This window comes from Neofelis nebulosa, chromosome X (assembly GCF_028018385.1).
Source record: "Neofelis nebulosa isolate mNeoNeb1 chromosome X, mNeoNeb1.pri, whole genome shotgun sequence".
NCBI classification, from domain to species: domain Eukaryota; kingdom Metazoa; phylum Chordata; class Mammalia; order Carnivora; family Felidae; genus Neofelis; species Neofelis nebulosa.
The window spans coordinates 47,254,991-47,326,838 of record NC_080800.1 but is presented as its reverse complement, the minus strand read 5'-3'; the positions used below and the strand labels follow the sequence as shown (position 1 = coordinate 47,326,838).

Below are 71,848 nucleotides of genomic sequence, written 5' to 3'. Positions count from 1 at the left end.
ATACAATATGTTGGCTTCTTTTTTTTTGTCTGGCTTATTTCACTCAGCATAATTAGTTTGAGATTCATCCTTGAGGTTGCGTGTGTCAACAGTTCATTCCTTTTAGTGCTGAGTAGTATTGCATTGTATTTATATACAACAATTTCTTTATCCATTCACCCATTGATAGGCATTTAGGTCATTTCCAGTTTTTGTCTATTACAAATAAAGCTGCTATGAAGATTTGTGCACACGCCTTTGTATGGACATACGCTTTCATTCTCCTGGGTAAATACATAGGAATGAGCGTATAGTAGATGTTTAATTTTGTGAGAAACAGTTAAACTGCTTTCCAAAGGTTGTACCATTTCATTCCCATCAGCTGTGTATGAGACTTCCAGCTCCTTCATATCCTTGCCAAAACTTGCTATGGTCAGTCTTAAAATTTTAACCATTTCAATAAGTGCATAGTAGTACGTTATCATGGTTTTGATTTGCATTTCCCTAATGACCAATGATGTTTAGCATTTTTTCATGTGTGTATTTGTCATCTGTACATTTTCTTTAATGAAGTGTCTATTCAGATCTTTTGCCCATTTAAAAAAATGTGCTGTTTGATTTCTTATTATTGAGTTTTTCAGAGTTTTTTTTTATATACTCTGGGTACAAGTTCTTTATTACATATATATTTTGCAAAAACTTTTCTCCCAGTCTGTGGCTTGCCTTCGAATTTCATAACAGTCTCTTTTTGAAGAAAAATTTCTAGTTTTGATGAAGTCCAACTTATCAATACTTATTTTATAACCATACATTTTGAGTCCTGGTTAGGAAATATTTACTAAACCAAAGGTGACTAAAATTTCCTTCTATGTTTTCTTTAATAAATTCTTAGTTTTTTGTTTTACATTTATATGATCCATTTTTGTATAATGTTGTGAGGTAACTCTCAAAGTTCTTTTTTTTTTTTTTTTTTGCATATGGCTCTCCAATGGTTCCAGCACTATTTGTTGAAAATGTTATTCGTCCCCTCATTGAATTGCATTTATACTTTTGTGGAAAATTAATTAAACATATATATGGGCCTGTTTCTTGACTCTCTTTTTCACTGATCTTTACACCAATACCACATTGTCTTGATTACTGTAGTTTGAAATCAGGTAGTGTAAGTCCTCTAACTTTATTCTTTAAAAACATTTTTTTTGGCTATCCTAGATCCTTTGTATTTTCATATGAATTTTAGAATTGGTTTGTCAATTTATGTATCTTAGCAATATTGAGTCTTCCAGTCTGTGAACATAGGATATCTTTCCATTTATTTAAATCTTCTTTAATTACTCTTAGTAATGTTTTGTAATTTTTGGTGTATAAGCCTTGCACATTTGTGGTCAAATTTATCTCTAAGTACTGTATATATTGTAATGCTATTTTAAATGGTATTTTTATTTCAAATTCCAATTGTTAATTGCTAGTATATAGACATGTAGTTGATTTTCAATATTGAGGTTTTATCCTGCAAAGTTGCTAAATTCATTTAGAAGAGGTGTGTGTGTGTGTGTGTGTGTGTGTGTGTGTGTGTGTAGATTTCTTAGGATTTTCTATAGACAGAACTGTTATATGACAAAAGGACAGCTTTACTTCTTTCTTTACAATCTGGATGCATTTCTTTTTAAAAATTTTTTTTTCAACATTTTTAATTTATTTTTGGGACAGAGAGAGACAGAGCATGAACGGGGGAGGGGCAGAGAGAGAGGGAGACACAGAATCAGAAACAGGCTCCAGGCTCCGAGCCATCAGCCCAGAGCCTGACGCGGGGCTCGAACTCACAGACCGCGAGATCGTGACCTGGCTGAAGTCGGACGCTTAACCGACTGCGCCACCCAGGCGCCCCTGGATGCATTTCTTTTTCTTCCCATACTTCAAGGGCTAGAGCCTCCAGTACAATGTTGAACAGAAGTGGAGTCAGACATTTTTGCCTTGTTGTTGATCTCAAAGAGAAAGCATTCAGTCTTTCCACCATAGAGTATGATATTAGCTGTAGATTTTTTGAAGATGTTCACATCACTAATTATCAGGGAGATGCAAATCAACATCACAATATCATCCCACATCTGTTAGGATTTCTGTCATTAGAAAAGACAAGGGATAACACTTGCTGGTGAGGATGGGGAGAAAAAGGAACCCTTGTGCACTGTTGGTGGGAATGTAAACTGGTGGAATGCAACCACTATGGAGGTCTCTCAAGAAATGAAAAATAGAAATACCATATGATCCAACAACCACACTTCTGGGTATATAGCCAAAGGAAATGAAACCACTATCTCAAAAAGATATCTGTCCTCCCATGTTCATTGCAGTATTATTCACAATAGCCAAAGCATGGAAACAACCTGTGTCCAGCAGATGAATGGGTAAAGAAAATGTGGTGTGTGTGTGTGTGTTATATGTATATATGTTATGCATAAACATATATACACATATACGTATGTATGTATACAAGTACACACAAATGTTATATATTTACATATGTGTATATATATGTGCATATATCACATACATACACACACAAAGGAATATTATTCAGCCTTTAAAAAGAAGGAAATGTTGCCATTTGTAACAGCATGGGTGAACTTGAAGAGCATTATGCATGATATCACTTATATGTGGAACCTTATCACTTATATGTGGAAAAAAAATTGACCTTACAGAAACAGAATGGTGGTTGCCAGGGGCTAAGGAATGAGGAAAAAAGGAAGAGGCTGGTAAAAGGGTACAAACTTTCAGTTATAAGATGAATAAGGTCTGAGGATGTAATGTGTTACATGGTGACTACTATACTTGATAATACAGCATTATGTAATTGAAATGTGCTAAGAGAGTGAAACTTAAATGTTCTCACCAAAAAACCCAAAAAAACAAAAACAAAAACAAAACACCAAACAGGTTAGTAAGTGAGGCAATGGAAATGGTGGTAGGAATGCAAACATATCAAATCATGATGTTGTACATTTTATTTTTTCCTGCTATTTTTATTTTTTAAATTATTACTTATTTTTAATTCAAGTATAATGAACATACAGTGTTATATTAGTTTCAAGTGTACAATGTAATGATTCAACAATTCTATACATTACTCAGTGCTCATCACAATAAGTGCGCTCTTAATCCCTTTCGCCTATTTCACCCATCCCCCCACCCATCTTCCCACAATTTCATTTGTCAGTAATACCTCAATAAAGTGAAAGAATTTTTTCTATTGCCCCTTTTTATTTCTTCCTCGACACAATATTGAGAAGTGTTATTTTGCTTCAAAATATTTGTGTATTTTCCAAATACCTTTTAAAAATTTATCTCCAATTTAATTCCATTGCGTTGAGAGAGAAGACTTTGTATGATTTCAATCTTTTAAGTTTACAGAGATTTGTTTTATGGTCCACCATATGGTTGTATTAGTTTCTTAAGGCTGCCATAACAAATTACCACAAACTTGATAGCTTTAAACAATAGAAATTTATTCTCTCACATTCTGGAGAGCAGAAGTCTGAAATCAAGATGTAGGCAGGGTTGGCTCCTTGTAGAGACTCTGAGGGATAATCTGTTCCATGCCTCTTTTCACCAGCTTCTGGTGGCTTCCAGCAATCCTTGACATTCCTTGGCTTATAGATGCATCACTCCAATCTCTGCCTCTGTCTTCACATTGCCTTCCTCTCTGTGTCTCAAATCTCCCTTTGCCTTTCTTTTATAAGGACACCTGTCATTGGATTTAGGGCCCAACCTAACTGCCCTGGCTAGAGTCTCTAGTCAGTTTAGCTTGTTGCTGTCATGGAGCTACCAGCCTCCTCTTAATCGCTTATCAGCAGGATCTCCATAGTCTCAGAGTATACTTGAGTTTGAACTTCTCCAAATTCTGTTTCAAATAAAGTTACTTCCTTTGAGGATAACTTGGAGTTCTCCCATAGGAACTGCCTCTCTCCCTGGACAAAATCTCTGAGCCACTGCTCCAGGCACTGGGTAAGGATTGTAACTTCTGCCTTTCCCAACTGAAACTTCTTCTCACGTGTGGGCTGGGGCAAAGGTTATAGAGGCTCTAGTATTTGGGACCTGTTGTGCCTGAGATAAGTTTTCCACTCTATGAGTGGGGGCTAGATGGAGGACGGGAACACCAGAACTTTCAGATGCTTTCACCAGAAATTTGGCCTCTGCAACTTGGAGAGGGAGTGGATGAGAAATCCTGGCGTCCTGCCCCTTCCAGTGAGATCCTGTATCCCTTGATTAGGAGCTGAATGGAGAGGGATCTCCAATTTTTTTGGCCACATCCTCCCAAAGTGGACCCTCCCTATAGCTGAGTTGGGGTGGGGGATGGAGTGGGTCATGGCTCAAGTGCCACAGACTCTCACTGTGAGGTTTAATAGATTTTCTTGACTAAACGTTTCCTTATTTGTTGTATTCTTTTAGGACAATTTCTGGGGACTTTAAATGTTTGGTTGTAAAACAATAATTTTTACTAGTTTCTTTGCTGGTGAACAGGTCCAGAGAGTTCTTTGTGTTGCCATTCTGGAAGTGGAATCCCCTGAGTGGCCCACCCTTTTTCCTTTAACCTGTTTGTATCATTACATTCAAATTCAAACTAGGTTTCTTTCATGCAGTATGTAATTGGGTCTTGCACTTTTATTTAACCCTACAATCATTGTCTTCTAATGGAGTCATTTAGACCCTTTATATTTAATATGATTATTGATGTGTCTATGTTTACATATTCCATATTGTTATTTGTTTTCTATTTGGCCCATCTGTTCTCCATCCCCATTATCCTCTTTTTATGCTTTGTTTTATATTAGTGTAGTAGGTTTTTTAAAATGTAAATGTTAGCTGTTAACATACAGTACAATATTGGTTTCAGGATTAATTGGTTTCAGGAATTAATTCAGTAATTCATCACTTATATACAACAGCAAGTACTCATCACAAGTGCCCTCCTTACTACCCATCACCCATCTAGCCCATATCCCACCAACCTTCCCCAATCAACCATCAGTTTGTTCTCTTGTTAAGGGTCTCTTGTGGTTTGTTTCCCTCTCTTTTTTCTCCTTCTCCCATATGTTCATCTGTTTGTTCCTAAAATTCCACGTGAGTGAAATCATATTGTATTTGTCTTTCTTGACATATTTCACTTATCAAAATACACTCTAGCTCCATCCATGTTTTTGCAAATGGCAAGATTTCATTCTTTTTGATGGCTGAGTAATATTCCATTTTCTATATATGCCATTTTTTCTTTATCCATTCATCAGTCGATGGCCATTTGGGCTCTCTCCACAGTTTGGCTATTGTTGATTCCACTTCATTTTTAACAAAGCTTTTTTTCCCCCCTATGTGTGCATTTTGAAAGTTTTAAAAAATTATTTTAAAATATTTATTTATTTATTTTGAGAGAGAGAGAATGGGGGAGGGACAGAGGGAGGGGGAGAGACAGAATCCAAATCAGGCTCTACACTGTCAGCACAGAGCCTAATGGGGGGCTCTATCTCATGAACCATGAGGTCATGATCTGAGCCGAAGTCAAGAATCAGATACTTAACCAACTGAGCCACCCAGGTGTCCCTGAAGGTTAAAAAAAAATCTCATTATGTCTTCAAGTTTACTAATCTTTTCTTCTGATTTCTGCTTTTAATCTTATGAGAGGTAATTTTCATCTCAGACCATGTACTTTTGATCTCTAGCAGTTCCATTTGAGTCTTTTAAAAATAACTCTATGTCTCCTATTAACATGCTCACTCTTTCTTCTATCTTCTTCAACCCATGGAATACATCTATAATAGCTGTTTTAAGGTCCACATCTGTTAACTTTATCACCTGTGTTATTTCTGGATCTCTTTCTATTGATATTTATCCTCATTATTGGTTGCATTTTCTAATTCTGTGCATGCCTAATAGTTTTTTTTTAATTTAATGTTTATTTATTTCTTGAGAGATTGAGAGAGAGACAGAGACAGAGACAGAGTTTGAGCCGGGGAGGGGCAGAAAGAGAGGGAGCCACAGACTCTAAAGCTCGCTCCAGGCTCTGAGCTGTCAGCACAGAGCCCAACACGAGGCTCAAACTCACGGACAGTGATACCATGACCTGAGCTGAAGTAGAAGGCTTAACCGACTGAGCTGCCCAGGCGCCCCCCCCCAATAGTTTTTTATTGGATGCCAGACATTGTGAATTTTACCTGTGGGGTTCTGGTTTTTATAATAACAGTAATAATTCCTTTAAGTGATTTTGAGCTTTGTGCTGGGATGCAGATAAGTTACCTGGAAACCGTTTTATCCTTTTAAGGCTTGCTTTTAAGCATTATTATATGTGACCAGAACAGCCTTTAGTCCACGGTAAATTTTCCCAACTACTGAGGTAATAACTAGCTGTGAGATATACCCAACCCCCTGCATATTTTGAGGTTTTCTCACTTCTGGCAGGTGAGAAGATGAACTATTTCCGTCCCTCTGTGAACTCTGGGGTTGCTCCACACATTCTTTTTTGGTGGTACTTTTTTCCCTTGCTTGGGTAATTTCCTCACACATATGCACTGATCAGAATTCAGCTGGAGACTCTAGGGGAGCCCTATGCAGATCTCCAGAGCGTGCTCTCTCTCTCTCTCTCTCTCTCTCTCTCTCTCTCTGCAGTTCTCTCCCCCTCCATGCAGCTCTCTTTTCTCTGGTCCTCGAATCTTGGAATTTTCCTTGTCTTGGCCTCCCTGAATTCTCAACTGCTTCCTCAACTCTGGGGAGACCATGGGCCTCTGTTTTGGGCTTCCTCTCCCTGCACTGATGCCTGAAAACCCTCTCCAGGCAGTAAGATGGGGGAAATTATACTACTCACCTCATTTCCCCCCTTCTGTCAGGTATCAGTGACCTGAACTGCCTGTTGTACCAGATCCAAGAATTGTCTGTTCCAGTTTTTTTAGTTATTTTAAGTGGGAGGATAAATCCAGGCCTGTTTCTCCATCATGGCCAGATCCAAATCCTAAGTCAGTCTTTTTAAAAAAAATTTACTTACTTATGGGGCGCCTGGGTGGCTCAGTCGGTTGGGCGGCCGAATTCGGCTCAGGTCATGATCTCGCGGTCTGTGAGTTCGAGCCCCGCGTCGGGCTCTGCGCTGACAGCTCAGAGCCTGGAGCCTGTTTCGGATTCTGTATCTCCCTCTCTCTGACCCTCCCCCGTTCATGCTCTGTCTCTCTCTGTCTCAAAAATAAATAAACGTTAAAAAAAATCAAGTTTAAAAAAAAATTTACTTATTTATTCTTGAGACAGAGGTGGGGGGGGGGCAGAGAGAGAGGGAGACAGAGAATGCCAAGCAGGCTTTGTGCTATCAGCACAGAGCCCAACGTGGGGCTCAAATGCACAAACGCTGAGATCATGACCTGAGCCAAAATTAAGAGTCAGACGCCTAACCGACTGAGCCACCCAGGTGCCCCCAAATCCTGTCAGTCTTGAACTAATCCTTGAATGCTGTGTTAATAGGATTGGCTGTCTTTCTCATGTGACATGTGTGTGTCCTGTGATGAAGAGGTTCAAGGAAACTCCCAGAGTTCTGTCAGTGTAAGGGTGTAACAGTTGTTGCTATCCTAACAATTACCACTATTTATGATAATGAGGATGTTACAGAATTGTGTGTAAAGCATGTGGCATGTGGGCACCATTAAAGAACATCTGCTACTAGAGGGAGAAAGGAATACTGTTTTAGGTCAATACACCTAGAGTCACAAGGTGCAGGCTTTGCTGTGGACTAGCAAGGGGATCTAACCCGTTGGTATAGCAAGGGGATCTAACCCCTTGGTACTTAAGTTTCCTCATCAACTGGTCTACTAACAGAATCGGGGTGAATGTGGGCTACTGCACCCACTCAAAGGGGAGAGTGCCAGGAAGGAGGCTGTGAATGTTCAGCTGGGTCCAGAGGCAGAGAGTCCATAGAACACGGGGCCTCAGCATGTCCCACTCAGCAGTGCAGGGAGAGGTGCATGTTGCTTGCATCATCCCTGGACATATCCTGCAAGTGGCTAAGAAGTCCCTGGAAAACAAGCCCACGGGACATGTATAGGGAGGAGTGACTCACTGAGATTGAGAGTACTCTGGATATCTAGTCTTTCCACTTCATGCTGTGGGGACCATATTTGTTTCAGGGTCTTTGCTCAGCTTTGGCTACTTTTATAATGCCAGCAGCTACTGCTGTCACTGACACTGCTGTGGAATAAGGCACAGCCAGGGGTTATGGGCAGGAGCTCTGGGGCCAGACATACCTGGGAGTGGGTGCTGGTATCTCCCCTCCTGGCTCTGGTGAGCTTCAGTAAGATAGTTAGCTCATACATAGTATAAGTTACTCATCTGTAAAACAGTGATTAATAATAATAACCACCTCCCAAAGATGTTATGGCTATTAACGGAGTTAACTGATGGTTAAAACAGGGCATCCATGGAAACAATACTGACAAAAACAATAATGATCCTGGTTAATGTTTATCACAAATTTATTCTGCATCAGGCGCTATGAAAACTCCTGCTAGGGTCATCTCATTTGCTTTTCACTACAACCTATGAGGATTGACACTATTTCACGGTGGAGAAGACTGAGGCACAGAGACAGTAAGGGAAAATCCCCAGTCACACAGCTGATATGAAGAGAACAAGCTGAGATTGGCACTCAGGAAAACACCAGAACCCAAATTCCTGACCACTGCTGGGGATGGGGTATGGCATGGAGTGTTCCATTCCAGAGGGGCCTCGGCTGGGGCTGAAAACTCAGAGAAGGAATCAGAGAGGGCTGCTGTGGGCAGTGAATACTGGGAACACACACGAAGAGGGCAAAGGGGTCAGAAGGAAGGCAAGTGATGATGCCCTCCAGATGGTGGGAATCAAAAACTCCTAAGAAGTGCTCCAGTGGCTGTCCTTATGGGCTTTGGCCTCTGCTTGGGCTGTCCAGCAGCCTTGGGGCACAGCTGGCCAGAGGCCAAAGCCCATGAGGACAGCCACTGGAGCACTCCTGCGATCATGCTCCCCCAGTCCCCCCGAGGGTCCCTTCTCTGTGCTCACAGACCCAGACCTGCACAGTGTCATCCCACCTCCTGATGGGACACTCATCCCAGCTCCTCTTCTCAGAAAACCTTCCCTTTACCTCCAGCCCTGGGGGACTGCCCTGGATCCCCAGTCCAGGGCTGGAGTTTCACCTGAATCCTGGAGAATTTTCTGTTCCTCCCTAACAGGGACATTATTACAGACCCCTACATGGTGGCAGGAAGACCTCTGTCCTGCACAATGTTGTGCATTTGCAGGGAGCAGGAAAGGCTCTGGGTGGGTCCTCTGAGGTAGAACTGGGGTGCTGGTTGACAGGACAAAAACAGGAGGGACAGGGTGTAACTGAGGCCCAAGACTAGGGCTGGAGGAGGGGGCTAAAGAGGCTCCTGGGGGAGAAGGGGACACCTGGTGGTTGGCAAGGGGAGCAGGGAGATTTCAGCAGAGGGAAGAGGTGAAGCAGCTGCCACCAGGAGAGGGGGTTTAGGGAAAGGACAGGGATGATCAGAGGGATTTAAGGGGGTTGCCAGAGGCAGTGATACAGTATCCCTCTCTCCGGGATACAGTATCACACAGTGGGCGCAGAGAGATGGCAGAGATGACAGGATCCACGACCTCCATTTGTGGATCTGGGATTCACCTTAACACCCCGTGGGGCAGGATGCAGAAGTCGCTATGATCAGAGGTGACCAGGGTGGGTCAGACGATGGTCATTCTCAGGATCCAGACCTGAGATGTCTCTCAGAATCCTTCAGTCTAAGAGACCTCCGCATCCCTGGGGTGAACCTGCCTTCCTGATGACGTGGTGGTGACTGCAGACAGCGAGGGCTGCAAGAGCCCAGGCCTCTCCCTCATAGGGTGGACTGAACAGAGACTCACTGTCACGGCCCACACAGCAGCCCTGAGCTGAAGATTTGTGGCTCTGTGTCACAGGGTGCAGCCTGTAGTCTCTGTGAGTGGGTGTGTGAGGCCTCTGAGCTGAAAAGGAGCTATTACCTCAACTAGGAATCCTCTCAGCTGGCTGGAGTCTAGTTGTCACATGTGACATCTTTGAGCTGTTTGTGGTTGGGGTCTAGGATGAGAGGCCTCTGAATGATTTGTGAGCCTCTATCTCAGGGTATGAGGTCTCTGAACTATTTGGGGGAGTCTTTGTCCAGAGGGGTGGGTCTCTGAAATGTTCATGTATCTGCATCTGAGAATGATTTTGAGAGGAAGGCAGGATGCACCTTACTCTCACAGGGCTTAGCACTAGGCCTGGGATTTCACATTTGCTGTGCTTTCCCCCATGCCTGCCCTGCTAGGGATGAGGGCTTAGGGCCCCCATCCTCAGGGAGGGCCTTTCCTCAGCCATACACAGTCCCTAGGCGCCCATGGTAACAATACAGATCAAAGGAATATCTGTTAGCATTACTCCCATCCTTGCTAGGGGCCAACCACTGTGACAAACCTATGGACATGTACTAACTCAGCTGATCTGCCCAATCCTCACGGAGAAGGTCGCTATTTGCAGGTGAGGAGCCTGAGGCCCAGCAAGGGAGGCCAATCTAAGCTCCTGAGGAGGGAGGAACTGGATGTAACTTAAGCTTTTTGAAGCAGGCAGGGAGACGTCAGCACAGCAAGGCCAGGTAGGAGGTGACCAGGAAGGGGGAAAGCTGAGGTTAGTGCATGGCCACAAGGACCCTGTAACTGACTCACTTTCAGGATGTCTGTCCCTCTCTGGCGCTCGCTCACATGCCCCGTTCCTGGGCACAATACTTGATGCACAAACGTAGAGGTGGTGGTAGAAGGTAGACAGGTGAGGGAAGCACCTCAAATGCACCAATTTTCACAAAGCCTCAAGCAAACCTAGAGATTCCTGCCCCCACTTCCCTCCTTGCAGCATTTTTGGGCACTGAGATCGGAAGGAGGGCAGTCAAGGTCATGAGGGGGTGTGGGCAACCCTGTGTACAGCATAAGCCTCCCCATACCTGAAATGTGTCCTTGTCCTTATAGGCAGAGGGTCCTGATGTATGTCAAAGCAGTGGGACTGAGACCAAGACCACAGGCTGCTGAGGTATTTCCTAGATACCCCTGGGGAGGGGCGTCTTTTCCTCTGGAGAGACAGGCACATCATCCAGTAGCAGACCTGGGAGCCCATAGGTGGGTACTAATTCAGTGGGGACAGTGATGCTGCCAGATGGTCTCTCTGTCTCAGTCTCTCTAATGCTATCTTCCTTTCTGTCTTCTCTGTGCCTGAAACTTTGTCTCTGTTGCCCACCCACGTGCGTGGGACCTCACTCACCCAAGAGGACCCTTGCTTGGCCTCTCCTGAGGCTATCATCCTTTGACATGGATACTCATGGGGAACTGTTAGGGGGTTGCTCACGAGTCTATGGAACTGTCCAAGAAGCCATGTTCAGCTGCAGATGGGTAGAAAAAAGCTTCTCCCTTAGGGCAAGCAAGGAGCTGATCCCCATGTATTGGGTGGCCTGGGCCTCTGGCCTCTGAAAGGGGGCTTCTGAAATAGGGGCTTCTCTGCTAAAAAACTAACCGACCGACCAACCAACCGACCAACCAACCAACCAACCAACAAAAAGCCTCCATGGCTCAAACACGATAGTCAAACTCCTCACCATGGCCCTGAAGGTGCTTCACTATCTGGCCCCCATTACCTCTCTCACCTTGTCTCCTACCTCTCTCCCTCAACCATACTTAGCCAGCCACAGTGGCCTCCTCACTGTACCTCATACACCCTGCACTGAGTTCCACTCCTGCGTTTTTCTACTGGCTCCTACCTCTGTCTGGGATTGTTTTCTAGCAGATATTCATCTCCAGGTGTCTGCTCAAGGGTCACATTCTTTGAAAGACCTTCCTTGACCTGATTCTAAAAATTGTCCCCCTCTATTTCATTATTCCGATTTAATTTTAATCGCAATTGCCAAATTACTTGACAAATTACTTACATTTTTGTGCTGTATGATCCCAATAGAATGTAAGCTCCATGAGAGCAAGGGGGGGGGGGTTGTTGTTGTTTCCACGCGGTTGTATTCCTAACACCCATAATAGTGCCTGACACATAATTTGGAGGGAATTAATGAATGAATGAGAGAATGAATAAGTAAGTACAAGGCTGTGGTGAGACGCATAGCTACACAGGCCAAAGGATTCTCCTAGGGAACATGTTCACGGGTGGCAGGATGCTGACAAAGTCCGCAGTCTTTATATCACTTTCTCAGTGTCCCTGGGGCCCCTGGAAGATGGCCCTTTCCCTAACAGAAACAAATGACTTATTACTGACAGTCAATCACAAAGGCCTGACACACAGCAGACCTCTAACACCATCCCCGTGCTCTACCCCTCCTGCCCCTGTTCCCCCACTAGACCTAGTTTGCATTGCCCACGGAGGCACAAGCCAGCACAACGCCTACCACATTAAAAAAAAAAAAAAAAAATCACTTTTAACGCTCCCTATTACACTGGCGGCCACCGGAGACAGGTAAATTTCAGCTCAGGAAGACTTTCTCCCGAGTCCACCACTGCAGCGAGCTGGGGTTTACAGCCTGGCTTTGCCCTCCCTCCCTTTGGGACCAGCCTGGAACGGTCCGTGGGCATCTGCATCGACCAGCCATTCCAGGTATGCGCCACTAAGGGGCGCGCGAGCTGGAACGGTAAGCGTCACTGGACACACCTCTCAGGGCCACAGAGGCAGGACCGTCCACTCCGGGAGGTACCACTAGAGAGGGGACTCCGATTTTGGAATAATCCATTGTGTATGTGACAGTACTGAGGGTCTGCTTATACAGCGTGTGGCATCAGCCACAGGTCGCAGCGGAGGCGCTAATGGCGCCGCCAGGTCCTTCCCCACTCGCTCCACTCCATTCTTCCTGCCCATGTGAACCTATGTGAACACCGGGTCTCAGGCCGCTTTATTCATTTGCACTTCGCCGACTCCACCCCTCCGTTTCTACATGGTTACGTCCAGCTGGGCAGCAACGAGGTGAGAGATTGGCTCTCCGATATATAGGGGGCGAGGTCAGAGACTTTCTAGGTGATGATTGGTCCGGGAGAGAGTGTGCCAGAGTAAGCCCTTCCGGGGCGCAAAATGGCTCCGGAAAAACTCCCTACTCCCCGCCCCTGTCTTCGTCTACCCCGTTCCCATTGGCTATCTAGCGGGGTCAGGCACAACGAGGGCAGGAGCTCTGGGCGAGGGGTGTGTGGGTGTGGGTGTGGGTGTGGGTGGGTGTGGGTGTGGGTGTGTTTGTTTGTGTGTGTGTGTGGCTTTTCAGAGGGCGCAGTTTTTCTCCGAGTTGAACTACTCTCCGACTGACTGCCCCGAGGGGCTGAGGATGCTGCCCCAGTCGGTGGCGAGGTTCGGCGCAACAGCTCGCTTGTAGCCAGAGTCTGGCGCTGGACGCGCGCCGTGACTGTGCAACTGTCTTCACGTGAGCTCTTTCAGTCTTGTTCAGCCCTAACTCGGTCACAAGCCTAGTCGGGCGCATTTGGCACGGCGCCATCCATCCTACAGATGCAATCAATTAAGTCCAGGGCGAGGTCTGTGCGCTTGTTTGGCATCCCTGCCTGGGAAGTAGAGTGTGTCAAGCAGTTTGGGGATGTGTATGGCTAGAGAGGACATCACAGGCACAGTTTGAGTATATTTGATCTCTCTGAGCCTTTTAGGAGATTGTGAGTGAATGGGGTATTTTATCTGAGTGGATTTTGTACGCCACGGGATAAGGACTTTAGGCCGTGCGTGTCTGTATATCTGGGGGTGCATTTTCTGAGCTTTTTGCGCATTTATGTCCGTGGGGTTGAGATCTGTGTGGGCGTCTGCACCCCAGGGTATGAGGTCTCTGAGCTGTTTGTGATTCTGTTTCAGGTTGTGATATCTCTGAGCTGCGTGGGGTGGGGGGCATTATCTTAAGGTGTAAAGGATCTGTGCTGTTCGCGAGTCCAAGGTGTGGGTTCTCTGAAATGTCTGGGGACTTTAAAGATAAAGGTTATGTGATGTTTCTGAGTTATTTGAGCTTCTGTCTTTCCCTTTTTATTTTGAGGTCCTTGTAATAGCTTGGGAGGTGTCTGCAGGGTTTGGGAGTCTTCTCTAGGATGTGAGGTCTCTGAGCAGATTTAATTTGTTTCCTGGAGTGAACACGTTGATCTGTTGCGGGGCGGGGGGGGGGCAGGAGTTGTTTCAGTGTGTATGGTCTCTGTTGTTTTTTTGTATTCTGTGACTCAAGTTGCGAGCTCTTTGTGCAGAGATTTTTGGAATCTTTTTTAGGGTGTGTTCAGGGATCTGTTTTTGGTGTCCCTGGGTATCTGAGCTGTTTGGCGTCTGTGTCTGAGAAGTAAAATCTTTTATCTTTGTGGTTGTGAGGTCTCTTTCCAGGAACTGAGGGGTTTGGAAGCTGGCAGATATGATTCCAAAGCCCGGACCCCCAAATCCTGGTTGTGTGTCATCGGGAAAGTCACTTGTTTCCTGAGGATTAAATATGTGTCAGCATCAATAAAATGGGGCCAGTGCGTGTCTTGGAGGGTACCTGTGCAACTTAGAAGTGTGTGTAAAGGTCCTGACTCCCAGCCATCCTTCCACAAGAATTTTCTGATCACCAGCTGTGTGCCTGAGTACTTTCCTTGGAAGTCGGAAGTACAACACAGGATAAAACTGACAAAGTGTCTTATTCCCTAGAGTTAGCCAGTAAATGTATTGACTGTCAGAGGATGTCAAGTGCTACATAGAAAGAGAAGGCGGGTTGGAGGAAGGAGTATGTGGGGATCATGTTGGTATTTATGCAGGGTGATGAGGGAATGACTCCCTCAGAAGGTAATGACTGAGCAGATTCCTGAGGAAGTGAAGGAACAGGCCGTGGAACTACCTGCAATTGTTAGAACATTACAGGCAGAAGGTACAGCAGGTGCAACAGTACTGAGGGGAAATCCACTGAGTGTGTTCCTGGATATCAAGGAGTCCTGTAATGCTGGCAAAAGCCCTCAAAACTGGTTTGACACATAGAGCGCAGTGAAAGGTGTCTGGTGTTGCTGTCTCTATTTTTCCCACAACCTGTGAGGGAGGTGGTCTTCATCCCCATTTTATAAAGGACCCGAGGCTCCAAGAAGTGCCCAGAATCTTCTCTCCTGTTTACACCTGAAATTGCTAAGAGGGGTGAAACCTTGTGCTCCATCATGAAAGACTTGAGACATGAGAGGCTTGAGTGTCAGAGCTGCAGGGCCCACACCATCCAGTTTGGATGTCAGCCAGCCAGCAGATATAAGCGATAATATGGGAATCATGCCCCTCGTTACATTTCTACACTTGATGGAGGTCCGGACTGAGAAAGAAATGGGGCAGAGAAGAGAGGCAGGAAGGGGAAGCTGGAGAGCAATGAGAAAAAAAAAAAAACCCAACACACAGGCTTCATGATATTGCCTGGATTTGCCCCAATTCACTTTAATTAATTGATTGTATTGAGATATATTCACCTATCCCCCTCCCTTTTCTTTCCCTTCCCTTCCCTTCCCTCCTGTGCCTGAGCAGTTCAGCTCTAAAGCCATTAGGTGCTACAGAGCAAGGCAAGTGTGTGCATGTAGGGGCATCCCACACTTGGAGTCAGAGCCCAGGCACAGTGAGAAGGGCACCCATACATAGGGGCAGACTGCACTGGGGACAGAGCCCAAGGTAGTAAGGAGGATGTCCCTGGGGGTTGGATGGGGAGAAGGCTAACTGGCTCAAGGGTTCAAACTTCAGTGGAGTGTGGAGGTCAAGGTCAGGGATTGGTTCAGCAGAGCATGTGAGGGTGGGCCTCTGTGTGCAACTGGGATGCCTTATATACTTTAGGATTCGTCAACTCACTAAATGTGGAAGACCCGACTCTCACTTTTGGAAGGGGAAATTTCAAATACAGAAAGGAAGAAAACAAATTCTGAGGTGTTCTATTGGGATTGGAGGTCTCCATGTGAACTCATGCTTTATGATATGTATGCGTGCGTATGTGCATATGTTGATAGATACAGATGTACATATGTATGCGTGTGTGTTTGAATGTGTACATACATGTATTCCAAACTTTCTGGAAACAGCAACATCCCAATAGTAATAAGTACACCTAGCCCCGACCGTCCTGGCTTCTAAATATTATTCTGCATTCAGTGATGGGTTCCCAGGCTGGGAGAGCGAAAGGACAAATGAGCCTGGCTCAACTTGTGGTACCAATCATAAGGGACAGTTCAAGGAAACTTGTGGTACCAACAATAAGGGACAGTTCAAAGACTGATTTGGTGATGTCAGAAGGACACAGAAAATAGCCTGAAGGGGCTCCCACTGGACATTCTGGAGATGATTTTATTTTTTCAGCTTTAATGAGATACTATTGATATATAACATAAGTAAGCTTAAGATATACACGGTGATGATATATATATATATATATATATACATATATATATATATATATATATATATATATATATATATATAAAATGTGTGTGTGTGTGTGTGTGTATGTATGATCCCCATAACTTACTCTTCTTATGGCCGGAAATTTGTACCCAAGACCACCATTTTCCCCAACCGCTGGCAAACACCATTCTAATCTCTATTTCTATGAGTTTGGCTTTTTAAATTTCCACATATGTGAGAACATACAGTATTTGTCTTTCTTTGTCTTCTTTCAGTGTAAAGCATTCAGGGCCCATCCATTTAGTTGCAAAAGTCAGGATTTTCTTTTTATGGCCAATTAATATTCCATTGTGTATTTATAGCACATTTTCTTGATCCATTCATCCCTCCATGGACACTTACATTGTTTCCATATCTTGGCTGTTGCTGCACAGTAAATCATAAAATCGGTGTTACTCCTCCAATTTTGTTTTTCATTTTCAAAATTATTTGACTATTCTAGTTCCTTTACCTTTCCACATAAACTTCATAATCAGTCTATATGTCCAAAAAGTCCTACTGGGATTTTTTATTGGAATTGTATTAAAATGTTGCATTCCTTTGAGGCCTATTGACGCCTACATTATTTTGATTTGATCAACCCAAGAACACAGTATGTGTCTCCATTCATTTAGGTCTTATATTTCTTTCCTCAGCTTTTTGTGGTTTTGAGCATATACATCCTGTGTATGTTTCGATAGACTGGAATGGGGGAAGCGATTGTAAATGGTACCTGCGGGTGGTTTCTGTATTTTGTCTTGTTATGTAATTGTTCATTGCTAGCATGCAGAAAGTTGCTTGATTTTTTTGTGTTCAGCTTCTATGCTGTGACAACATTGAATTCACGTATTGGTTCTAGGAGGTTTTTTTCTGTAATTTCATGGGATTTTCTACATACATAATCACGTCATTGTGAATTGGAAGTTTATTTCCTCCTTCCTGACCTTTCTTTTTTCTTTCCTTACTGGAGTGACTAGGACTTCTAGCAAAATACTGAGTAAACAGAGGGGAGAGTGGATATCGTAGCCTCATTCCTGGTCTTAAGGAGAAAACATGTAGTCTTTCCTCATTAAGCAGGATGGAGGGTGTAGGTATCTTTGTAAGATGCTCTGTATTGTGGAGTTGTTTCTAGAGAAAGTATTGTAAGTCCTGGAGGGTGAACGGGGCAATAGCTGAAACGTCAGCAATGTTCTGGTCTCAAGGCTGTCGAACATGGTAGCATTATGAGCTACAGAGCCCCACGATCCCCCAGAGGACAGTTAAGATACAAAACCCGCTGTAATTCCCTGACACTCCTTAAAACTTCACGTACTCCCTGCATGCCTTCACGTAGCCACCAAATGTATGTCTGGTTAATGTCTAAAGGTCCATTGTGCTCTCTATCCATGCTTTGATATTCTTTGATCCTCTATCTAATGAAATATGAAATAAGGGCTATATGCAGTCTGCTGCTCTCTCACAGAGGCAGCCCTGCACACCCGCTCGGTCTAGTGTCTGAGAACTTCTTCAGTGCGTGGCCACACTATATCCAGGTTAGGAAAGTTCCCTTCTGGTTATAGTTTGCTGAATGTTTTTATCATGAATGGCTGTTGAATTTGGTCAGATGCTTTCTCTGCATCAATTGATATGATCATGTGGGTCTTTTTTTTTGATACACTAATATAATTTCTTAACTGATTTTTGAATTCTACACCAGCTTTGTATTTCCAGGATAAACCCAACTTGCTCATGTTGTATTATTCTTTTTATATATTATTGAATGATTTGCTAGTAGTGTCTTTGTCTGATTTTGATATCAGGGTAATGCCAGTCTGATGAAATGATTCAAGAAGTGGTCCCTCTCTTCTATTTCTTTGAAGAGGTTGTAGAATTGCTGTTATTTCTTATTATATTTCTACTACTTTTGTAGAATTTTTTAAAATTTAGATTCAAGTTAGCGTATAGTGTAGTAATGGTTTCAGGAGTAGAATTTAGTGATTCATCACTTACATATAACATCCAGTGCTCATCCCAACAAGTGTCCTCCTTAATGCCCATGATGCATTTAAGCTCACTCCCCCCCCCACACACACACACAACACCTCTCCAGCAATCTTCCGTTTGTTCTCTGTATTTAAGAATCTCTTATGGTTTGCCTCCCTCTCTGTTTTTATCTTATCTTTGCTTCCCTTCCTCTGTGTTCATCTGTTATGTTTTTTAAATTTGACATATGGGTGAAATCGTATGGTATTTGTCTTTCTCTGACTGACTTATTTTGCTTAGCATAATACGATCTACTTCCATCCACAGTGTTGCAAATGGCAAGATTTTATTCTTTTTAATCCCCGAGTAGTATTCCATTGTATATATATGTACCACTTCTTCTTTATCCATTCATCAGTCAATGGACATATGAGCTTTTCCCATAATTTGGCTGTTGTTGATAGCACACTGTTACTTGTTCTTAAGTGTGTGGTACAGTTTTCCAGAGAAACCGTCTGGGCCTGGAGATTTCTTTCCTGAAAGTTTTTAACAATGATATTTTAGAAATATATGTATGTTTTTCAGATTACCTGGGTGGTGGTTTTTTCTTTTTTTGGTTTTGTTGGGTTTTGTTTTGTTTGGGTTGAGCTTTAATAGTTTGTGTCTTTCAAGCAATTTTTCTGTTCCATCTCAATTACCAAATGTAAGTGCATAGATTATTTGTTAGAATCCATTCAAATTCTCTGGATTCTGTAACCTATTTCATTCTGGATATTGGTAAGTTGTGTCTTTATTTTACTTATCTTTCTTTTTGTGTCAGTCTGGATAGAAATTTATGAATTTTATTGACCTTTTCGAAGAACCAGCTTTTGGTTTCATTGACTATCTCTATTCTTTTCCTGATATTTGCTCTAAACCCTGTTTTTCTTATTTGCTTGCTTTAAGTTTATTTTTATTTCCTGTTTCTAGTTTCTTAAGGTGGAAGCTTTCATTATTAACGTGGGTCCTTTCTTCTTTCTAATACAAACATTTGATGCGGTACATTTAACACTAAGTACTGCTGTAGCTGCATCCTGCAAATTTGGATATGTTGTATTTTCATTTGCATTCAGTTCATCTGATAAACGGTTAGTATCCAAAATATTTTCTAATTTCCCTTGAGCCTTGCCATTTGCACCATGGGATTATTTAGACATGTATCGTGTAATTTCCTTGTGTTTGGAGATTTTCCTCTTCACATTTTCTTACATATTGGGTTTTTTTTTTCTTTTGCTCAGGCAACATTCTCTGTATGATTTCAACTATTTTATAACTTCTGATATGTGTTTCGTGACCCAGGATGCAGTCCACCTTGGTGAAACTTCCATATGTGAAGGGTTCTATACTTGTCAGTTTCATCCAGGTAGTTCACGGTGTTGTTCAGTTCATCCGCATATTGCTAATTTTCCTTCTATTCCTTCTGCATATGACTGAGAGAGTGTTGACCTCTATAACTGTTACTTGTAGATTTGTTCATTTATCCTTCAGTTCTGTCTGACTTGGTTATATATTTCGAAGCCTTGTTATTGGGTGTTGTGCAGAGAAGAGTTAACGTAGTAGGCCTGAAACTACTGTGCTTACAAACATCAGCATGTTGGCCCTTATCTTGCATCCGGGAACTTGAATTTCAGAAGGTTTCCCACCATTCCCTACCTGAGCAGGGTGCTTTATTCTTCCTAAACTGTCCAAACAATATGTTTCATGTTAAACATCTATGAAACATCTCAACACATAGACATCTATGAAAATACCTTTCCTTCTGGGAATCTGAAATCTTGGTCTGTGCTGGGCAGGCATCCATCCCAAACCTCTGACGCTGTGTTACTCACGAGGTGCCCTTGGTAGACAGCACTTCACATGAGTTATCATGATTTGTTGCTGAAGGCACAAATTGTGTGACTCTCCTGGGAAAGGACTCTTGGAAGCTTGCACTGGTTTCCTCCAGATGTTACCCAGGGCACCATTTCCCCTGGGCAATTTTGCTTTCTATCCTTTTGCTGTAATAAATCTTAGCCCTGAGGATGACCTTCACGTCCTCCTGGGGATGCAGCAAAAGCAAGGGTGGTCTTGGGACCTCCGAAACCATGGTGGCAGCCATGGGACTCACTAGCAGGAAAACCCTGACTCACTAAAATATGGTGGAAGACTTTGCGTAAAGAAAGGATGGCACGGTAGAGATGATAAGCTGCTTGTGCCTCAGTGACTATGGATGTGCCCACGATATGAAAGAGCAGCTGAGGGGCGCCTGGGTGGCGCAGTCGGTTAAGCGTCCGACTTCAGCCAGGTCACGATCTCGTGGTCCATGAGTTCGAGCCCCGCGTCAGGCTCTGGGCTGATGGCTTGGAGCCTGGAGCCTGTTTCCGATTCTGTGTCTCCCTCTCTCTCTGCCCCTCCCCCGTTCATGCTCTGTCTCTCTCTGTCCCAAAAATAAATAAAAAACGTTGAAAAAAAAATTAAAAAAAAAAAAAGAAAGAGCAGCTGAGCTGTTCTGAAAGGTAAATGTTACACACGGAATGCAAAAATAAAAGGTCCAAGTCCAAGAGCGTTGGCTCACTGCATGCCTTGGCTGCTTTAGCCATGCTGGATGATATGAGGTGAACAAGTGTAGCCAACTTATGACTTGGGTCTTTATTCTCTGGAGGCCAGGGAAAAGGATCCAGACCTTCCCAAAGGTGAACAAAAATGTTGAAAGTTTAACTTGCTGTCTCCTGCACGTGGGAGAAGACAAATTTAATTTGTTGCCTGGGCTAGAAAAAGCTTTACATAAACTAGAGGCAAAGACGGAGGGGAAGGCATTCCAGCCTTTTCTTCAGCTGGCTTACTGCTGCTGTGGCTGTGCCTCCCGGCATTCCAACCAGGATGTCCCCTGTATGGTCACCCGGTAAGTGTCCACTTACTGCTAGGAGTTTCAGTAAACTTGCAGTGAGAGCGAAAAGGGAGGATTTAAAAGTGGCTTTGTACTTTGTGGCTGTTGGTGCCTGGGTGTCTGAGAAAACTGATGTAAGATGTTAGGCAGGGCCACTGTTCAAAGCAGCTGCCCCCAGCAAGGGTATGACCTGTTCTAGCCTGGTTGCTGGATAAAGGAGAGAGACAAAAGGGACAGGAGGTGATGTAAACCCATTTTGAAAATTTTGAAAATTCAGAATTTCATCCTGAACAATTCCTAATGATCATGAGTCTTTCTCATTATGTAATAGAGTTTTCTATGAAAATATTTGGGTCCCTTTTGCTAACAGGCCCTCCTTACAAAAGGTTTGGAGGAGAGCAGGGGATAAATAAAGTCAGGGAAAGGTTCAGTTTCAGAATTGTACGCACTGATCTTGTAACAGTGGAGAAAACAAACCTGGCACCTGGGGAGAAGCAGAGGGAAGAGGCGAGGACATTAATGGCCTGTGTCTGTCCAGACTATTCTTGGAAATTTTCTATTATTTGTTAAGGAAACACTCTCAGTGCAGCCTTTGCAAGCCTTTGTGAGCACTGCGAATGCAAATTGACTCCTGAGCCTCGAGCCATACCTGCCAGAGCTCTGACTGTGGGACAGCAGGGGTGGCCCCAGCTCCTGGGCATTGCACGCATGGCACCTCCACGTGACCTCCACCCTCAGAGAGAGGATGAACTGGTGTCGTGGACAGACACAACTTTGGGAAATAACTGCCTCCAGGCATCCCTCTAAAACCAAGGGCTCAAATGAATATTCCAAGTGGACAGGGAGTCCTAGAGGGGAAGGCCCGTGGCGGGAGGCCACATTGAGGCCCCGGTGAGCCGTGTTGCCGGATTCGGTGTATGTCCAGCTCTGGGCTCCCTAACGATTGTAAACTCTGTTTCAGGAGAATCACGTGTGCCCGCTAGGATTACCCTTCCTGTGTGTGTGCCCTGACCAGCCCGACACTGCCTCAGCCTGGAAGACTTTCAGGTCAGGTTCTGCTTCTCGACCGGTGTGTGCTGTGCCTGAATTTGTGCATCAGGCCAGCTAAAAAGAAGGTTTGTACAGAAAAACTAAGCAGTAAGTTACCTGTTTTTCTACATTAGACCTTTGTGGTTAGTGCAAATTGTTTTAACTGGTTAAATCTAGGACCCCTGAGGGATGTGATGGAGATCAGTCCTGCAGGCTGGTCTTACCCTACCACATTGGTCCTAAGACTGAGACCTGTGGCACGTCCCTCCTGCCCTCTGCAGACCGGCATCTGTGTGGTTCATCATCATGACACTAGGTCCATTCATTCCCATTTGACTTCAATTCCACAAGTGTGGACTGGCCTTCTGCCGAGTGTCAGGTCCTCTGGCCTGAAGACACCAAGAGGTGTGTTTCCAGCCTTCCACGAGGCAGACACGAGGGAGACAGATATGGAAACAAAGTGGCAATGTTCAGTGACCGCTGGCAGATCACATTGTGAACATCTCCCACTTAATTCCTCCGGTCCTTTCACAGCATAACCTGGAGAAGACCCATCCGGTCAGTACACTTGGGTTCCCCTCATTCTATTTCCTGCACGCACAGCCACAGATACCAAGTGATACTGGCATGTTGTATGAGACGCAAAGCCATGAACAGAATTGCTTTCATTGATGTATTTTCCAAAACAGTCAAGGATTATTGGTACCTTCCCAGGTAAAACAACATGCAAGTATCCCTCAATTTACAGGGAAGTTAACATTTATGGAAAATCCACCTTATGTAAGTCTCTGTCAAAAAGATTTGCCTCCCTGAAACTTTCCCTTTTTAAATACTGATACTTCCCTTTAATCGTTTCAACAATCACAGTCTCCCTCTGAAATTTTCAAAATGTGCCATTGTGGTTATAACCCACATAATATGCTGGTCCTTGCCTGGATTTGGTGAGAGGAAATACCATGGCAGCATGGTACTCCCAGGAAGTACTCCCTAGGAAGGATTCCGGGCACCCTCATCCTCTGCCTGCTTTCTGTGATAAGAACGTGTTTCAGGGACAGCTGAGATGTGAGGTAAAGCTTCATTTCAGAGGTCACCACTGCTGTGGAATGTCCACGCCCGGATGGTTTTGTGCTCGTCTTGGCTCTTAGCTCCTGGGACTGGGGTTCTCCTCCTCATTGATGACAAGCCTTTCTAGGTATGGACACCATAGTAAGGGCCTGGGCAAGGGCTTTAAGCTTCTGTCCTGTTCGGGACAGCAGATGATATCACAGGACAGCTGAAAGGACAAGAGGGAGATGATCTCCTAAGGTCAAAGGCAGGTTTTTGATAGGTGAAGGGAAGACATGCACCCAAGTTCTGGTTGCTCCAGGCTGACGTGGAGTGGAGTGTGGGTGTAAGAATGAACCAAAGGCTGAGAGGACATGGGGAGAATAGATTGCATAACCTCACATCATATGGTTTACGTGGTCCTCAGAAAAAGCCCATGCCATCATGAGAACTTAATGTCATCTTCTGTCACCAACCCTACCCACTGGCCACGAAGAGAATGGATTTGAGATAGACCGAAGCTTTCATGGAGAAAGTCCAGTGGGGTCGTGATGTCCTCTCAGAAAATCTGCCCTGCCCTTGGTTTGAGTCTCAGGCTGTGCTCATTATGTTCTGCTTTCTGTGTGCTTTCAGATTGGTCTCTCATGTGTGTGTTTGTCTGGAAAGAGTCAGTACGTTAAAGTCAGGCTTGCTACCACAGGGATTTAATAAAGTTCTTGAGAGTCTCCTAGGCAGAGTTAAAAATCACAGATTCTAGGGCACGTGGGTGGCTCAGTTGGTTAAGTATCCGACTCTTGATTTCGGCTCAGGACGTGATCTCACAGTTCGTGAGAATGAGCTCCGCATTGGGCTCCATGCTAACAGTGCAGAGCCTACTTGGGATTCTCTCTCTTCCTCTGTCTCTGCTGCTACCCGACTCACGTGCATGTTCGCTCTCTTGCGTGCGCTCTCTCTCTCTCTCTCTCGATAAGTAAACATTTTTTTAAAAATCACAGATTCTTAACATTGTGACCACGCTAAATGAGATTCACTGGGTATGGATCATAGCATGTGCATTTTTAAAAAGTTCTTGGGTTCTGACTTAGGAGGACTCCTTGTCTGGGAACTACTGGAGCAGGGCAGTGGTCCCGTTTTTCTGCTGCCTGGCTTCTCTCTCCATTGTTGTGAGGGTGCAGAAGTGACAACAGTTTGGTGCCTTCTCTGATGCACAAACCCAAGAACTTCAGCTAGGAGACTGATGTGCTGTCTGCTGTACTAACAAGGCTCGGAGAGTTATTGTTTCCACAGAGTATCCTGAATCCAGTCCCTGTCAAGCTTCCATCTAAGTGATTGCTGTTGAAATCAAATTTCTGTATACCATGCAGTTCCGTGCTATAAAATCAGTTTGTGTTATATGTTAGGTGTAACTCTAAATATTTTGCAGTGGCCCTTGGATCCTAATATTGACTGAACAAGTACACAGTACAGTGAATTTTCTGCAACCTGTGCCTGCACCACTTACGGCCCGATGCCACTGAGCAAGTTACTTAACATCTGTGTGCCTCGTTTCCATTAGCAACGTGGAAACACTAGTTAGTAGTAAGTGTAGCTACTTCTTGGGGGCAGTTTAGAGTACTGACTGTGTTAAGACAAGAAAAGTCATCAGGACAGTGCCCGGCATGTGGCAAATTGCCGATCAATTCTAGCCGTTGTTGTTACTGTTGTTGTTCCCACATTTCCGGGAAGCATGTTCTGGAAAGATGGTGTCAAGACTACCCTTTGACTCACTGGAAGGACTTAGCACTATCACTTCGGCTCCTTGGGGACTCAGGAATTGAGTCTGTGGGGCACGGTGGAGGGCATGTTTTTATTAGCATAACGAGTATTCAGCTCTCCTTATGGGCCATTGGGAAGCCTAAATGCAATGCTTGGTTGCATCATCGTGGGTTCCTATGGAAAACTTGAATGGAAACTTCTCTAGGAAATTAGAACGAATGACCTGTTTGCACATTTTGTACAGTGTTTGGAAAATGAAGTGGTCACTGGATGATGATAGAACACGAGTGTATAAATTTGCGTAAACATTTCAAAGAGTGAAATGTAAAGGCCAAGGACCTCATCATGTGGTGGCTTCTACAGCCGTTAGTTGTATTGAACTCCTATTGGGAGTTCAGTCTGTTGGGAAGATGTGAATCTGGTAAAGATACGAAACCGTTAACAGTCCAGTTTTCATCAGTAACATTTGTTTTTCTTCCACTCATATTCATTATTCATTTAACAAAAGGCTGGTGTATTAGTATTTTCTGAACTGAGTCATGAGGAGGTGGTAAACAGTGTGTTTGGAGAGTCTTAGGAAAGGTGCAGTGAGGAGAGAATGGGAGTGGAGGATGAGGTGAAAGTGTGCAGGGGGCAGGCAGAGAGAAGGAGTAGCAAACAGGTGGGAAGGATAATGGATACAAGCAGAAGGAAAGAGACAGGAATACAAGCTCACACTTCAGGAGGCTTACTACAGGCCTGGATTTGTTTTTAGCTCTTTCCCACACAGCTCTTTCTTGCTGTGTGTTTTAGCTCACAGCAATGATTTTAAAATTCATGGAGTATCCACTGCAGCACTGTGAGGTAAGTGTTTTTAAGGGTATCGTCCCTTGTTCCATCCAGATGAGGAAACTGAGACCCGTAGAGGTTAAGGGGTGAAGTAACTTACCCAGAGCCACCTACTCAGCAAGGGCAAGGTCAAGGTCAGGGTTAAATCCAGGTCAGAGAAAAACATAACAGAGACATGGAATTTGGCCATAAACTGCAGTGCACCTCAGTGTCCAGTGTCCTTTGGTTCAAAAGACAGGTGAACATGTAAGACAGCTTATCCTGATTACACTGGATCAGTGCTTGGATAGAACATGATGTCTCAGGTGCACGAGAGACTGTGAGGTGACGAGTCAATACAGGCACATCACTAAGTCGGGATCTGGTTCATATCAAGGTCTATACACGCGTTTGCTGCGGCAGATTTCAGCGTTGGTATCCTCATCATGATCATTATGGACAGTAGTTTATGGTATATATAATATTTGGAAACAGAACAACAGATAAAATCCTATAGATTTTAAAGTCGTTTTTCTAAAGACTCGATCTCTTTGGTATCTTGACATTTCAAGATAATGAATTGCTTTGATATCCTTGCCAGCTGAAAACCCGATCAGTGCATTTAAAGCGGAGGAGAGCTATGTGGGACAGTAGAGCGGAGCAGTGAGGGAAGCAGAGAGGTTTGGATGGAAGGTTAGCTAAGTCTGCAAGGGCTATGAAAATGCCACAGACGATGCAGGCCAAAACCAAACCAAATCAGACAGCAACTTGCTTGTCCCTAAGAAGAGACAGTTGTGCTATTGAGATAAGCATCTCTATTAAAATTTCTTAGACTTTTGCTCTCTTTTGGCCCCCGGGGTGCAGTGTGTGGTTCTTATAAGGTAGCACTGCTTTGGTCACGCTGTGGGTGAGAGTGGCAGCCTCACCTGAAGCATTCTCCGTTTGTGGGCCACCTGGAGCACGTTACTTGAAGTCTGGAGGCCTGCAGATTCATAAGAGAAAACAGAAAGCAAATACATAGTACAATAGTTAGATCCAGCCACCTCCAGTAGAGCCCTACATAGCAAGTGAGATGCAGGCACAGGTGTTGTAGTCATTGGTTGGGAAGTAGCAGGGTTGGGTGGGTGACTCAAAGAAGAAGCATGGAAGTGAGTACAAGGTGAGAAAACACATTAAGAGGGGACAAACAGCGAAAATCCCGTTTTCTGGCCTTGCTTTTCTGCTATGAAAATAGAGTGCTCTAGTATTGTGGGGAGAGGTTACCCTGGTCCGAGGTCCGGGAGGGAATCGCTGCACTTAGGGATGAGCATTCTGATGACCCGCCATGAACAGTAACGAGGGGACACTGAGTGTGTGAAGGCACGAAGGTCTCAGCCTTTACCATAGACAGATTCATAAAGTTTCTTAGCCTTGCTGAGAGTAACGCTGCCTCACCTTACAGAAGCTCGAAGCCGCCATCTGGCAACACCACTGGTGCTCCTCCATCTCCTGATCCAGCTGGGGGTGGCTGCCCAGGCACTGCTCCCTGAGCTGCATAAGTATGATGGTAACCGTGTGTGTGTGTGTGTGGCAAATATAGGGTGAGAGACTCTATTCATTTAACTATGATTCACTAAATAAGCTTCAGCTCTTACCTAGACACTGTAGACACTGTGTTGGGTGCCTGGGAGATACAGTAAACAAAGACACATCACTGCCTTCGTGGAGTGAGTTTAAGCCAAATCATTCGAGAATAATCTAACAATCATATAAGTCAATGTAAAAATTACTACCGTGACTAGTGGTACCAAAGAGGTGTGTTTTATTGAGGTCTGATTGATAGGTAAAGCTATAGGTAAAGGTATTCACATGTACAACCCTTTCTTCTTGTTGGTGTGGTTGTTATTATGTGATTATCATTAGCGGTAAGAACACTTTTAACATAAGATAATCTCTTAGCAATTTTAAGTATATAACACAGTATTGTTAGGTAAAGGCACTACGCTCTGTAGGTCTCCAGAACATACTTCTCTTTCATAGTTGTAACTTTGTACCTTTGACCATCACCTCACCATTTACCCCTCCCCCTTACCCCTGGCAGCCATTGTTCTACCCTCAGCTTCTAGGAGTCTGACTATTTTAGATTGCACGTAGAAGGGAGATGGCCCAGTATTTGTCTTTCTGTGTCTGGTTTATTTTAGTAGCCATCAAGTCCTCCACGTCCAGATGACATGCTCTTATCTGTGTAAAACCCTGAAGATTCTGACAAAAAGAAATTGTTATACCTAAGGAACCAATTCAGTAACATTACTTTCATTTTTAAAAATAGCTTACTGGATATGAGATTCTTGGTTGTTGAGCATTTTTTAATTTTTTAATTACCCAGTTCCTTCTGGCCTCCATATTTTCTTCTGAGTAAACTGCTATTAATTGTATTTCCCTCATAAGTGACTGGTCATTTTCTCTTGTTGTTTTCAGGATTTTCTCCTTGCCTTTGGCTTTCAGCATGTTTACTGTGATGTGTCTATGAATCTCTCATTTATCCTACTTGGAGTTCATTGAGTTGCTTTCAGGCACTGTTTCTTTGAATATTTTTTTCTGCTCCTTTCTGTCTCTGTTCTGGTACTCTCCTGCATCCGTGTTGGTGTTAAGAGTGTTCCATATGTTTGTGCAGCTCAGTTTATTGCCCTCATTTGTTTTCCTCACTTTCTTCAGACTGTATAATCGCTGTCCATCTGTCTTCAAGATTGCTAAATCTTTCTCTGGTAGTTCAACTAGTGTCGATCTCCTCGAGTGAATTTTTCACTTTAGTTACTGCACTTTTCAACTGCAGAACTTGTATTTGGTTCTTTTTTAAATAATTTTTCTCACTTTATTGTTATTCTGTCTTTGATGTGACATTTTCATCATACCTTCCTTTACTTTTTTGATTGTGGTTTTCTTTGTTCTTTGGACCTGATTATAGCAGCTACTTTGAATTCTTTATCAAATCTGACATCTGGTTGCAAGCACCGGCAGTTTCTGTTGCTTATTCATGCTTTCCTGTTTTTTGAATTATCATAATTTTTTTCTTGTCTAACTATCTAAAATATTGGAGCAGTACTGGGTACTGATCCATCCCACCCCTTCCTGGGTTTGTTACTTCTATTTCCTTGTCTAGTTGTTTAGTGTCTAGCTGGTTTATTTTAGTGGAGTCTGTTTTCTCTCCTTACTCTCCCCCACCCCCACCCTTGTGTTAGGCTTCAGATTTTAGTCCTCAGGGAGAGACGACTTGGGGATGCCTACTGTCCCCTTGGGATGTCTGGTTGCGTCAGGTTCTCTCTGATTGTCTCTTTGCCTGACCACACCCAGCTGTTCCGGTTCGCTGAGTGTGGGCTACTTGTTCAACCGTTTTCAGCGATACCCTGGATATATTGCTTCATAATATAAACCAGTGAAATCCGTGCTCCTTTGAAGGGCTAGCTGCTGAAGTTACTGTTTCAGAGTTTTTCTGACCCTAGGCAGGCTCCTTGCAGCTGTCTCTTCTCCCTGATTGTCTCAGGTAACCCGGCCAGCCTACAGTTGATCCTCTATGTCCAAGACTTCTACCAGTCTCCTACCGTTTGCCTTGTACCACAACCTCCACTGTTTTGCAAGTGCCCTTAGACTTGCTTGACCTTCTCCTCAACACCCCTTTGCAAATGAACTTTGTTCCTCTGAGAGGAGCTATCTGCTTCAAAACCTCTGAGCCACAACTCTGTAGTTGGGGAGTGGGGACAATGGCAGCACATTCTTTCTCCTGTTTTTCAGCATTACACTATGTAGCGTTGCTTTTGAAAATTTCCATCTTTAATTGTTTATGGCTGGTATATGGAAGCAGAATTTACTTTTACATACTGACTCTGTGTCTCTTCACGTTGCTAAACTCGCTTCTTAATTCAAGTAATGTTTTATGGGTTTTTCTTACAGATTCAGGTGTTGCCAGTAAATAATGACTGTTTTACTTCTTTATTTCTTTACTTCTTTATTTCTGCTTGACTTTTTTATTGGCTAGAACAGCTAGGAAAATATTGACTAGAAGTGGTGAAAGTATGCATACTTACCTTGTTCCCTGTCTCAGGAGGGAAACATTCAGACCTTCAGGATTAACGATTACAGTAGCTTTAGATATTTTTGTAGATGCCAGTTATCGGTTTAAGGATGTTGCCAATAAACTGAATGAATCTTGCCATCTCCCCAACATTCATGTTGAAACCTTTCTCCAGTATGATGGTGATTGGAGGTAGGGCCTTTGGGAGGTGATCAGGTCATTCAGGTGAAGCCCACATGAATGGCATTAGTGCCCTTATAAAAGAGACCCACCCCTGAGAGCTCCCTCAGCCCTCCCGCCATGTGAGGACAAGAAGTCAGCAGTCCGTGAAGCAGCAAGCAGGGCCTCACATCCCAAATCTGCTGGCACCTTGATCTTGGGCTTCCTGGCATCTGGAAATATGAGAAATAGATTTCTCTTGTTTTTAGAAGTCATCCAGTCTGTGGTAGTTTTGTTGCAGCAGCCCTAGGAGACTAAGCTAGAAATCCTTCTTTATTCCTAGTTTGCTAGGAGTTTTTATCAAGTAAATTTATCAAATAAATACTCTTTATGCATCTATTGAGATGCTTATATATTTTTAGTCTGTTATTATGGTCAGTTAGCGTGAGTGATTCTGAAACATTGAACCACTCTCAAAGCTGTGGAACCATTTCACTATGGTATTTTGTCTTTTTTCTATATTGCTGGTTTCAAACAGCTGATATTTTATTTTGGATTATTGCATCTGTGGTCATGAGTGCTATTGCTCTTGTTAGCCTCAAAAGTAGAACAGCCAGTTATTTTACCAGCAAAATGAGTTTATTCAGGAATAGCAGAGAATTACAGTTTGGAACAAGCAACCTAAGGCAAAATCCTAGGCAAGTCCAATAAGCAAAGTAGAGGAACGTTATTTTATGGAGAAGAAGGAGGAAGTTGGAAGGGTTGTTTTGAATGAAAGCCCATTGAAGAAAAGCAAGAGTTCAGGGTAATGACAGTTTCTCATTGGCTGAGTTGGAGGCGTAGTCAGTATCTTACAGGACATGCAATGTACATCTTTTCCTGTTGGGGCCTACATGATTCTTTCATGTTGATTATTCTTCTGTTGGGTCTATAACTGACAGTTCTTCCTGTAATTGATGTTGAAGTGGTATGGTTCTCCCTTCTAGGCTCTGGACTCTAGTGAGGTTTCTCTTTTTTTTTTTTCCAGAGTCTAATTTATTTTCTTAATTTTTTGTCTTGCTTTCATATCAGGATATTGCTGGCTCTATAACATGTGTTAGGAAGTGTGACCTCATCTTCAGTTGCCTGGAAGACTTTTTGTTCAAACCTGCATTATTTCTTTCATATGTGTTTGATAGAATTTAAACAGTGAAACCATTCAAGCCTTGAGTTTTATGTGAGGGAAGGGTTTTTGTTTTCTGTTTGATTTAGTGAATTCAATCTCTGACAGATATAAGGCTAGTGGTGTTATTTTCTTGACTGGGGCCTGCGAGCTAGGGCCTTTCAAGGAGTTTTCCCATTTCATCTTTTTTTTTGGATAATATTTTCAATAATATTTTCTCATCCACTTCATGTCTGAAAGATCTGTATTGATGTCTCCGCTGGCAGCAGTGATACTAGTAATCCATGTCACTCTGCCCTCATTCCTTATTATCAGTCTGGCTAAACCTATTAGATTTACTGGTCCTGTCACAGAACCAGCTCTTAGTTTCACTGATTCCTTTGTATCGATTTTATGATTTCTAGTAGGTCGATTTCTGTTCAAACCTTCATTATACTTTTTCTGCTTCCCTTAGGTTTAAATTGATTTTGCTTTTCTAATTTCTTAAGGCGACAGTTTAGACAGTTGATTTCAGACAGTTCTTCTTTTCTAATGTAAATATTTAATGATAAAAATTCCCCTCAATGCATTGTTGTAGATTCACCTTACAGATTTTGACATACTGTGTTTTGGTTTTCTACTTCTTGCAGGTTCTTCTTTGATCCCTGCATTATTGAGAAAGGCCATTTAATTTCAAAATATTCTGTGGTTTTCCAGATACCTTGCTGCAATTAATTTCTGTTTAATTCTTTGCGGTCAGAGAACCCAGTTTGTATGATTTCAGCCCTTTAGAAGTTGTTGAGATTTACTTTATGGCACAGAATATGGCCTGTCTTGTGAACCTTGTGTGTGCACTTCAGAAGATGGTGTCTTGTGCTGTCCTTCTGTAAGCATCCGTTAGGTCATGGCTGTTGATAGTGTTGCTCCACTGCTCCATATAGTTTCTGATTGTGTTGTCCACTTGTACTGTCAGTTGTGGATGGGGGAATGTTGAAGGCTTCAGCTAACTGATTTCTCTGTTTTTCCTTTTAGTTTTATCAGTTTTTAGCTCTTGTATCAGTTTTTACTAATGCATGCACATTCATGATTTTTGGATCTTCTCGATGACTGGACCTCTTTTATTCAGTAACATCTGTCTTTTCCCCTTGTGATAATCCTCATTCTGAAGTATATTCTCTGTAATATTAATTTAGCCCTTCCAGCTTTTCCTGTGATTCACGTTTGCTGGGTGTATGTGTCTTAGTGTGTTCGGGATGCAGGAACAAAATACCACAGACTGGGAGGCTTATAAACAAACTTGGTATCTCACGGTTTTGGAGGCTGGAAGTCCAAGATCAGGGTGCCGGCATAGTTGGGTTCTAGTGAGGACCCTCTTCAAAGTCACAGATTTGTGGTTGTGTCCTCACATAGTGGAAGGACAAAGGATCTCTGGAACCTCTTTCATAAGGGCCCTAATCCTGTTCATGAGGGCTCTGCCCGAGGGCCTCATCACCTTCCAAAGGCCACACCTCCTAGGTTAGGAGGTATGGGGGTTAGGATTTAACATAGGAATTTTGGAGGAGACATCTTCAAACCATAGCATTATCGATAAATTTTCCTTTCAGTTACTTTTAACTCAATTTATGTATTCATATTTAAAGTGAGATTCCTTTTGACAGTACATAGTTGGGTCTTTCTATTTTTATCTAAAGTGACAAATTAGGTCTTTTAATTGATGTGTAGGCAGTGTACAATTAGTGTGTTAACAGTTTACATTTAAGTCTTCCATCTGGCTGTATATTTTATCCTATGGATATTTTATTCACATTTTCCTTTCCTATTCCCTCTATAATTTTGGATCAGTTGAACATTTGGTGTTATTCCATTTTATCTCCACAATTGGCTTACTAGTTATATATCTTTAAACATTTTTTCGAAACGGTTGCTCTAGGGTTCTAATATATATTGTTGCTTTTCACACTGTGCCTTCAAATGATATTATACCACTTCCTGTACACTGTCAGAATCGTAGGACTATGTACCTCCATGTCCTTTCTCCCAGCCTTAGTGCTATTGCTTTCTTGCATTTTATTTCTACCAAGGTCGTAAACCCCACAACACATTGTTACTATTATTTAGATGGTTCTCTTTTACTGAGATTAAATATAAGGAAAAAATTCATATACGCCCGCAACTTTACCACATCCAGCACTATTCAGTTCTTTGTATAGATCCAGATTTTCTTTGGATTTCGTTTGCTTTCTTCCTGAGGAACTTCCTTTAACGTGTTGTGTAGGGAAGATCTTCTGGCAATGAATTTTCTTAGCTTTTTTATTTCTTTGAAAGTTTTTGTTTCACCTTCATTTTCAAGAAACATTTGCATTAATCAGAAAATTCTGGCTTGCATGGATTCTGATCAGTCGTCTGCCCATTCTGTCCTGTTTGTTCCCTTGTATGTAATGTGTCTCTTCTTTTCCTTTTCTGTCACAGGATGTCAGTGTTGGTGTTTGAATCAGTCTTTCCATTAGTTGATTGGGCTTGAGTCCTGTGTTGCTATAATCACTTTAAATATAAAATAGACTTGGGAACCTGGGTGGCTCAGTCAGTTGAGCGTCTGACTTCTGCTCAGGTCATGATCTCCTGGTTCCTGAGTTTGAGTCCTGCATTGGGCTCCCTGCTGTCAGCACAGAACCCACTTCAGATCCTTTGTACCCTTCTCTCTCTGCCACTCCCCTGCTTGTGCTCGCTGTCGCGCGCGCTCTCTCTCTCTCTCTCTCTCTCTCTCCCTCAAAAATTAAATAAACATTTAAAAATAAATAAAAATAAATATAAAATAGACTTCAGGTTTGGGGTGCAAGATAGATCAGTATACAAAAATCAATTGTATTTCTGTACATTAGCAGTGAATAATCCAAATAAGTAAGTAAGAAAACAACTTCAGTTACGATAGAGTAAGAAGAATAACATATTTAGGAATTAATTTAACCAAGCAGGTGTGAGAGTTACACACTGAAAATTACAAAACACAGTTGAAAGAGATTAAAGCAAATTTTAAAAAATGGAAAGACTGTGTGTGTTCATCGATTGGGAGACTTGATATTGTTAAGATGGCAACATTCCCCAAATTGATCCAAGCATTCAGTGTAATCCTTATTGATATTCTAACTGCAGCTTTTTAGAAATTGAGAGACTGCTCCTGAAATTTATGTGGAAATTTCATGGACCCAGAATTAATTTAAACAACCTTGCAGAAGACGGCCAAAAGTGGAAGACTCGTGCATTCCCATTTCAAACATTATTTCAAAACTCCAGTAATGAATACAATGTAGTACTGATTTAAGGATACACTCAGAGATAAACAGAATGGAATTGAGAGTCTGGAAATAACCCGTCTGTCTATGGTGAGTTAATTGTTGACAACAGTGCCAAGACAATTAAATAGGGAAGGAGCAGTCATTTTAGTAAATGGTGCTGGGACAACTGGATAGTCAGCATTTAAAAGAATCAGTTTGAATCCAAACCTCGTACCACAGATAAAAATTAAGTCAAAATGGATCCAAGTCCATATGTAAGAACTAACACTATAAAACTTCTTCTGTAAGAGCGTGTAGGAGTAAATCTTTGTGACATTGGGTTAGGTGATGGATTCTTAGCTAGGACATCAAAAGCACAGATAATAAATGAAAAGTTAGGTAAAAATGGCTTCATCAAAATGAGAAAAAGTTTTTGCTTTAAAGGACACCATAAGAAAGTGAAAAAACCAAAAGAATGGGAAAAAGTATTTGTATATCTGATAAGGGCCCAGTAGTCAGAATGTAAAAAGAACTCTTGCAAGCTAAGAGTAAAAAGACAACCCAATTAATAATGGGATAAGGGAGGCACCTGGGGGCTCAGTCAGTGAAGTGACCAACTCTTGATTCTGGCTTAGGTCATGATCTCACGGTTCATGAGAGTAAGCCCCAAATCAGTCTCTGGGCCAACAGCATGGAGCCTGCTTGGGATTCTCTTTCTCGACCCCTCCCCCTGTTTGAGCATGTGCGTGTGCGCGCTCTCTCTCTCTCTCTCTCTCTCTCTCTCTCTCTCTGTCTCTCTCAATTAAAAAAATGGGCTAAGCATTTGAATAGACATTTCTATTAAAAAAGATCTGCAGATGCCAAATAAGCACATGAAAAGATGCTCAAAAATATTAGTCGTTAGGAAAACAAAAATTGAAAGCACTATGAATTACAACTTTCCACCCTGTAATATGGATATAATTTAAAAAGTGAAAATAACAAGTGTTGGGGAAGGTGTGGAATAATTGAAATCCTCATACATTGCTGGTGAGAATTCAAAATGGCACAGCTGCTGTGGAAAACAGTTTGGCAGCTCCTCAAAAAGTTAAACAGAGCTGCTGTATGACACAGTTATGCCATCGTAGGTATATATATCCAAGACAAATAAAGAATAAGCCCCCACAAAAACTTGTATACGAATGTTCCTAGCAGCATTAATCACAACAAAGTGCCAACAACCCAGTGCCAACCAAATAATGAATATATCACCTGTGGTGATGTATCCATATAGTAGAATATTATCCAGCCATAAAAAGAATGGAGTAGTGATACTTGCTGCAACATGGACGAAAACTGAACACGTTCTGCTAAGTGAAAGAAGCCAGACTCAAAGGCCACATAATGTAGGATCCTATTTAGTGGATATGTCCAGAATGGACAAATCTGTAGAGACATAAAGCTGCTAGTAAATGTCCAGGGCTCCTGGGAGGGGGGATTGGGCAGGGACTGCTAATGGCATAGGGTTTCTTCTGGAATTAGATGTTGGTGATGGTTGGCACAACCATATGTACATAGTAAAAGCCAACAAAAAAGGGTGAATTTTATGGAATGTGACTTACAGCTTAACAAAATGAAAAAAAATTGTAAAGGAAAGCATTTGCTTTTGAATATGATTTGGCCATTTTAGAAGTACAGTTGCCTACCCCAAAAGATGTAATATGCTGTCCAGGTCTTGCCTTCACCAGTTTGATCATCAGAGGTGACCACTGTAGTCTGATAGGTGTTTCCGTCTTGTCCCTGTTATCAGTATTTACAAATTGCACCTGCACATACATATACACTTACAGACACTGGTTGAGTTAGGATTACCACTGATCTGCTACTCCCCATTTGAAAAAATAATAATAATAATAAAATAAAAATCTCTGGTCAGTACAAATTTGCTCCTCTTATTCTGTTTCAAGGCCAGTGGGTGCTCCATTGTAGGATAGGAACACTTCATCTTTCATTTACCCTCCCAAAGGTCATTGACTACCAATGGCCATTTAGAGCCCACCCCCACTCCCCGAAATTTGCTATTCTCATTGTACACATACTTCTGTGGCTGTGTAAATATTTCTTTAAGACAAGTTAATAGCAATGGCAATTGCTGGATCAAGGAAACCTTTTGCTAAGGAAACATCTCTGAAGTACCTTCCTGTGTGCCTGATACCACTGTATGTGCTGGGGAGACATTAGAGAAGACCCACATATGTTCCTCTTTTCATGAAGCTGAAATTCTACTGAGGGTAGGGACACAGTAGAATCAAATTTTGATAGACGCCGTCAGAGAGCCCTGCAAAGTTCTTTTACCAAGTCACACTACCCTCGGTGTGACTGGAGTAACAAATGCCCCTTTGCTGGCACCCTAAGCACCCCATTCATGACGTGGGAGATGTAGACAGGAGGCTGGACACTTTATCTCAGGCTCTCTGCAAGATCTTGGCATATGCAAGTGGAATGATCCCTGTGGGGAGTTTAAGAGTAGTGAGACTATGATGGAAGGATGCAGCGCCCATTAGTTTTATTCCTGGGGAGGAGTGGAGCTGGAGGTGATGTGACCCCATCTGGGCAAATTACCAGGGTGTGGGGTGGCAGGAAAGGGTGAAAGGTTGCTAGAGGAGCAGCAGGTTGTACTTTCCTGTAATAGGATGTACCACTGAAGTCCCAGATGAAGCAGTCTCCTCTGGGAGGTACAGCTGGAGTGAGGGAGTCTTGTGTTCCCAAAGAAACCATTGCAGGCAGGGTGCAGGGGAGCTCACCACCATGCAAGGACCTCCACCTCTCCGGAGGTCACCATCGTCCCACTTCTGGCCCCAGCCCGTCAGCTGTACAGATTCTAACCAAGTAGGGACCAGGGAACATGGAAGAGGAGCACATGAATGGTTTCCTCATGGGTGAGCAGAGCAGAGATTAAGGACCACAGTAGACTGGTTAGTCTAGATGGGATTGCCTGCCAGGATCTTCCAAGGAAAAGAATCCCATTGGCTGGAGGTGGGGTGTCCTTCTCAGAGAGTTTATGGGTGCACAGGTGGGGCTTTGAAGAGTGGAGGTGGAAGTGGAGGGTTTGGAATCATGCCGTGGAACCTCAGGCTGCTCACCAGCAAAAGAGGCTGAAGATGCTACCCAGGTCAGTGGGATCACTGGCTTCTCTTAGTCTGTCCTTTAGTCAGTCTTCCTGCAACTTTTTTTTTAACAGTGCTTCCAGGATCCCACTATAGTGAAATGAGCCCAATAACAAATCACTAAATCTTTCTCCAGTGTCCTGTTATGTGTTCACCAGACTATAAGTCTTGGATGGGCAGAGATATTTCAAAGAGGGGCTCATGACCTACTCCAAGCCAGTTTCTCGAGGGAAACAAGGTGCCCTACTCAACCCAGAGAAGTGAACACTTAGAGGATAGGATTTTAAGCATGAGACAGGAGAGATGTTTGAGTGAGGGCAGGCAAGTAAGAGATAGGTGGGTTCTCATGTCCGTGAACTTCTCCCCAGTCGTTCCTTAAGCCCTGACTGTATTCACACCTGTGCCTGAAAGGCTGCAGATGCAAGACTGTGTTCCTGGGGGAGGGAAATTCACAATGGCATGAGAGATGGGCCAGTGTGTGTGTCCCCTGAGGAGGACAAGGTGCACGCACCAGGCAGGCCCAAGTCAGCCTCGCCGTGGATTCTGCCACGTGAGCAAATAGGCCTGCTCTGGTGTTGGCTTCATGGTGGGAGATCGGGGGGTGGGGGTGGGGGGAACGTATGCGCCTCACAGTTTGCACAAAGCCCCACAGGAACTGTGGACACCCTCATGCCACCTTCCCCTTTAAAGCAGAATTAGGCATTGAGAGAAGGGGACAGGTTTCCTTTGGGTGGATGGGGAGATGATAAGGTAGAGAAGTGGGTGGAACAGGGGCACCCTCAGTGGTCAGGTAAGTGGTCTGTGGCAGGTCATCCTGGCACGGCAGTGTGAACCCCTTCACCATCTCCTTCCCCCACTGGTGTTCACTGGCTTGCAACAGACCTGCTGACTGAAGGTGTCCTTGTGTTTGGGGCTCACATGGACACTGGGAAAATTGGGTGGCTGCAGTGCCTCCAAGGGTTAGGAGCTGAGAAGGCTGAAGCGAGCAGTGTGTTCAGGGTGAATGGGATGAGGGCCAGGCCTTCCACAAGACTGAGAGGGCGTGGATCTACCCTGAGCAGCATGGGACTGTCCTGTTCTGCCTTCCCCACAGGTTCCGATCCCCACAATGGGGCAATGGCTCCTCAGCAGGAGGGCTCTGGGGCCTTAAGGACAGTGGGAGTCTCCTGAAGATGGCATGAACCCTTCCAACCTAGAAGGTCTCCCCATTTTGATGGGTGGAGGGCTCTACTGTCTGTCAGACGTGTGAGCGGGGGCTTCCCTCCTAGTTGTGGCCTGGGACCAGTGCAGCTGAGTCATTGTCCAGAAACAGCCAATGATGGCAAAACCTGGGGTCATTTATCCCTGGGAAAAGAGGTTCCTCACGTGCCTGGATGGGTGCACTGGGATGGGGGCTAATACTGTGGAGACAGCGGTTTCCCAGAAAGGCTGTCTGTAATTCTGTATTTCAGTCTCTCTGTGCTATTCACTCATGGGGCTGGGTGAGACCTCATTGTGTCTCTAATTGACATGTGTCCTGTATGGAGTGACTTTTTGTGTTCAAAAACAAGATGTCGTTTTACGAGCCATTTTGGGGTCCAGGATTTGAGATGTATGAGCTGTGAGAGGGTCTGTGTCCAGTATGGGAGATCACTGAGCTGTGGAGGGTTGTGTGTCCAAGTGAGAGTTGTCTGGGCCATTAGGGGTCTCTCCTGGTGAGTGAGGTATGTGATCTGTTTTAGGTGCAGCGTGCAGAATGTAAGTTGTCTGGGGCTGTTCCCATTATGTATTTCAGGAATTAGGGTTTGAGCTCTCCTGAGGGTCTCTGTTGAGGTTGGCATATTTGAGCTCCTGGGGGCCCATATTCTAGGTTGTGAGATTGCAAAGGTTATTTGTCATGGGACAGGAGGTATCTGAGCAAGCTTGTGTTCACGGTACAGGTGTTTTGTGCTGTTTGTGTGTCTACATGCAAGGTTGTCAGCTCTGTGATTGTATGGCATCTGTGTGCAAGGTGTAAGGTCTATGAGCTATTAAGTTTCTATGTTGCAGGTTGTCAGGTTGCTAAAATGCATGTGGATCTGTATTATAGAATTTATCGCCTCTGAGCTGTTTTGTGTCTCTCCTCATATCTCGAGTTCCATAGGAGTTTGAATTCTGTGGGTGGTTTGATATTGTGTGTCCAATGCATTGAGGTTTCCTAGCTGCCTTCTCTTGGGTCTGTATCTCATCCACTCCAGCTTCGAACAACCTGGCTTCTTAGTCTAGGCCATTGAGTCAATGTGGTTGGCTTCCCTCAGTGTGTCAATGGGATATTTTGGGTTTTGAGAGCCATAGTGGGAGGCCCATGAAGTATCTGGGAGTCTGTGTCTAGGGTATGATGCTTCAGAGATCCGGGTCCCAGGGTGAGGAAACTCGCCTCTGTCTTCAGTGCTTTCTTCCAGGGATTGACACTTCTGAGCCACATAAGTGTTTATACCCTGATTAGAGAGCCTTTGTCACACACTGAAGTTCATACTTGAGGTATTTGTGGCCTCTTCCTGATGTTTCAGTCTGACAACTGTCCAGAAAGACGGAATTTGATCTGAGTTGACTGACTGAACTCGTCTGTTCCAGCTCCTAACAGCCTGTCTTCCTTGTCTAGACCATTGACTCTGTGTGGTTAGCTTCCCTGAGACCCTTCCCTAGGGTTGGGTTCTGCCAATCTCGAGCTTTAGCTTACCTATTTCATACAATCTCAAGTACAGTTTTAAATGTAGTCCATATTCAACTAAAAACAGTAGAACCAGTGCTTCCCTAAAAAAAACTATTCACAAAACATTTTGCTGAATCCCAGGAGGTTCCAGGTAAGACACTCCAATAGGAAGTTGTTCACAATCTGCTCCTTACAATATGGAATTTTAAAAAATCTTTTCTCTCTGTTACTGGTACCTTGAGAGGCTCGGGCAAGACAGGCCATTCACTTTTAGGTTTTTGACAAAACACCCTAACACTCACACGCGTGTGCACGTAGACACACACACACACACACACACACACACACACACGACCCACCCAATACATACATTAGTAGTCAATATAAGGAAATTGTATTGGAAATTTAAATGGAATTCTGTGATTAATTATAAAGCCAAGTTTCTCATCACACTTATATGTCTGCTGCCCAGGATTGGCTGTTTTTCAGCAAACTGGACAACCAAACATGCCTTCTTTTTGTAAATATTATATATTGGAGCTTGTAATCTGATTACAACACTCTAAATAATTGTATACCAGTGTAGGAATGACAGAGCCTATTTTTTGTATGTCACCTCCTAGACAGAATTCCTCAGATGGTTTAATACAGGAGGTGATGCCAAGGAAACAGACTGTTTCTGAACCCGTGGAACACGGACTGGAGCCCAGTTATGGCCTGGGGGCGGGGGGGGGGGGGTCTAGCAATGCCCATGGGAAGTGTCAATCTCGTCTCCACTAAATATGGCATCCTCAATTAGAGAAAGAGAAATATGCCACACACAGGTTGTCAAACCTCAGTTCTGACACTGCAGAGGCAGGCTTCTGAGAAAAACAGCTGCTCTTTCAGAGAGCACTGCTCTTGTGTGGCGCAGAAAGAACGGTGGTCCTGTGACACGAATGCACACCCGGCTTGTTCTAGGGAGATTCTCCCTCTTTTATTCTTAGGTTCCTGCTTTTGCTCTCATGCATGTTCTTTCCCGGGATCCTGTTCCTTCCATCCCTGCGCCAGCGCACCCCCTCCTAGCCTCAGCCCCCCGGTCTGAACCCCCACCTCCCCAGAAGAGAAGGGCTAAGACCACCAAGAGGGGAAGTCCTCCCGACTTCCTAGAGAGACCAGCCACAGGAGGAGGGGCTGCGGGACTGCGTGTGACATCACAGACATGGGACACTATGGAGAAGCCGGGTGCTCCTTAACCTTCCTCGGGCTGCACGGGGCAGGGAGGGACAACGGGGGTGCCCCGGGGCGAAGTGGCTTCCTCTCCGTGGGCCGTGGCGTGGGTACTTGGAATCCGGGACTTGTAACCACGCAGGGAGTAGAGAAGGTTGAACCCACCCCAGAGTGACTGTGGCGCACCTGAGTGACTGCACAGGATACGTATTTCCCGAGGTGGTAGGGAGAGTTTCCAGGCGCTGCGAGTGACGAGTGACGTTGGGTTACTTCCTTTGTAGGGCGCACGTGTGGCAGGAAGTACCACTTTCAGATCTTTGTGTTCTTACCGGTCGTTTTTGCATGCGTGCATACTAGGAAAGACAAAAACCAAACTAGTACAGCACCTCACTATTCAGGCTGTTGCAATGCTGAGAGCAGCCCAGATCTGAACATCACACGGTCTGCGCAGGGTGGTTTTGCCTTTTTTCCCCTAAGGATTGAGTAGACCCATTATAGTGGGGGAGATTTAAGGTAGGATGTTTCTGCATTCAGGATTAGTCTCCACGAACAAGAAATGTTTCTCTCTGTGTCTAGCTAGTTTCAGGAGGGCTGACTTCTGATCTCCGTTACATCAGGGAGCTGGAGGGATTGTGTGTCTGGCCCAGTCAGCAAAAGGAGAAAGGTCTGTGTTTGGCCTTGTCGCATGTAAACCCAGGAGCCACCCGACAGACATATGGTAGGGCGTGACAAAGCGTGAGGAGCAAGCCTTTTCTAGGTTAAAGGGGGAAGAGTGGTCTTTTGCCATAAGCCATTTCTGAAACACGAAAGCCTGTCGAGATTTCTTGACTGTGGCTCTCTTCAGGGCTCGAGTGAAGTTCAACATTGTCTGCAGGGTAAAAATGAGCATGGCATGTTTCGTGCCTGTCCAAGCAGATAGCTAGATAAGCAGAGATTCTCTTTTTAACCCTGGAAGTAATCTACACTTGAAGAGCACTTTATAGTTTTAAAAGGTAGTATTTTCTTGATCTAAAAGAAGGAGGCAACCATGAGTCATTATCCTAGAATAGGATCATCATCCTCATCTTACAAATGAGGAAACTGACCACAGGGAGGTGAAGTAACCTGCCCAAAGTCACACAAGGAGTAAGTGATGGGGCCCTGATTCAAATCTTGGTACATATGGCTTCACCACCTGCCTGCAATACAGGCACACACTGTTGGTTTCCAGATCTACACATCCGGCTCTCTCCTGTCCCCTAACTTCACACCTGAGACAACTGACAGGCTCACAGACAGATTGCACTCAACAGGTGCTAGGCACTCTCTGGGACTCTGTAAAGATGACTTTACAGAGAAGAGAACTGTTGGAGAAAGTAGGTCCCAAAGGCTCACCCGCCGCCCTCTGAGGGAGTGAGGCTACAAGAAGAAGACTGGAGGGTCTGAAGGGGGGCTGTTTCTTTGAGGGACAAACTGACAGGCTAACTATCACACGTGATAAACACATTTCTTTTGATTGTTTGTTTTAATGTTTATTTATTTATTTTTGAGAGACAGAGCACTAGCAGGGGAAGGGCAGAGAGTCAGGGAGACACAGAATCCCAAGCAGGCTCCAGGCTCTGAGCTGTCAGCACAGAGTCCAACGTGGGCCCCGAACCCACAAGCCACAAGATCATCACCTGAGCCGAGGTCAGACGTTTAACCTTAACTGACCCACCCAGGTGCCCCTAAACACATTTCTTTGAATTAATTGTTTTTCTTTTAGCACTGCCAAAACACACTGCATGTTGAAAATACACACGGCAGATAAGTAAAGCCAACCAATACATGGATAAGCAGAGAGACTCCCGTTTTGCCTAGGGACTGCCTAACTTGAAAACAGCATTCTGCTGTACAAGTAGAGAACGTTATCCTGGACTAAATGAATCAGAAATTAGCTGTGTTTTCTAATTATTAGCATCATTCTCCTATTACAGAGGATGCATCTTAGGCACAGAGAGGCTAGGTCAGCTCCCCCAAGTCACTGAGGTACTAAGTGGTTGAGCCCCACAGGCAACGATACACAACATGTCCAAAAGTGAACGCACCTGCACCCACCCCCACTCCCCATGCATCGGCATCTCCTCCAGTGTTGCCTAACCCAGTGAAAAGCAGCCTTCTACCCAGCTTCTTCGGCCAGCGACTCTTAGAGCCGTCCTTCCTTGCTGCCTCTCTCACCACCCCCTCAAACACCAAGTCCGTCCAGTCCAACCTCCTACGTCCTTCAAAATAAGATTTTGACGCTTACTTCCATCACTACAGTTAGTTCCCTAGGCCACATGACCCTCCTCTCTGCTTGATAACTGCCACCAATATTAACCCTTGGCCACAAATTTCTTCATCCCGCTACCTGAGGGACCATTCTTAAATCCTAATCTGGTCTTGTGTACCCTGCTCAAAACTCTGCAGGGTCTTCCTGCTGTTCTTGGGGTAACGTCCAGCCTCCTGGACCAGGCACAGCAGGCCTTGCCTACCCTCAAATGCCTCATCTTCAGCAGATGGCCTCCTCCACCCCCACTTCATATTCCAGCCAACTTAAACCTCTTTCTGTTCAGTAGATGGCCACTGGGCTGGGGCACTCTCTCTCCTCCCTGCGTCTCCTGTCCCCAGCCTTCATTTGCCTGATTCCTACTGATGTTCAAGCAAGCTATCAGGTTAAGTAGAGAGCGATTTCCATTTAACCCTAGGAATCCCTGGATGAAACGGCACTGTTAATAAAACTTTTTACTGAAAAGTGATGGAGATTTCATTATAAATTCTCCCAAATAGATGTTTTACCCTGGTTCACAGTGAGTTAATTGGAGATGCAATCTGACAGCACAGTTGTTCTGGAAAAGGCTTCCTTGCTAGGAATAGGATGACACACAGCAAAGATCTCATCTCCTTTCATATGGATCCTTTGATGCACTTGGACGCGGAGTTTGGAATGTGTCACAAACTTTCCCAATGTGAAGGGGCCCTGCCTTCCAGTGAGGAGGGATAAGCAGAAACGTGGAAAGAATATGTCACTTTATGGCACCTTTGACCCAAGAAATTAAATGCCTTCCACTACTTCCCTTGGACTTTGTTTTGATAATGTTTCACTCTGAGTTGCAGTCTGAGTTTCTGTTGGGACAAGAGAAAGTGTACTAACTAATCTTCCGTTTACAAGGGGTTTGGTCTGTTAGTCCCTGTGGCCATCAAGGAGGCAAAGATCAGCTGCTGCTCACTATTGGAGCCCTCTAAGGGATCCTGACAGTGCCTTCATAGAACTCCTTAGGGGTCCCTACCAGGTGCCAGAAACCCCTGGAGGAAAGTTTGTCAGTTCCTGTGGGGTCCAGGGGGCAGCAGCACCCCCTGCTGGTTCTGTCTTGTCATAGACTCAACTGTGAGCATTAACCTCATTCACTATAACTCCTCTGCCTAGGCATGAAATGAAGTGTGTCCCTTGGACAAGAGAAAAGATGGAACCACCAGCCCAGCCACCACCACAACCCCCAAACCCGAACCTCAGCCAGAGGCGTGGACTAGAGTCCCAAGGTCCTGGCATACTTGCTCCATGCTGACATGTCCCTAACACAGGGCACGGTGTGACTGTCTCTTCTGCAGCCTGGCTGTTGAGGAGCTCAGCTGTGCTGGTATATACAGTTTTATTACCCAAACACTCAGGTAAGTGTCAAAGCCCACTGTCTGTAGACAAGGAAACAAACGGAAAGGTTTAGGTCACTGGTGCAGGAAAGGGTGGATCTGGGCATCACACCTCCGTTTCGCCTGACTCCAAAGCCCGACTTTGCACTCACAGTGATATTCCTGGATTGTGTTTCAGCTGCTGAAATGCATATATTGTTCCAGTATTGTATAGTCATCATGGTCCCAACACCTGTCCACCTTGAAATGGAGGTACTCAGCAACCTTGGAGGGTTCTAAGATTTTGTGTCTGTCCTCTGATGAGCTGCCCTGAAGCCAACAGACCTGGAGTCCCTTGGCATGGAAGGCTTGCCTCAGAACCAACAGCCAAGCAGGACTTCAGTGTCCAGGGCTCCCCCCGTGGAGCGGTACTTTGCCATGTTAGAGAGCCTTTGCAAGCAACCCCACCACCCAAATTAGGTCTCTACCTGTCTCACTGGTGACCAGGTATTACGAATTGAGAGGCAAGCAGAGGAAGTGCTTTTAGTAGCTGCATCACAGCCGTAGCACTGACCAGACCCCACTGGTGATTTGAAGCCCAGTAGCCCAGGGACTGCAGTCCGACTCTAACTAGGTGTCTCTCTGTTCTTCGGCGTGCATGTCTGTACACTGTGGGTGAGCAAAGTGCCTGTGTCATCAGCCTCCCCAGCCTTGAGAGGTGTGTCCTGACCAAACACACACACATACACTTAAGTAGGGGTAAGAGGCCCTGCTCTGTGTCCCTAAGGTACTGTGATTTCAATTCTGCCACCGCTCTTCTCACACAACGTGCGGTGGTCATCTGCTTGCAGACTACACCCTGTGTGATCCCTGTGTCCCCACTGAGTCCAGTGAACTGACACATGAATTCGGGTGGTGCTTAGAACATGTTTCTTCAGCGAAGGAGGGACCTTCACCCAGGGTCCTTCATCCCAAAGGGCAGCTCGTGTACCGGTTATGACACAGGAGGATGGAGTAAACGGGACATCTCTGTACTCAGATTCTCTGTGAGGAGGAGGAAGATTGGATCTTTTGTACCATCTCTAATTCCAGAAACTTAAAGAGGCTATAAAGGGATTTTCAATGTGTGGGTCACTGTTGCCCCATCGGCCACAGTTCTGGTCTCACAGTGGAACTTGGGTCAAGATCCTTGGAGCTCCAGGCAACTCAGAGAATGTTTTCCAAGCCCCGAGCGACTGGTGCACAGAGTAGGTGCCCACAGTGATCTGTCCAGTAGATGGATTGTTGAGTGAATTAAGGCTGCTAGTTAAATATGGGATGCTCTGGCAAGAGCACAAATCGCCTTGGGGGACGGGACATGAACACACGGGTGAAGGCTGTGTCAATCCAGGTGACTGCTGTCAGCCTCACAAGAAGGCGCTCCTCCTCACTGTCCTTCCAGCTCTTTGTCCAAACCTGCCTCTTCTCTAAGTGGTCCTCTCCATGTCCCTTCTCTGCCTAACTTACAGCCCGATACAGGCTGTCATTCGGCATCTGTGATCCTTGGGTGTCCTTTGCAGTCCAGCTGACTGAACAGAAGCTGGCTCAGCACAGCAGGATCTAGTGCCTGTCACCCGTTGTTCTCCCCTGCTTTCTGTTAGGCTCTCACTCCCTTCCCCTACCCCCCAGCTGCTCCAGCCTTCTGGCAGTATCTGCACTGTTTCTGGAAGCCTCTGCCTCAGACACTTCTTCCCAACTGTTCCCTCTTGACAGGAAAGTCCTGACCCCAGAAATGTGCTTGTCAGATTCCTCTCCCTGTTCACAATGTTTGTTGAAAGGTCACCTCTTCGTGAACCCTGAATTCACACCCTTGGGGATACTTTCTAGGTTCTGCTTTTGGGGCTGACAGATCATCTGGAGAGGCATTGCCAGCAAACGTGCGGGCGCCTGGGTCTAAGAGCCAAAGAGTTTGTCTAGAACCAAAGAGAAGAACCTGGAGAATGTCCTGGTATTCTGACTAAAAGGCAGAGGGGCACCCAAGAAAACGGGAGGTCAAATTATCACCGAAGGCAGGCCAGCCCCTGAGCAGCTCCTCAAATGAGTGGAATTGTGTTCATGCATCACTTGTAGCCTGAACCATGGGCCCTGAATGCTGAGGGAAGATCCCTGCTCTCCAGTAGCCATAGTCTGACCAGAAACTCAGAGGATAAGGCCCTGCCTGCAATAGCTGAGTGCCTGTTGTCTTTGGGGCCACTATGTCCAGACCTGGCCATGCAGCTTCTGTTGTTCTAAGATGGGGATGGCAGTACCTGCCTTCCTTGCTTCCAGGGCTCTTCTGACAAACACAGGATGGAAAGCGCGCGCGCACACACACACACACACACACACACACACACACACAAAGATCAGAGAACTGGAAAGAACCTAGGTCCTTGATGGCGTCACCAGACCCCAGAATATGCCCCGCCTGCACCCACCCTTACTTCTGATTTCATTCTGTGTGATTGTGAATTGCCTTTGTGATTAGACCTGTTTGAGGAGGGGTTTCCTCTTTACTCACAGCACAAAGCAGACTTCTGGATATGGGGAGCATCGTGGGGTTTGGTTTTCTTTTCTGTGGGAGCCATGTCGTGTCGTGGGTAAGGGCACAAGCTCTGTTCCTAAACAACCTTCCTTCCAACTCAGTTCTGCCACTTGCAGTCCTGCCATTTTGAGAAGTGTACCTGGCCCTGTGCCTTACTATCCTCACCTGTGAAATGGGCTTATTATTCTTAATAGTGACAATACCAAGCAGAGAGGGTTGCATTTGTGAATACATAATGAGGTAATGCAAGGATGGTTCACAGAATTGCATCTGCCACATTCCCTATCTTTACACCTACTGATGCTGCCATGGGAGAGGTGGCAGGTCAGGCTTTACACCACGTGAGCTAGAGCAAAGAACATAAAGATCACATTACACGTCTGTGTTCAGCCCTAGAAACTCTCCTCCTCTGCCACACATTCTCATCCTTTGCGTCATGCACGGACGATCCGTCACCAGAGGGCTGACTCTCCCACCTGCGGACCACAAATACACACCGTCTTACACTGTGTGCATCAATCCAGTACGCTCCAGTTATGTCCTCAGATAGCCTGCCCTGGTCCTGGTGCCGGGGTGGGGGTGGGGGGTACCCCAGGGCAGGTAACGGAGCACACGATGTTCCCTTACACCCACACGGCATCGGAAGCTGTCTGCATCCTAGTGCCTGCCTTTCTTTCCAGACTCACCTCCCTCCGCCCTAAAATTCGGATTACACTCACACTGGATTCCAGGGCAGACCCTGCCACTTCAGTCTCTCTCCTTCAGCCTCAAATTCCTCCTGGTTAAAGGCAATAATCCTGCCTACTCAAGGTTTGTTGGGAGACCTCCAGGAGACAACAAATGTAAAACACCTAGCTGACGTTAGCTGGCACATGGAAGGCACTGGATAATAAACAGCATTATCTGTTTCGCTTCTTTAATCCACAGCACCTGGAATGCAAAGGGTAAGATTTCCTCCTTTTATACGGCTGAATAATATCCCATTGTATAGATGTGTCACACTTCCTTTATCCATTCCACTGTTGATTGAAAGGATTGTTGTTTCCATTATCCTGGCTACTGCGATTAATGCTGCAGTAAATATGGGAATGCAGACATCTCTGTGAGAGGCTGGCTTGAGTTCTTTTGGATATATGCCCAGGAGTGGAATGCTGGATCCGATGATGGGTTTTTTGGGGGTTTGTTTGTTTGTTTGTTTTTAGTTGTTTTGGAGGGGACATCTGGATACGAACAAGATCATATGATAGTTTTAATTTTTTGAGGAACCTCCATACTGTTTTCCATTGTGGCTGCACCAGTTGCGTTCCCACCGACAGTGTACGAGGGTTCCAGTTTTCTGCATACTCTCCAACACTTGTGATCTGCTCTTTGTTAATTTGTTTGACAATAACCATCCTCACGTGTCACATGTGTGACATGACATCTCATTGTGGTTTTGATTTGCCTTTCCCTAATGCTTAGTGAAGGGGAGCATCATTTCATATACCTTTTGGCCATTTGTATGTCTTCTTTGGAGAAACGTCTATTCAAATCCTTTGCATATTTTTAAATTGGTTTGTTTGTTTTCTTACTATTGAGTTAGAAAAGTTTATTATAAGTATTGAAAATTAACCCTTATCAGATACATGGTTTGCACATCTCTGCCCATTTTGTAGATTGCTTTTTTCAGTTTGTTGATGTTTTCCTTTGCTGTGCAGAAGCTTTTAAGTTTGATGTAGTCCCACTTGGCCGTTTTTGCTTTTTCATGACTGTGCTTTTGGTGTCGTTTCCATGAAATCACTTGCCAAGACCTGTGTCACACAGATGTTCCTTTATGTTTTCTTCCAGGAGTTTTACAGTGTCACGTCTTATACTTAATCTTCAATCCCTTTGGGGTTGATTTTTGTGTGTGGTGTAACATAGGGTCCAATATCGTCCTTTTTGCACGTGGGTGTCCAGGTTTCCCGACACCATTTGTCCAAGAGACTGTCCTTTCCCCATTGCGTATTATTGGCACCCTTGTCAAGATCAGCTGACTGTACATGCGTGGGTCTATTTCTGGGTTCTCTTCTGTCCCATTGGCCAGTGTCTGTCTTTCTGTCACTACCATACTGATTTACTTACTGTAGCCTTGAAATATGTTTTGAAATGAGGAGGGTGGGTACCTCCAACTTTGTTCTTCCTGCAGGTTGCCTTGGCTGTTCTGGGTCTTCTGTTATTTCATATGCATTTTAGGATTGTTTTTCTAAACTTGTTTTTCTAAAATTGTTTACTGAAAAATGCCATTTGGTTTTGAGAGGAATAGCATTGAGGCTATCATTTTTCTTTTTAATCTTTCATCTTCAACTATAGATTACATTGATTGATTAATCAGTTATATTCTAAATCTGAGGATTGCATTTGTTGGTTTTCAATTATTGAACCACCTTTGCTTTCCTGAGCTAACCCACTTGATCATGCTGTTTTTCCTTTGAATATATTGCTGGATTCCATCTGCTAGTATTTTGTTGAGGAATTTTGTTCTTGTGCTAAGGAAGAATATTGGTCAGTACTTTTCTTGGTATCAGTGAAATGCTAGCCTCATAAAATCACTTGCAAGTATTTCCCCCACTTCTGTTTCCTGGAGGACATTGTGTAGAATTTGTGTCTGAGTGTTTTTATTCCTGTCGATATTTGGTAGAATTCACTGGTGATAGATACCATGTGGGATTTTCATCATAGGCTTTTAACAACTGATTCAATTTCTGTAAATGGTACTGAAATATGCATGTTCTTTCACCTTGGGTAAGTTTTGGTGGTTTATGGTTTTTGAGTAATCAATCCATTTGCACATTGTTGCATTTATGTATGGAGATTTTCATGTAATATTAATAATATCGTTTCTCTCATATTTCCTGGGTCTCTAGTGAAATCTCCTCTTTCATTCCTCTTGTTAGTAACTAATTTCTTCTCTTTCTCTCTCTCTCTGTCTCTCTCTCTTTCCAGTTTTATTGAGATATAATTGACAGCACTGGATAAGGTATAAAGGATAATAATCAGACTCACATATATCATGAAATGGTTACCATAGTAAGGTTAGTTGACATCCACCATCTCAGAGACACAAAAAGAAGAAAAAGAAACCAATGTTTTCCTTGTGAAGAGAACTCTTAGGATTTACTCTCTTAACAGTTTCATTTATATCACATAGCAGTGTTAACTATAGTCATCATGCTGTACATTATATTTCGTTATTTATCTTATTTTTCTTATACCTGGAAGTTTGTTTCTTTTGGCCACCATCCTCCAATTTTCTTCTCCCTCCCCAAATCACCACCTCTGACAACCACAAATCTGATAGCTTTTTCTGTATATTTGGAAGTTTCCTTTTCAATTCCATACATAAGTGAGATAATGCCCTCAAGGTCCAACTATGTTGTCACAAATAGCAGGATTTCCTCCTTTTTATGGCCAGATAATAGTGTGTGTGTGTGTGTGTGTGTGTGTGTGTGTGTGTGTGTGTGTGTCTGCGTGTCTGTGTATTTACTTGATCCATTTATCCATCAAAGATGCTTAGGCTGTGTCGCTATCTTGGCTATTGTAAATAATACTGCTATGGACATGGGGATATGTTTATGAGTAACTGTTTTATATATCTGGGGGCTCCGGTATTTGGCGCATAGACATTTATAATTGTTAGCTCTTCCTGATGGATAGACCCTGTAATTATTATATAATGCCCTTCTTCATCTCTTGTTACAGCCTTTAATTTAAAGTCTAGTTTGTCTGATATAAGTATGGCTACTCCAGCTTTCTTTTGGCTTCCAGTAGCATGATAAATAGTTCTCCATCCCCTCACTCTGAATCTAAAGGTGTCCTCAGATCTAAAATGAGTCTCTTGTAGACAGCAAATAGATGGGTCTTGTTTTTTTATCCATTCTGATACCCTATGTCTTTTGGTTGGCGCATTTAATCCATTTACATTCAGTGTTATTATAGAAAGATACGGGTTTAGAGTCATTGTGATGTCTGTATGTTTTATGCTTGTAGTGATGTCTCTGGTACTTTGTCTCACAGGATCCCCCTTAGGATCTCTTGTAGGGCTGGTTTCATGGTGACAAATTCCTTCAGTTTTTGTTTGTTTGGGAAGACCTTTATCTCTCCTTCTATTCTAAATGACAGACTTGCTGGATAAAGGATTCTCGGCTGCATATTTTTTCTGATTAGCACACTGAAGATATCGTGCCAAGCCTTTCTGGCCTGCCAAGTTTCAAAGGAGAGATCAGTCACGAGTCTTATAGGTCTCCCTTTATATGTGAGGGCACGTTTATCCCTTGCTGCTTTCAGAATTTTCTCTTTATCCTTGTATTTTGCCAGTTTCACTATGATATGTCGTGCAGAAGATCGATTCAAGTTACGTCTGAAGGGAGTTCTCTGTGCCTCTTGGATTTCAATGCCTTTTTCCTTCCCCAGTTCAGGGAAGTTCTCAGCTATAATTTCTTCAAGTACCCCTTCAGCACCTTTCCCTCTCTCTTCCTCCTCTGGGATACCAATTATGCGTATATTATTTCTTTTTAGTGTATCACTTAGTTCTCTAATTTTCCCCTCATACTCCTGGATTTTTTTATCTCTCTTTCTTTCAGCTTCCTCTTTCTCCATAACTTTATCTTCTAGTTCACCTATTCTCTCCTCTGCCTCTTCAATCCGAGCCGTCGTGGTTTCCATTTTGTTTTGCATTTCGTTTAAAGCGTTTTTCAGCTCCTCGTGACTGTTCCTTAGTCCCTTGATCTCTGTAGCAAGAGATTCTCTGCTGTCCTGTATACTGTTTTCAAGCCCAGCGATTAATTTTATGACTATTATTCTAAATTCACTTTCTGTTATATTATTTAAATCCTTTTTGATCAGTTCATTAGCTGTTGTTATTTCCTGGAGATTCTTCTGAGGGGAATTCTTCTGTTTGGTCATTTTGGACAGTCCCTGGAGTGGTGAGGACCCGCAGGGCACTTCCCCCGTGCTGTGGTGTATAACTGGAGTTGGTGGGCGGGGCCGCAGTCCGACCTGATGTCTGCCCCCAGCCCACCGCTGGGGCCACAGTCAGACTGGTGTGTGCCTTCTCTTCCCCTCTCCTAGGGGCGGGATTCACTGTGGGGTGGTGTGGCCCGTCTGGTCTCCTTGCACACTGCCAGGCTTGTGGTGCTGGGGAGCTGGCGTATTAGCTGGGGTGGGTAGGCAAGGTGCACGGGGGCGGGAGGGGCAGGCTTAGCTCGCTTCTCCTTAGGTGATCCACTTCAGGAGGGGCCCTGTGGCAGCGGGAGGGAGTCAGATCTGCTGCCGGAGGTTTGGCTCCGCAGAAGCACAGAGTTGGGTGTTTGCGCGGAGCGAGCAAGTTCCCTGGCAGGAACTGGTTCTCTTTGGGATTTTGGCTGGGGGATGGGCGGGGGAGATGGCGCTGGCGAGCGCCTTTGTTCCCCGCCAAGCTGAGCTCTGCCGTCCGGGGGCTCAGCAGCTCTCCCTCCCTTTGTCCTCCAGCCTTCCCGCTTTCTGAGCAGAGCTGTTAACTTCTGACCTCCCAGACGCTAAGTCGCGCTTGCTGTCGGAACACAGTCCGTCCGGCCCCTCCGCTTTTGCCAGCCCGACTCGGGGGCTCTGCTTGGCCGGCGAGCCGCCCCTCCGCCCCGGCTCCCTCCCGCCAGTCCGTGGAGCACGCACCGCCTCGCCACCCTTCCTACCCTCTTCCCTGGGCCTCTCGTCTGCGCTTGGCTCCGGAGACTCCGTTCTGCTAATCCTCTGGCGGTTTTCTGGGTTCTTTAGGCAGGTGTAGGTGGAATCTAAGTGATCAGCAGGACGCGCGGTGAGCCCAGCGTCCTCCTACGCCGCCATCTTCCGGAACCCTCCTGGACATGGGGATAAAGATACATCTTTGACATTGTGGTTTCATTTCCTTCAGATATACTATCAGAAGTGGAATGTCTGTATCATATGGTAGTTCTATTTTTAATTTTTTGAGAAACCTCCATACTGTTTTCCATAGTGGCTGCACCAATTTACATTCCCACCAACAGTACACAAGTATTCTTTATTCTGCACATGGAAGCTGGCATTTTTATCTCTTGTATTTTTGATGCTAGCCATTCTAACAGGTGTGAGGTGATACCTCATTGTGCTTTTTATTTGCATTTCCCTGATGATTGGTGGTTTGCAGCAGCTTTTCCTGTACCCATTGGCCATTTGTACGTCATCTTTAGAAAAATGTCTGTTCATAGCCTTTACCCATTTTTACTTTTTTATTTTATTTTATTTTATTTTATTTTATTTTATTTTATTTTATCTTATTTTATTTTTTTAATGTTTATTTATTTTCGACACACAGAGAGAGACAGAGCATGAGCAGGGGCGAGGACAGAGAGGGAGAGGGAGCCAGAATCAGAAGCAGGCCCCAAGCTCTGCGCTGTCAGCACAGAGCCCGACGCGGGGCTCGAACTCACCGCGAGATCATGACCTGAGCTGAAGTTGGATGCTCAACCGACTGAGCCACCCAGGCGCCCCACCTTTACCCATTTTTAAATTCGATGATTAGTTGTTGTTGTTTTTTTTCAGTTTATTTTGTTTTGTTTTTGCTGTGGAGATGTATGAGTTCTTTATATTTTGGATATTAAATCCTTGTCAGATATACGGTTGTTATATTGTCTTTTCACCTTGGTGGTTTCCTTAGTGTGTAGCTTTTTAGTTAGATGTAGCCCCACTTGTTTTTGATTTTGTTGTTTGTGCCTTGGGTGGTATATCTAAAAATCCATTGCCAAGACCCGTGTCAGGGAGCTTTGTCGTTATGTATTCTTCTAGCAGTTTTAGTTTCCAGTCTTACATTTAAGCCTTTAATCCATTTCAAGTTAACTTTTGTGAGTGTAAGATAGGAATCCAGCTTTATTCTTTTACACGTGAATAGTCCATTCTCCCAGCAGCATTTATTGAAGAGACTGTCTCTTTATCCATTGAGTATTCTTGACTCTGTTATCAAATATTAGTTGGCCATACATGCATGGGGTTACTTCTAGGCTCTCGATTCTGTTCCGTTAGCCCACGTGTCAGTTCTTATGCCAGTAACACGCTGTTCTTATTACTCTAGCTGTGTAGTATGGCTAGAAGTCAGAAGTGTGATGTGTCTTCTTTGCTCTTCTCTTTTTTTTTCTTCTTCAGTCCTGTAGAGGTTTATCAATTTTATTGATTATTTCAAAGAAGCAACTCTTTAAAAAAACGTTTACTTATTTATTTTGGGAGATAAAGAGCATGTGAGCGGGGAAGGGGCAGAGAGAGAGGGAGAGAGAGAATCCTAAGCAAGCTGTACAATGTCAGCCCAGAGCCTGACATGTGGCTCAATCCCACGAACCTCGAGATCATGACCTGAGCTGAAATCAAGTGTCAGACGCCTGACTGAGCCCGCCAGGCACCCCATCAAAGAAGCAACTTTTTTTTTTTTAACGTTTATTTATTTCTGAGACAGAGAGAGACAGAGCATGAACGGGGGAGGGTCAGAGAGAGAGGGAGACACAGAATCTGAAACAGGCTCCAGGCTCCGAGCTGTCAGCACAGAGCCCGACGGGGGGCTCAAACTCACGGACCGCGGGATCATGACCTGAGCCGAAGTCGGACGCCTAACCGACTGAACCACCCAGGCGCCCCAAAGAAGCAACTTTTAATTTGAGTTTCTCTAATCTGTCTTGTTAGAAATTTCATTGATCTCTGTTCTTGTATTTTAGTAAAATTCTTATTGCTGCTTACTGAGGATTACGAAATGACTTCCATAGGTTTGAACATCCTTTTTACCTAGATAAAAGCCAGTGAAAATTCAAAAGAATGTGTCACCATGGTGGAAATTTTAGCCATTGTCTCCTTTTGGAAAGTACATGGACACTTATGAGTATAGCAGATGCTGGTCACACATGGAGTGTTCTTAAAATTATGCTTGAATGGTTATAAAAAGTCGGCAGGGTTGACTGAGCTTGCGCCACGCTTCAGGCTCCCTATTCATTCATTCTCTCTCTGTCGTCTCTCTCTGTCTCTCTGTCTCTGTCTCTCTCTGTCTCCCCCCCCCACTTTGCTCACTCGCGCCCTCTGTCTCTCTCTTTCAACAACAACAACAACAACAACAACAACAAAAAGTGGGCAGGGGATTCACATGGTTGACTGCAGGGCACCATTTTTCATTACCTGTGATGTGGTTTTGATGATTAATCTCATGCCTGAGATCCTGATTATATGCCATCCAAATTCTGAGCTTGGAAATGTATACTCTTATTTAAAGCCCAGAACCATCGTAGGGAGTAGGGCTCATTATTATCCCCATTTAACAGATAGGAAGCTGAGGCTCAGAAACGTTAAGTCAGATGAATAATAGCAGAGTTTTCTTTCTTCTTTTATCACCATTTGATGTAGTCTGGGTCCTTCTGGCCACACACCTCCCTTGCTAGCTTCCAGCTCTTTGATAACCTTTGTCTTCAGCTTCCTGTCTAGACCAAGGGCCAGGTGGAGCTGTGAGCATGGACCACACCTCCATGGATCCACTCCGGAAATGCAGCTCAACACTGATTTCTGAGTCTTCCCCAATGATCTCTGAAGAGACCTCCCGGGAAGTCACGGCAGCCTCCTCTCCTTCCTTCTCGGAACTGCTTATGATGGGCCTGGGTGACCTCAAAACCAGTCCTGGCACCAAATACCCTGCCCCTCTTCCAGAGGGGCTGCTCCAGCAGCGCTACAGAGATGAGAAAACCCTACAAGAGAGGCGGTGGGAAAGGTCAGCGTCCCCTCAGAGGAAGAAAACCCTTCTGGGGCACATGAGACGGCGGCACCTCGATCAGGTGGCACCTTATCGGGTGGAGAGGAAAGCCAGGATCTCCTCCTCAGGTGATAGAGATCAGAACAGATTCAGATGTGAATGTCGATACTGCCAGAGCCATAGGCCAAATGTCTCTGGGATGTCTGCAGAGAGGAAAGGGGCCCCCCATGCTTCCTCCTGGGAGACACTGGTACAGGGCCTCAGCGGCTTGACCCTCAGCCTGAGCACCAGCCGACCTGGCCTGCTGCCCGAAGGGGTGCTCCAGCAGCAGGAAAGAGACGAGAAGCTCCAACTGGAGATGCAGCAGGAAAGCAAAAGGATGTTTCAGAGGCTCCTAAAGCAGTGGTTGAAAGAAAACTGAGGCTCTCATCCTCACGTGACACAGGTCTGAATGGCTACAGACATGATCCTGAGCGTGGATTTCTTTTGGGGACCAACCAGTAAGCAGTCGTCAGAGAAGTGACAAGAGCAGCGTTGATGACTGAAAATTCGATCGGCGTGAGCCCTCATCCAATCCCAGGAAGGTCCTGTCTTTCCTACCTTGAATTTGTGGATCCCTGTGGGGCTTTCTATGGGACACCGCATACCCCAGGGGTCCGCAACTTCCTTATTATGGCTCCCGTGATGCATGTTGTCACTTTCCCACCCCGAACTCTGCCTCTCCTCCCTGCCTTGTTGTCAGTACAGTAGAGAGCTTCTCTGTAGCATGAATGCCCCATTGATGATGGCCATGTGCTTTTGTGCCATTTCACGGACTGCCTCCCAGCAGCAGCACTAGTCTGCTGGAATGGACGTGTGCTGAACGGAGATCCACTTTCAAGAGACTGATGCTAAAGGAGGTGCAGAAAGGGACATGGAACTAGAACTTGGTGGTTCACTATTGTGTTGTCTGTGTAAGCCGTTATGAGTATGCTGAGCTAAATGTAGAACATTGTTTCCCTGCTTTGTAACACGGATGGTATTCCCCTCGAAGGAATTTCTGACCCGTTACTTCATCATCCTTGCCAAATAAATATACATATAAAAAAAACCTAACTTTTGCATTCAGGTTCTTTATCCATATTGGGTTGTTCTTTGTCAGGTGTGAGGTCACCGCATTTAAATTCTAGAGCAGCAGATCACAGTTTATCAGGAGGTTTGGAGCCAGGCCTGGAGGGCACCAGGGAACACCATCGAGTCACCGTTTGCAGCCCTGCAGCACGAGCAGCCTTCGGATCATCCGGGCAGAGCAAATGGAAGAGAGTCTTCCTGCCCACAGAGAGCTGGAAGCACAGCCCACCGCCCACGGTATGAGGTCCTGGGGGATGGTGCCGACCCCCCTGGCGTAGCATCTCCAGGGGCTGTACCTTCTTGCCCGGTGTCCCTGGGTTGGGGAATGCGAACAGCAGTTTCATGCCTGCATCACGGAGTCATTTCAGAGTCGTTTTGGGACTTAACATGTGTGCCTTTTCATTTCAGGAGGCATTAATGAGGCATCATCCTTCTTCCTCCCCACAGATGCAGTGCTGTGTAACCCAGGAAGTGCCCGTGCAGTCCCTCTGAACTACAGAGAAAGTCTGCTTGCGCTCAGTCTCCGTAATTAGGTAATGTCCAGAGCTGTGTTGCTGCAGACATCTGTGAGTCTTCTGCAGACAGAAGTGGCTTCAGAGCAGGTGTGTTTATTATGTTCTGAACGTGTGATCTCTCCAGAGAGCTTGGTGCTCAGGTGACCCTGCCAGGCTCGTGTCCCACTTGACAGGAGAAGGTAAACAAAGCAGGGATGTTCTTCCTTGAAACTCTGAGGCCTAAATTTACACTGGTCGTTTGGGGTGTGGTTAGCAGGATAACATGCGCATTTCACTTTATTGATCTTGTCCTAGGTATCAGACAGTATTCTACATGTCTCCATATATCAGCTTATGGAATCCACTCCCAGAACCCATCATTGAGCAAGACTTCTATCTCACTTTGTGTGTGAAAAGCAGAGTACAGAGAGGTCAGGTGAGCTGCTCAGTGTCGCAGAGGCACTGAAGGAGAGGGTGACAGGCAAACCTAGGCGGACTGAATTCAGAACATGACTCCTAACCAGCTCACCAACGTTAACCTCTATAGAGGCCGGGGGTGAAGTGCGGAGAACCAGTGACTTTGGTGGACGTTTCGCAGCTGGAAGCCTCAGGTCTGGTAAGATACCTCCTTGAATCCTCCCCATAATGCACTAGGGCAGGGGCACTCCTACCCACCTGGCAGAGTTCAAGGAAGTCATAAAGAGATGGCTTTACCGCAGCAGCCACACCAACCACAGACAGATGTTTAGCTACTCGTTAAGGTTTCATCGTCTCACCCTTGCCTCCCCCACTCCACGCAAGGCTGGCTGCTGGGGTGGGGAAGTTTGGAGTAATCACAAGACAATCCTGGCCCTCGGGATTGAGCCTTTAATCAGGGAGACCTGTAACGCCCATACATGTGGCAAAGAGCCATCATGGAGCCCCTCTGTGGCTCTGTGGCCAGGAGACGAGAGGGGTGGGAAGGAACGGGGTGGGGCAGTGTGGATGTGGGGCTTGCTGAAGGTGCTCCTGACCACACTTACTCATGGCCTGCACTGGGGCACATGGGGAATGGGTGGGCAGGTGTGACTGACAGACCCAGTGGTACCATCCCACCCCTGCCTCAAAGTCATTGTCCCCTTGCCCACATACCAAGTGTATGTGGGTATCTGGGGGTCCCATCTGAGTCAGCACACGGTCCCAAGTTATAGACTAGGAGATGGAATCCACTAATGTCCAGAGATGTTCAGCATGTCAAATTCTGCATTTTTTAAATGTTTATTTTTGAGAGAGAGAGAGAGAGAGAGAGAGAGAGAGGATACAAAGTGGGAGTGGGGGAGGGGCAGAGAGAGAGGAAGACACAGAATCTGAAGCATCAGCATGTCAAATTCTAGGCAAGAGGCAGAGGGAGAACCACCAGGAGGCAAGAAATACAGGGAGAGCATGGGGGTAGAGTGGAATGCTCAAATCAGAAATCTCAATGTACCTATCACAAGTAAAGAAATTGAATTTGTTATTTAACAACCTTCCCACTGGGGCACCTGGGTGGCTCAGTCAGTTGAGTGTCTGACTCATGGGATCGAGCCCTACTGTCAGTGCAGAGCCTGCTTGGGATTCTCTCTTTCCCTCTCTCTGACCCTGCTCCACATTCTCTCTCTGTCTCTGTCTCTGTCTCTCTCTCTCAAAATGAATAAATTTTAAAAATTGATTTAAAAACCTTCCCACAGAGAAAAGCCCGGGGCCTGCTGGCCTCATTGCTAAGTTCTGTTAAACTATAGGAAGAGATAATATCCATCCCTCATAGGCTGTTCCAGATAGAGAGGAGGAAGGAACATTTCCTAACTCATCCATGAGGACAATATTACCCTGCACCAAAGCCACACATGACAACACAAGAAACTATACACCAATATCTATCATTAACATCCATACATAAATCCTCAGCAGAATAGCATATCAAATCCAACAACATTTGCAAGGGGAAAACCAACTAACCAAGTGAGATTTATCCCAGGGTTGCAATATCGCTTTAACATTCAAAATACAATTCGGGTCAACCAGCATAGTAATATAATGAGGACAGAAACCATGTGATCATGTTGATAGACAAAGACAGTTGACAAAATTCGAGGCCCATTCGTGATAAAAATGCTCGTCCAACTAGGGACAGAAGGGGACGTCCTCATTCTGATAGGGCTGTCTACAAGAAAAATATGTCTCCTGTCACATATTTATTAGTGAATGAATGCTTTCCCGCTGAGATCCAGACCAAGGCAAGGATGGCGGTTCCCACCATTTCTGCCCAACATTGACTGAAAGTTTCAGCCAGCGCAATCATGCAAGGCAAAGAAACGAAAACATGGAGAAACTGGACACGAAAACTGTGTCCAAGCAAAAACTTGTACTCAGATGTTCACAGCAACATTATTCATAATCGCCAGAGAGCAAAACAGTGTAAAAAAGTCTGTCAGCTGGTCAATAGATAATCGAAATGTGGCAACCCATGCAGTAAGATGCCACTGATCTATGAAAAGGGATGAACTTCTGATTTCTGCTATAACATGGATGAGCCCCCAGAGTGTTCAGCTACATGAAAGACACAGACACGAGAGTCCACTTAAAGCAGGAGTCAGTTTCTAGGAAATGCCCAGAAAGTGCAAACCTACAGAGATAGAAATTACATTAGACTCTGCCTCGGCCTGGAGGTAGTAGTGGGAAGTGAGCGCTGACGGGTACACAGGGTCTTTCTGGAGAGAAGGAAATGTTCTAAAACTGAACTGTGGCAATGGCTGCACGACTCTGTACATTTACTACAAGTCACTGCATTGGACTCTCTAACTGGGTGACACTGGTGTGTAATTAGAGCCCAATAAAGCCCTTTGGAAAATGTAATGCAAATGTCTAAGTAAGTCATGGTGGAAAAGGTATGCCATTGATTTTATAACACTAAGGAACTGTCCCGTCTCCCTTTCCATGTTCTGGGTCCTGCCTGCACGACCCATCATCACCTGCCTCCTCCCTGTGGGTGAGGTGCTCCCACCAGAATGAGTCACTGTGCACATCACAAAGGAATGCTGCTGCGTGCACACGTCTGCGTGTGTGTGTGTGTCTGTGTCTGTGTGTGTGTGCGCTCATGCGCAGGCACCCGCTGGGTGAACTTAATGGTTGGCTCAGAAATCCGTGGCTGGGGTCAGGCTCCTAGGGTCCATCCTGCATCTGAAAACCCACTTAGGAGTTTTCCTTTCTTCAGGAATCCCATGGACCTGGCTGCAGTTTCCCTGGACCTGGCTGCAGTTTCCCTGGTAACCAGCCTCATCCTTAGCTTTAACTTCTGGCCACAGGAAGATGTGTAGAGTGGGGAGGGGTGTTGTCCGCCCCCCACTGGGCCCCCTGCCGCACTCAGCAACCCAGTGTGGAGACACAGCAGAGAGGTAACCAAGACAATGGAAATCCCACTGCCTCAAGGCCCTTCCCTCTCCCCTCTGCCTGCCTGTCATGTAAAGAAGGGGACGCAGATGCATAAACACACTCCTCCGTCCTATAATTGTTCTAAGTGTGGCTGTAAAATAAATATGTCACAAACAGCTCCTGACTAATAAGTACAGAAAGCAAACTGATGGCTGCTGCAGGGAAGGGGGTGGGTGGATGGGACAAATGGGTGAAGGGGAGTGGGAGATACAGGCCTTCAGAGGAGGAATGAATAAGTCATTGCATCAGAGGCATAGCACAGGGAATGTCGTCAATTGCTGTCGTAGCATTGTATGGTGACAGATAGTGGCTACACTTGTGAGCAGAGCATAACACTAGACATGTTAAGTCCCTGTGATATACACCTGTGACTAATGTAACATTGTGTGTCAACTTTACTCATGTAAAAAAAAAAATAGCTCTTGAAAGAAGACACATAAGGAATTTTTGTTTTTAAATTTCAGTAGTAACACACATGGCTCTAAAGTTCAAGATTCTATTTAAACCAGGACAGGTGAAGCTCAGAGATGCTTCTCAACATCATCTGTGCATCAGATCTTTCCTGGAGCAGTTTAGAATGACTCAACACCTAAAAAACAGACAATCCAATAAATATGGGCAGAAGTCATGAACACACATTTCTGCAAAGAAGACATACTGACGGTTAATGGGCATATGAATAGATAATAGGTACCGATCATCATAGGGAAATGCAAATCAAAACCACAATGAGCTATCACCTCACACCTGTCAGAATGGCTAAATTCAAACACACAAGAGACAACAGGTGTCAGCGAGTATCTGGAGAAAGGACCCCTCCTGCACTGTTGCTGGGAATGCAAACTGGTGCGTCTACTGTGGAAAAGTATGGAGGTTCCTGAAAAAGTTAAAAATAGAACTACCCTAAGATCCAGCTATCGCCTACTGGGCATTTACCCCCCAAAATATAAAAGCATTGAGGCGCCTGGGTGGCTCAGTTGGTTAGGTGTCCAACTTCGGCTCAGGTCATGATCTCGCAGTTTGTGAGTTCGAGCCCAGTGTGGGGCTCTGTGCTGACAGCTCAGAACCTGGAGCCTGCTTCGGATTCTGTCTCCCTCTCTGCCCCTCCCCTGTTCATGCTCTCTCTCTTTCCCTCCCACTTCCCTCCCTCTCTCTCAAAAATAAACATTTAAAAATTGTTAGCAGCACCTGGGTGGCTCAGTCGGTTAACTGTCCAACTCTTGGTTTTGGCTCAGGTCATGAACTTGCAGTTTGTTAGTTCAAGCCCCACATCAGGCTCTGTGCTGACAGTGTGGAGCCTGCTTGGGATTCTCTCTCTGCCCCTAAACCGCTCGCTATCTCTCTCTCAGAATAAATAAATAACCTTAAAAATAAAAATAAAAAATTAATGCAAAACACTACTTCAAATGGGATGCATTAACTCCTATGTTTTAGCAGCATCATTTGTTATAACCAAATTACAGAGGCAACCCAAATGTCCATCGAAGGATGAATGGGTAAACAAGATGTATATATATATATATACAATGGAATATTATTCAGCTATAAAGAGAATGAACTCTTTCCATTTGCAACGACATGCAAGGAGCTGGAGAGTATTAGAAATAAGTCAGTCAGAAAAAGACAAATAGCATATGATTTCACTCATAAGCAGAATTTAACAAACAACCACAAAGAATGAGCAAAGGAAAAAAGAGACAAACCAGGAAACATACTCTTAACTATAGAAAGCAAAGGGATGAAGGGGATCCTGAGTGGCTCAGTCGGTTAAGCATCGGACTTTGTCTCAGGTCATGATCTCAAGGTTCAGGAGTTCAAGCCCCACGTGGTGCTGTGTGCTGACAGCATGGAGCCTGCTTCAAGATCCTCTGTCCCTCTCTCTCTCTCTCTCTCTCAAAAATAAAAATAAAAAAAATTTTTAATTAAACAAGAAAACAAAGGGATGGTTACCAGAGGGGGCATGAAGTGGTGGGCGGGGGGGGGGGGGGGTGCGGGATGGGTAAAATAGGGGATGGGGATTAAGGAGTGCACTTGTCCTGATGAGCACTGGGTGTTGTATGGAAGTGTTGAATCACTGTATTGTACACCTGAAACTAACATTGTATGTTAACTATACTGGATTTAAAATAAACTTTGTACTAAAAAAAAAAAACAAAAAACCCCAGGGTCAGATGCTAGTGCTCCATCCCTGGAGAGCCTGATTTAGCGAGTCTGGAATGTGGCCCCCACATAAGCAGTATTTGGAAATGTCTCCTATGAAAACTTAGATTGCAGCTGTGCAAATAGAACCATCCTTAAGGAGAAAGCCTAAAATCAGAAATATGAGACTCCTTTGCAAGGAAAGCAGGTTTCCATCATTACCTGCTGTGGTTGGCAGATCTCACAGGCTTGAGGAGAGGAAAAACATGCCATGTAAATGCGGGTTTTAAAACTGACATTGTATCTGCTGTTCTCAATGTTGGCGAAAACCAAAGTTTGAAGTTAAAACCCTGGATTTGCTGTTGAAGCGTGTGACTTGTTATTGCTCGTCAAGATCCCCTGTGCTTACTTACTTTAAACTTTGCATTGCATAGATAACTTCTCCAGACAGATCACAATCATTCTTTGAAGATGGATTGGCTGAGATTTGTATCAGTTGATGTAGATGGATCAGCGGTCAGGCTTATCTGCCAAGTTACGGAGTTTCGTTTTTTAACTTTTTATTATAATTTATGTTTAAATGAATTCACATGCTCAGATAAGCATGTGGTTAGGTATTTACTAGGTCCAGGTATTTACGATGAAAAATAAAATTGAGCAGTCCCTTGTTTCATGCTCATGCATGGACACGTGCCTCCCCAAACTTTCTCTTTTAGCGATTCCTTCTGGATATTCAAGTCCATATTCCAAATCATGGGCTTACTGCTATGCCTAATCCATTGAGGTTAGACATTGTGAGTTCTTACAGAAGATGAGGAGTGCAGTCTCCCAGATATATTACAGGGCCCAGGTCTTCTGCTCGGAATTCCTGTGTGGAACCACCCAAACCAGGGGAAATCTCTGCTCAGGATGCGATCAGAGTGCATCTGCCGAGGAGGATCCCTCCTGGGGGACTTTACACACATCTGTGGCAAGGTGAGGATCATGGCTTAGCCTTTTCCAGAGCAGGTCCCAGAGAGTCATTGGACAATGGAGAACACACCTAGCAGTATCTCTAGGATTTTGCCTTTGGGAATTGGGTGGATGGCAGTGTCCAGCCATGAGACAGGGAATAGAGGTCTGGGGTCCTGTGCAGATTTGTAGGGCTTGTGGGATTTGCACCTGAGTAGAGGTGTCCTATAGGTTCAGCCCATGGGGTCCTGGGGCCCAGCAGACATTTCTTAGGTAGACTTGTTGATGGGAAAAGCCATCAGCATACAAGGGGAAATAGATGAAATCAAGTTAGATGCGTGGAGCTCTGGATGGCCATGTGGTCACCCACGGATCATGTATTAGGATGAGGAGAGCACAGGGAAGAAGTTGGAACCCTGGGAGAAAAAAGAAAAAGATTTAGGAGGGGATCAAACAAGGAGACTTACAATTAACGACTGAGAAGTAGGAGGAAAGCTTGGGTGGGCTGCTGTCACAGATGCGGAGGAAAGACAGCATTTTGAAAAAAGAATGTTCAGGCTGCCAAGACAGCATCGGGTACTTTGGTTTTGCAACGTGGAGCTCTTTGGAGAATTTAGCAAAGGAATGTTCCACGGGTGGGGGACACGGTAGAGGGAAATCCAGAGGTAAAAAGTACTCTCCTCAGTCTACACTTTGAAGAAGCCTGGCTTGAAGAGAATCAAGGCCAGGGTGGTAGAGACAATTGGCTGTGTGCTTTCAGGGGATGTTCTTTTCTGTCCCCAAAAGCAAGACAGAAAACAAGATGCAGGTTCTGGAACCTCCTCTGGATGGTGAGCACTGTTGAACAGATGACCGAGTTGAGAGTTGAATGAGTCTCACAGGTGTTTCTTTCAGGGCAGAGCAGTGGGATTGGGCAGCAGTGGGGTTACAGGAAGTCTTCCATCATCTCCCACGCCATCCTTACCCCTGTGACCCATGCAGATGTGGCTACAGAGACTCAACATCTTCCAGGTAAAAGCCTCAGTGGATGGTGTCCGGGGAGAGTCCAACATTGAGTTGTCAGACTAGAGAGGAACGGAGGGGGAGAGATTGGGAAGTTCTGGCAGAGGTGACATCAGAGGACAGGAGTCCTGTTGGGGGTGCTCAGAGCACTGATGCCGTTGAGAGCAGTGGATGTAAGGGGCTTGGGTTTGGGGTGATAGCAGGGCTGGGGATGTGGGCATTAGGCCACCACATTCAGACCCAGTATCTGCGAAAAAGATGTTTCTTGGTTTGGTGCAACCTTGTCTGTGGCCTGTGCCTGGATAGACTTGAGTCTTCTGTAAAACTAAGGCCTCTTCAAGAGATTGGCCTCAACATGTCCTATCTGATGGTGAAGGTGTTTTGGGGGCCCTTCCGATGAGGAACAGAGAGGCTGGGCCGTAGAGCAGCAGAACAGAACTCCCATGTGATTCCCGCCACCACAAAGTGTATCCTCGGATCCCCATGAAGGGGGTGCAGGGTGCAGGTTGCAGTGGGTTTTTGGAAGTACAGGGAGTGGCCCAGCTCTAAGATCACACACCAGGGCCACCTGGCAAGCCACCGTGAAGTAACTCAGGCGAATGCTCTCAGGCGAAGGACCAAGGTCCAATCCCAAAGCAAATTCTGCCATTGCTACATGGCCACAGCCCAGGCACTGTCAGAGCTCAAGGTCTTTGGGATGGAAACCCCATCTTTCCAAAGCTCCTTCTCACTGCTTGATGGGGGAGGGAGGGACAGGCCATTATCTGAGAGGAGCCCCGATGAGGAATGAAGGCCAGGTGGACCATGGCTGGAAGAAGAGACCAAGGCCTTGCTCCAGGTCTTTCCATCCCGAGTGACACAAGAAGGTGTAGGCTTCTTCAGGACTAGTCCCTGGCTTCCATTTGAGAGACTCTAGGGCCTCAGGGCACCACTGTCCCATGAAGATGAAGGGTGGGAGAAAGCATGACTTTTTGAATTCCAAGAACCAAGTGGGACAATGGGTATATCAATGTGTTCCAAGTCCTACAGCCTCCTGTAAAGAAAGCCTGTTGAATGGAGTACTGTTCCTGCTGCATAATTGTGTTATTGTTACCTAATGGGCTCTCCTTCATGGAAAGCACACTCAGGGGGCCAATGACAGCAACTGTAGACGTGAGACATGTCCTTTAGGGGAAGTTTGATTGTTGGTCTCTCAGAACAAAAGCCAGTGTCCTACCTGAGGCCATGTCAGGTATAGTGGACATGGGGAGGATCTACCTTGGAGATTAGATATGCTGAGGACCCAACAGAGGGGGAAAAGAACTTGGGAGATATTGCCAGGTCTGACAGCAACCACTGGGATTGTCACCCCTGCCTCTCAACTCTCAGGAGGAAACTCACATGATTTACCGTCCAAGGACACAGGAAAGGAAAACCTCTACCTCTTCTAATAAAAACTGGTGGCCTTGTACACGGTCCTCCAGGCTTTCTCCTCTGGTTCTGGGAACATTTATGAAACCCAACAACACAACACTGGCACTGAAGTGAGTGTCTATGTAGCAAAGAAGAAATTGCCCGTGGAGGGCAAGGAGGCCATCAGGAGGCCCTGCTCACCTCGGTGACAGCCCTTGTCACTGAGTCCACTCTGCGTGTCTGGGGAGGGGGGGGGCTCCCTTCCCTCATCTGTTCTGGGGGTCTGTTTGTGGATGTTTGAAGCTTCCTGAGTTAAAGGACAGGACAAGACAAGGACCGCTGATCTCTCACATGGACGGCTTGGCCAGTGGGCAGAGGAAGAGCAGGTGGGGATGGTGAGCTGAGATCACAGAGCCACTCATGCTCCTCAGACCCCATGGGCACGTTGGCTTATTTAGTCCCTGACTGATCTGATCTACACCATGAGAGCTGACCCTCTGGACTATGGAATGCAAGGGGAGGGGGGAGGAAGAGCCATTAATTTACATCCACTATGATAGCTACGTGTGGTCAGATGTAATCAGTGAATTGTCCAAATATACAAATGCTCAGTCTCTTTAAGTGAAAGTGTTCTCACATTTCCACCCCCTGCATCCTCCTCCCAAGATGAGGAAGAGGTATGTGTGGCTACAAATCTGTGCGATGATGTGGGTAGCGGGTCTATGACACACTTATGTGGCTCACAGTGCCCTCGTGGTCTCTGAGGGAAGGACAACACTTGTCTCCCAGGTCCAGCTGGTGATGCCATGCATGGGGCTGGTGTAACTTGCACTTTTGTCCCTCTCTTCTTGGTCGGGTCCTGGTAGCCTCTGACTGACTCAGATTTACCTCACTCTGCTGGCATCTGCCAGTGCCTCTGAATCTGGGTTGCATCCTCCACCCCACCCCTGGCCAAGAGCTTCCAGTCCACAGGCTCAGCTGCAGAGGCATCTAAGTCTCCAGCCAGGTTAAAGCCTCCTTCATGAACCTCTGGCTAGGACCTCAGCCACATTCTACATCCCCCAGGGTGGAGTACAGCTTCCCTCACCCACCCACCCCACCCCCACCCCCAGGTCTCACCTACACCACAGCAAGAACTAATTTCAGCTCCAGAAAGCTACATATCCAAACTCCAGCTGCCCTTCTACCCAAAGAGAGAGGACGGCCATTGGGCAGAGGGTACCTGTGCATCCCAAGTGTGAATGAGGTGAAACCCTCCTTTCCTTAGTGCTCCTCCTCGCTTCTTGACACCCATCCCTTGTCTGAGCTGTGTTGCCTCTGCCACCACTTGCTCTGTGGGCCTTGCTGCCCTGGACTGAAACGGACACTCTTTCTTTGGCTCTTCTTTCTTATTGACCCAACCTCCCATGCTATATCCAGGTGAAAAGGAGCATAATGAGAAACTGGCACATTGTCAAAAACAATGGAAATTGTGGTGACCTATCCCTCCCACTCAAAAAATATGTATAAAGAAAGAGATGGAGTCAAAATGTCAATACTACCCAAAGCTATCTACACATTCAATGCAATCCCAATCAAAATTGCACCAGCATTCTTCTCGAAACTAGAACAAGCAATCCTAAAATTCATATGGAACCACAAAAGGCCCCGAATAGCCGAAGTAATTTTGAAGAAGACCAAAGCAGGAGGCATCAGAATCCCAGACTTTAGCCTCTACTAAAGAGGCTGTAATCATCAAGACAGCATGGTATTGGCACAAAAACAGACACATGGACCAATGGAATAGAATAGAAACCCCAGAACTAGACCCACAAACGTATGGCCAACTGATCTTTGACAAAGCAGGAAAGAACACCCAATGGAAAAAAGACAGTCTCTTTAACAAATGGTGCTGGGAGAACTGGACAGCAACATGCAGAAGGTTGAAACTAGACCACTTTCTCACACCACTCACAAAAATAAATTCAAAATGGATAAAGGACCTGAATGTGAGACGGGAAACCATCAAAACCCTAGAGGAGAAAGCAGGAAAAGACCTCTCTGACCTCAGCCGTAGCAATCTCTTACTCGACACATCCCCAAAGGCAAGGGAATTAAAAGCAAAAATGAATTACTGGGACCTTATGAAGATAAAAAGCTTCTGCACAGCAAAGGAAACAACCAACAAAACTAAAAGGCAACCAACGGAATGGGAAGAGATATTTGCAAATGACACATCGGACAAAGGGCTAGTATCCAAAATCTATAAAGAGCTCACCAAACTCCACACCCGAAAAACAAAGAACCCAGTGAAGAAATGGGCAGAAAACATGAATAGACACTTCTCTAAAGAAGACATCCGGATGGCCAACAGGCACATGAAAAGATGTTCAACGTCGCTCCTTATCAGGGAAATACAAATCAAAACCACACTCAGATATCACCTCACGCCAGTCAGAGTGGCCAAAATGAACACATCAGGAGACTATAGATGCTGGAGAGGATGTGGAGAAATGGGAACCCTCTTGCACTGTTGGTGGGAATGCAAATTGGTGCAGCCGCTCTGGAAAGCAGTGTGGAGGTTCCTCAGAAAATTAAAAATAGACCTACCCTATGACCCAGCAATAGCACTGCTAGGAATTTACCCAAGGGCTACAGGAGTACTGATGCATAGGGGCACTTGTACCCCAATGTTTATAGCAGCACTCTCAACAATAGCCAAATTGTGGAAAGAGCCTAAATGTCCATCAACTGATGAATGGATAAAGAAATTGTGGTTTATATACACAATGGAATACTACGTGGCAATGAGAAAGAATGAAATATGGCCTTTTGTAGCAACGTGGATGGAACTGGAGAGTGTGATGCTAAGTGAAATAAGCCATACAGAGAAAGACAGATACCATATGGTTTCACTCTTATGTGGATCCTGAGAAACTTAACAGGAACCCATGGGGGAGGGGAAGGAAAAAAAAAAAAAGAGGTTAGAGTGGGAGAGAGCCAAAGCATAAGAGACTGTTAAAAACCGAGGGGCGCCTGGGTGGCGCAGTCGGTTAAGCGTCCGACTTCAGCCAGGTCACGATCTCGCGGTCCGTGAGTTTGAGCCCCGCGTCAGGCTCTGGGCTGATGGCTCGGAGCCTGGAGCCTGTTTCCGATTCTGTGTCTCCCTCTCTCTCTGCCCCTCCCCCGTTCATGCTCTCTCTCTCTGTCCCAAAAATAAATTAAAAACGTTGAAAAAAAAATTTAAAAAAAAAAAAAAAAAAAAAAAAAAAACCGAGAACTGAGGGTTGATGGGGGGTGGGAGGGAGGGGAGGGTGGGTGATGGGTATTGAGGAGGGCACCTTTTGGGATGAGCACTGGGTGTCGTATGGAAACCAATTTGACAATAAATTTCATATATTGAAAAAAAAAAGAGAGATGGAGAAATGAATGGGCACAATGCCAAAGGCTCTTCCGAGGTGGCCTACGATGTGCTTAGGGTGTGAGTGGGGTCAGGCAACATGGATATTAATGGTGGCCTTGACAAGAACACTTGCAGTGGAGTGACAGGGACAGAATCTCTGTTGAAGGGGGTGGAGGAGCTAATGGTCTCAGGAGAAGTTGAAGCAGTTTTGCTTTGAAAGGCACAGATGATGTGCCAGTAGCTGCAAGATGACATGTGGGAAGAAGATGGGTTTTCCCCCCCTTGGGTGTGGAATGCTCCAATGTAGAGAGAGCAGGTGATGGTTCAGGATAGAGGAGAGACAATTGCAGGAGCAGAGTCTCTGAGAAGGTGGGAGGCCTGGGATCCCGAGCAGCAGTGAGGGGCTGGTATGCAGAGGGGCAGCAGAGAATGCCAGGACAGAATCAGGTAGGATGGGTTTGGGAAGCTCTGAGAAGCCCCACCTGATTGCTACTGTCTTCTCCGTGAATTATTAGGGAGGTGCACTGGAATGGAAGAGGATTGCAAGTGAGTGATGTAGTTAGTAGTGTGGGCAGGATGAGTGGGAGTGAGAAGCCATTCTCTCCTGACCATGGGATTAAGATGGAAGAATTCAGTAGGATTTTAAATTTTGTCATGAATGCTCTGGTGCTCAGATACAAGCAGGGAGTGTTTGGTATTGGGCGTGAACCAGTGAGCCACGAGGTGGCCCAGGGGTCCATGGACTGGAAGCCCCCAAGAGGCTGAATACTGTGGATGTAGAGTCATTAGAGGGAGGGAGCTGGAGAAGGAGGGCATCCTGTTGGGGGTGAGGAGAAAGGGGAATGCTTGGCAGCGACAGCAAGGAGGGGAGCGGGGTTCCTGATGCCCACACCCCAGGGCAGGTCCCCGGGCAGCGGGATGTTCGGTTCGGGAGAAGAACAACCCTGAGGGTGGAGAGGACCGGGCGTGGCCAGGTGCTCTACTCGAACCCTGAGGAGGCCAGGAGGTAGTAGAGGAAGTAGGGCTGAGAGGACAGCCAGTGTTCCACGTGACGACCATTTATTTGCACAGGCTGGGGTGGGCAGAAGGACAATAACCAACGGATTCGTATAGGCATCGCCAAAGAGGCGATCCGTGCACCCAAGAATTGGGGGACAGGATACGGATATCACAGGTTCTGGCCTCTTGACAGGTCTGGAAAGTTTAGTCATTCCCGGGCACACTGATTGGCACCAACCTCAATCAGCCACCGTGCGCAGGCCCAGACCCACCAATCTGATCGCAGCCCCAAGCCCTGGTCTTCTCACTTGCTGCTCAGACTTCTGAGGGTGGGATTTCCTGCCTCTGTGGGCGTATTTCCGGGGAGGGACGACAAATGCTGTGGTGCTAAAGACCGTTTGGCAGGGCCAGTTATGCCTTGCTCCAGCTTTCTCTGCCCC

At 45.2% G+C, this 71,848-nt stretch overlaps 1 protein-coding gene across 31 annotated transcripts; it reads left to right on the top strand.

Moving 5' to 3' along the window:
- Positions 1-13,143: 13,143 nt before the first annotated feature.
- LOC131502943 (protein FAM156A/FAM156B-like) lies at positions 13,144-63,430 on the top strand. 31 transcript variants are annotated; one of them, XR_009257271.1, is made up of 7 exons: positions 13,165-13,442; positions 22,258-22,411; positions 48,445-48,708; positions 57,634-57,839; positions 58,050-58,135; positions 58,412-58,532; positions 62,008-63,430. XR_009257271.1 is itself a non-coding variant. In XM_058714202.1 (5 exons), the coding sequence occupies exon 5, from the start codon at positions 56,257-56,259 to the stop codon at positions 56,911-56,913; it is 657 nt and encodes a 218-aa protein (XP_058570185.1). In that variant the 5' UTR covers positions 13,197-13,442; positions 22,258-22,343; positions 45,002-45,243; positions 48,445-48,708; positions 56,153-56,256; the 3' UTR covers positions 56,914-57,587. The 31 variants fall into 31 exon arrangements, 20 of the variants coding, with proteins under 20 accessions (XP_058570199.1, XP_058570190.1, XP_058570182.1 ...); XR_009257273.1 differs by lacking the exon at positions 62,008-63,430 and adding an exon at positions 61,326-61,357; XR_009257274.1 differs by lacking the exon at positions 62,008-63,430 and adding an exon at positions 60,314-60,967.
- Positions 63,431-71,848: the final 8,418 nt, after the last annotated feature.

What these genes read in the sequence shown, in the direction of transcription:
- LOC131502943 (XM_058714207.1), top strand. Translation starts at nt 56,257, where the DNA reads ATGGACCACACCTCCATGGATCCACTCCGGAAATGCAGCTCAACACTG.